The sequence below is a fragment of the Rhamphochromis longiceps genome, linkage group LG13 (assembly GCF_057381845.1).
Source record: "Rhamphochromis longiceps isolate RC_006_pf linkage group LG13, R_longiceps_female_GT1.1, whole genome shotgun sequence".
NCBI lineage: Eukaryota > Metazoa > Chordata > Actinopteri > Cichliformes > Cichlidae > Rhamphochromis > Rhamphochromis longiceps.
The window spans coordinates 11,687,340-11,759,188 of NC_140569.1; the positions used below are offsets into that span (position 1 = coordinate 11,687,340).

Genomic DNA, 71,849 nt, shown 5'->3' on the forward strand with positions numbered 1-71,849 from the left:
TCTGTGGAGTCAGTTATAAATTAATGCTACAAAGGTTTTTCACTCTGACCTTGGTTTATGAAATGAAACAACAATATGGATTTATTAATTTATTAATCGAGACTCACTGGATGAGTCCTCTAGTCAGGCTGGCATAAATCTTTCAAGTTCCTACCTGCTGACAAATACCAGCAACAAATAGGATGATGTGGTAGTCAAAAATACAAAGAAGTGATACAATAAATCTAAATTAATAGAATCTGGGGACATGAAATTTACTTGACTTACATGCATTTGATTTATATTTTAGCATATTTCCCTAACTAAACATTTGATTTTATACATTTTCATTTTATTGCTTCATGCTTTTCAACTTTGATGCACCAGAGGCACCCCGCACCAGGGCTGAGCCCCCATGCACCCACCCGCACACAACCTCGGTGACACACCAACCAGGACCCAAGCCCCCAAGGTCCAGCCAGAGCCCCAGCCTGGAGACGGAGCACCCACAGAAATCATCCGATGACCTGTATAGTGTACTCTATGTAATATTTTGTATTGAATTAATTGAATACAAAGTGTTACAGAAAGCAATCTGTATATTTTGGAAAGTAATTTGGGGGTTTTATAAGTAAGAAATTGAACCACACTTGATGGTGTTTGTAGTTCAACTTGACCCGGTTTAAATTTCTTTTTTACTATGGATTTAATTTGTTGATATTCTAAAAATCTTTTCTTGTTGATCCCATATTGTGTAACTAGTCTGTCAAATGGAATAAATTCTGTTCCTCTAATATATGTTCTAAGTATTTGAGTCCTTTACCACTCCAATCTGACAAGTTTATCATATTATTGTTTTGTAATATGTCAGGGTTGTTCCAGATAGGTGTACGTTTGCATGGGATTAATGAAGACTCCATCAATTTTAGAAACTCCCACCATGCTGTCAGAGAAGAGCTGATGTTGACGCTTTTAAAGCATTCATGTCGTTGGATGTTTGAGCTGATAAATGGTAGGTCTGAAATCTCTAGATTATTATAAGTGCTTGTTCTACATCTAGCCAAGGTCGTCTAAGAAGGTATGTTTTAGCCATCCTGAGATAAATTGAAGCCTGAAAGTTAGGTAGATCGAATCCTCCTTTATTGTTGGTCTTTTGTAGTGTTTTTAAGCTTATATGTGGTGGTTTATCTTCCCAAAGGAATTTAGACATATACAAATCTAGAGATCTGAACCAATCTTGTGGTGGTTTAGTTGGGATCATTGAGAATAAATAATTTATTTTTGGTAAGACCATCATTTTTATAGCGGCAACCCTTCCCATGAGTGATATGGGTAGACATTTCCATCCAGCAACTTACTTTAAAAGTGGGATATGGTTTAATTTAGTTAAATCTGCAAGCTTGGGAGAAACATTATGACCTAAATATTTTATATTTCCCAATTGCAGTGGTGTAGAAGAAGAATTTAGGAAGGAGCAATTAATCGGAAGGACTGAAGATTTTGACCAGTTAATTGAATAATCTGATACTCTTGCAAAAGAGTTTATCAATGCAAATACCCCAGAAAAAGTAACACATCAACTGCATAAAGACTGATTACCAAATTTGTGTAAAGTTGCAAATAAAAATTTCCAGTTAACTCTGTCAAACGCCTTTCCTGCATCTAGAGATAATATTGTAGTTTCGATGTTTTTACTGCATGAGTAGTCAATCAAATTAAGTAATCTACGTGTATTTGTTGATGAGTGCCTACTCATGAGATGAGTGCCTTTATGAAACCAGTTTGGTCAGGATGAATTAAGAGGGGGGTTATTTTCTCTAATCTCTTTAAAAGCACTTTGCAGATTATTTTAAGGTTTACATTTATAAGGGATATTGGACGATAGCTTAAGGGGTATACAGGGTCTTTGCCCGGTTTTAGCAGGAGTTTTCAACAATTTCTGAGTAAATGAGAATGAGGGTTTGTGTTCAATGTGAAAATAACAAAAAATAATATTAAAGACATGCTTACATTTTTATTTGATTCTTTTAGTTTTATAAAGATATACTTAATTTATTAAAAAATGTGAGATGTCTGTGTTAGTGCCAATTAAGTTCCACAGTTAAATACAATATAGTCAATCAAAATAGCTTAAAAAGAAAAAAACAAATACTCACTATGAAAGAGCTATGTTTATAATAAATAAAGTAAATAAAGGAGCTTAAAAGTAAAAAATACACAACAAATCAAACACATTTGTGAAGTAAAATAAAACAACAAAATAATAATAATAATAATAATAATAATAATAATAATAATAATAATAATAATAATAATAATAATAATAACATAAAATAGCAGAATACAAATACAAATGATGCACTAAAATGTGCTGGAGGAGACAGGCCAAGCACAGGATGCTGAGGTGAGCAGTTAAGCAGCAACAGGAGAATGAAGACTTCCTGCAACTGAAAGCTAAATATTTATTTTATGGTGCAGAGGGTAGTTAATTGAGTTAACTATAATTTTTATAAAATCATCAAGTCTAATCACCTTGCATAGAACATGCCCAGTTAAAGGTTTCCGAGCAGTTTCGCTGGTGTCCACCAGAGGGCAGCACCTGTCTGATTTGTGGGTGCTGTCAGCGCTCTTCCTCTCGGTACTTTGTTTACTTCTGCTTCCGTAGCTTCTAGCTAGCGCAACCCCCGCTGTCTTTTAAACCTCTTCCCGTGCTTCTAGAGTAACACGTATTCTAAAATGTCTTCACCGCTTCTTCTCAGGGCCTTCGTGACCGAGCGCCTGACAGCCGCCGCGGAGGAAATATTTCAGGTGTTTGAGAGGACGATAGAAAAATATGAGGAAGAAGCGAGCAGCTCCCAGCAGGAGATCGAGCGACTCAGAGGTCTGCTGCTGGAGTTCATGACAAACCAGAAAAGAGGTCTGTGGGGTCTTATTTTTTACTTATCTGTGGGTGTCCGACTAGACTGGAATTATTAACCTAAAATGTAACCTTGCAGACGAAGTTTATTTTCTGCAACGTAATTTGTGAAGTGTGTTTAATTTTATTTAACACTTTAATTTGTGCTCCAGCAACTGACTGGAAGACAGTCTAAAACTCATATTATTTCTGATTTTCCTGAATGAGGAATTTTGAAATGTTGTGAAAAAATAATAGTCAAGCATTAAGTATTTACTTAGTAGTAACTAAGGTATGGTTTGGGGCCACCTGATCCAGCACTAACTATGAACTTTATCAAAATGTCAAGTTTCTATTGTGATCTTAAAAGTAGAGAGGGTATCGGTCTCCTGAAGCCAAAGTGGGAGCTGGGTCCACAGCAGATGGTCCTGATAGTTGAAGGCCCAGCCTCCCATTCTACTTTTAAAAACTCTAGGAAGTGCAAGTAAGCCTGCAGTCTGAGAATAACACTGTTTGAATAATAAGGTACTATGAGGTGTTGTTGTGGTCACCGTGTTGGGGCCTGATTATTCAAGACCTCATACTCTCATGTGAAAAAGTTGATTCACTGCACCCACATCATTCAGTAGGTTATGGAACCATTTTTAGCTGCAGTGACTTGAAATAATCGCTTTCTGTACAACTATACATCTCTCTCATCATTGTAGAGAAATTTTGTCCCACTGTCCAACATTGCTTCAGTTCATTGAGGTTTCTGGGCATTTGTTTACACACAGCTCTCTTAAGGTTCCACCACAGCATTTCAGTCAGATGAAGTCTGGACTTTGATTGCGCCACTGCAACATCTTGAATCTTTTCTTTTTCAGCCCTTCTGGTGGAGATTTGCTGCTGTGCTTGGCAATGCGTTCTGTTACATGACCCATTTTCAGCCAAGCTTCAGCTGTCAAACAGATGGCCACACATTTGTCTCTAGGATACTTTAGGACAAAGAAGTGTTCGTTTGCAAGGTGCCCAGGACCTGTGGCTGCAAAACAAGCTTTAAATCATTACCCCTCCACCACCAACAGTCGGCATGACATTGTGTCAGAAGTCGTGGGGTTTGCTCTAAGCTCTGCTGAGGCTTTCTCCTATAGAGCCTGAGATGTAGCTCTTGGGTTTCTTTCAGCTTCAGGGGGTGAGTTGGGGTGAACGTCCACTCCTGGGAAGATTGTAGTATTGTGTTAACACACACCTGAATGCTCCAGACCAGCAAACTGCTGATATCTGCTTTTTATCAGTAAATGATAAGGTTTTAATTCATTTGTATTTGATCATCTGAAAGCTTTTAAAGGACCCTTTGAGAGTAACAAACATGATTGTTAATCCTTGTTTATAGTAATAAAGTAGTAAAAGAAAGATTACATTTTCTTTTTCAGATGTTCTTCAGTTGTCTGTTTGTAAAGAGGAGTCACCGCCTGAGCAGGAGCCATGTGAGCGCACACCGAGCATCAGCGTCCATAAGGGCAATGCAGAGCCTCAACATATTAAAGAGGAAGACAGCGAACTCTGGGCTGGTCAGGAGCAAGATGAAAAACAGGCCGAAGAGTTTCATGATGCTGATGCCTCATATCCACCTCACTCTTCTGTTTGGGAGGAAAATGAGCTAGAGGACACGAAACCGTCTCTGCAGCCTGAAGTGCAAAACTGTGAACGTGATGAGGAGTTTCTGGAGGAGCAGGAAACCAGAACTGTGCAGTTCATTTTGCCTCTCACATTGACATCTTCTTCACAAACTCTAGCCCAAAGTGAAAGCGTCCAGGACGGAAGGGAAAGCGAAAGACCTGCTGCTAGTTTTTCATCAGAACAAACCCAGGCGCCCTTTAGCACTTTCAGAGAATCCACTGAGTTACCTCATTTTAACTCTGCTGCACCTGACTATCATTGCCATTTGTGCAATAAATCATTTTCCTCCAGCCATCACCTGATAAATCATGCTTTCCACGTGCATTCAGCAGACGCAGGTGCCATCTGTGCCGTGTGTGGAAAGATGTTTGAATCCACCGAAAGCCTTAACATGCACCTCAAATCGCACAAGGGCTCAAAATGTTGCCACATGTGCGGTAAGCAGTGCAACAGCACGACCGCACTGACCGAGCACATGGCGAGCCACGCCGGGGTGAAACTGCATCGTTGCCACGTGTGTGGGAAAGAGTGCAGCCGCAAAGGGGATTTAAAGATACATATGAGGATTCACACGGGCGAGAAGCCTTTCTGCTGCTCCTTTTGTTGCAAAAGTTTCACCCACAGCGGACACCTGAGGAAGCACATGAGAAGCCACACAGGCGAGAGGCCTCACCGCTGTGGTATCTGTGGCAGAGGGTTTCTACAGAGTGCACACTTGAAATATCACCTGGGGACTCACACTCAGAAATATTGACTCATTCATCCCCCTGGGCTCATATTTAATAATGAAAAATGTTCAACAGAGACGCCAAACTTTGCTGTAAAGAGCAAGAAGACCCATTATAAAGATGCTTAAAGCAAAATGTCAGTAACATTTAAAGTGGGTCTAATTCAATTATTTTTAGCTCCATGTTTTTGTTCTTGGGCATTGCATGATTCACAGTTCAAAATAATCCTTATTTATTCTATTCTGGGCCTCGGTGCAGCCCTCCAGTTCATCCACTGCCTGAAAAACATGTTTTTAGGTCCTCTGAGCAGCACCCTTGTAAAAACAAGTCTCTGCACTCAGCAGCAGGTTATTATTTTGAGAAATCAATTGAAGCATGAACTAAATTAACTTGAAATTTGATGCTGCATGTATAGAATCACCAGTTAAATCTCAAAACTAAATAAAGCACTTTAAAATGTCCGATGACTTCCCCTAAAATACATTTTTAAGGAAGGTTTTCCTCTGGAAGTTAACACTTTGTTGTTTTGTAGTTTCTCTTTAATAGCTGCTATCAGGTGACACTGTGATTAATCGTCTGTATGTTCTGATGTATCTGATTCATTTTCTTTAATAAAAATCACATGTCACTGAAAGATGTGTTATAGAAAACCAAAGTGGAGCAGAAAATGAATTCTTAACTTGGGTTTTAAATAAAAGTGTTTGTTTATAACATCGTTATAAGATGCATGAAAAGTGCTAAAGAAAGCTGCAAACCTCTTTTAAATTTAAGCAGTGTAACCAGCTAAAAAGTAAAGTGAAGGAAAAGTATTTTAACAGTTTGATGAGCACAGGCTCTGAGCTTCACACTATGTTTCTCTTTACTGTTGACATGACCTCTGATCCCCACTTTGAGCAATAACATTGCCGATAACGTCCAGCTTGTAATGATTGCTTTTATACAACAGAATCTGATTGGTGTTAAATCATCAGTTTATTTTACTCAGAAAGAGCAAAGTGGGACACAGTGCCCTTTTCCACTCTTATTTTTCAAGTAAGCAGATGTTCAGCAGATGTGCTCTCTGGTACAGCTGCAGCTCGCCTGGTCATGCAAACTTAAAACACTGTCACACTTTCAGAGCCGTGTGCCGACCTCTTCATCAACCAGATCTCTTCTGCTCTGTGATTCATTAATTATAACCTTTATTATTAAAAGTAATTTTCCTACTAATCATCCCACTGACATTTTTTCACATATGTACTTCCTGTGATCTTTGGGTACACCAAGAATAATTTACTGTTAAGAGCAATTATAATAGCCAAATAATATCCATTCGTCCGTTCTCTTCCACTTATCCAATTCAGGGTCGTGGGGAGGCGGGAGCCTATCCCAGCACAAACACTGGGAGAACATGCAAACTCCAGTAAACATATATGACATGTTTGTGTGATAACCTATCAGGTTCAGTCCTCCTAGAACTTGCCCATATTTAAGGGCTGTCCAGGAGGCCTTCTGGTTGGATACCCAAACAATGTGAAGACATCTCTATCTGTAAGGGAGAGCCTAGACATTCTTGACAATGAGCTCATGTCTGCATACATCAACAATTTAATTTTTCAGTCACAACCCAGAGCTCATCGCCAAAGCTGAGGGTCAGAATATATATGAGCCTATAAATGGACAGCTTCATAGTGAGCTCTCTCTTCACCACTGCAGACACGATTCACCTGCAACCCCAAAACATTTATATTTTTAAAAAGCAATAACACACAACAAAGCTGCATTGTCACGTCATTAGGAACAAATAGATAGAAATGATGGAATGAAAATGATTTGTGTCTGTATAATGTTCTTCTGTGGTCTGCAAAGACCACAGTTGGTCACATTTCAACTAATTCAAAGCAGTAGGTTCTTATTACAGATGAAAGTAGCTCAGTTTCAAGCATTCGTTCATCACTACTGATTTATTTTTCTAGAAATGAAGATTTGCATACATGCAGAGTCATATTTTTCTGTGCTTCCCATCACTAAAAAAAATAATAATGAGGGTTTGGTTATACTTGATTAGTGCATTAGTGCGTACGCTGAGCTATATTTCTATGTAAAGATGGACCACGAGTGCTGAATTGTTTTTTTTTCTACTAACGGAAGAAATTCAGAATCAGCTTAAAAGTTTAAAAAACATCTACATAGCAAATCTTTTCTTTTTTTGGTTTCTGTTCCTCTGTTTCTTTTTCAGTTCTTTTTTTGGTCTCAAAAGGACACTTTTCTTTACCAGCTAGATGTTTTACATTCATCACAAGTTTGTCACTAACTTCACACTGGGCGAGAGCTCTTGGGGAGTCTGTGTGATGCACAGCCAGCAGGCTCTGGTCACATGACCTCATGTACCTGCAGAGAATCTCTGGATGTAAAAGTTCACTGGTTGTTTCTCCATCCAGACATGTTTTGCCTTCATGCTGTAGATGAGTTCAAGAGTATCTGAATGTAACTCTGAAAGTGAACAATCTTCAGATGTCAGTTTGGAAATATAACCTCCACAGTGTGCTGTAGTGGTGAATTATCATGGACTACTACAGTCTAATGAATAAGAGTGTTTATTTTCAAGATGATTGCTTCTCTCTAGAAGTGTGTTTGCTTACGGTGGGAAACTACATTGTCATTTTTACAGCACCATTCATTCAAATATGCACAGAGGTCAACGTGACAAAACACAGTTTTAAAAACAGATTTTAAAAAGTAAAAGAAGAGCTGGAATTATCATCAATTATGTGGACAAGAGAAGCCAAAAGCAGGACACCAGAGATAGAATGATTGATGAAAAAAACAAGCATTAATGCTGAAATAAGTCCAATAAAATAACAAAGTCCAGAACAAAGTAAACAGAAATCAGAAGATAAACACAAGGACCCAGGGAATAGATCCAAAACCATCGAAACAGTCTGCACACGAGTGAATGTTTGTACACTGAGCGCAGGTTGGGAAATTTGGGAGTGAATTATATCATTGTGCAATAGGTACACCTGTTCAGCTGCTCATTAACACAAATATCTAATCAGCCACATGGCAGCAACTCAATGCATTTAGACATGAAGATATAATCAAAACAACCTGTTGAAGTTAAAGCTGAGGAACAAAGTTGGTTTAAGTGACCAAGGCGCCAGACTGGCTGAAACTGCAACAAAACGCAAAAAATATCCAGTGAGCCATGAGTGTAGCTAGTACTCATGTGCTCTCATTTTTCTAGGCTAACTAGTTTTACATTTACAAGAGAAGTTATCACTGATTAATTCAGGATGTGCACATGCATAGTGCAAACTGACAAAATAATTCAGTTCAGTTACAAAGAAAAAGTCCTTTATTTTTTAGACTGAGTGATATATATGACCTCCAGTTTACAACACAGAGAGTGTGCTGTGCAGTGTCTTGTGTGTGTTTTGATTGGTTAATAATGGAGTTTACCCTGAAGCGTTTACCCACTTTACTTTTTGCATACCTCTGTCCAGCCTGAGAAGAAAATAATTCACCACTAGGTGGTACTGCAAGAACCTTTATTTATCTATCCAACGTCTCAGTCGGTGTAAGAAAATATATTTTCCCACCTCCAGTAGTTGATTTTTGAACATTTCAATTGTTGTATTTAAGCTTGCCTCACAATCCTGCTTAATCATGACATGTAGCACATCTTAGTCAACTAAATGAACTCTGTTCATGCATTGATTTCAAAACCTTTATTAAACTTGGTATTTACTCCTCAAATGTTTTTTCTGTCATGGTTTATATTTTTTCTAGAGCTTTCATTTTTCAATTTTAATCACTCACTCTTGAGAACAGCAGCTGGAAAGCTACATTCGCCATCATCTATGACTTGTTCAGGAACTTGTTAAGCCTTTTTTTAGGCCTTTCCCGAGAATCTCTTCCATGTGGCCTAAAAGTTTCACACAGAACAGCAGCACATTCAGGAATCTCAGTGTTTGGGAAGCTGCTTCAGGCGATTCAGATTGAAAAAGCTAAAGAGCATAATCAGGCCCCAGTGACCCCAGAGCCTAAAACTAACTGCCCTAATCTGGTTATGCAACCACCCACAAAGACACGGGATCATCAGCAGACACCACTGGATCCTTGGACACTATTTCCCACATGTCTGTTCATGTCCAGCCCAAATGGGGACTCAGTGGCTCAAACCTCACCAGATAATTTGTTTACAGTTCCCTGACGTGGCTTGATGTGCTTCAACCACTACTTCATTATAGACAGTCTGAGCTACAGTAAGTAAGAGTGTATAGTCTCTATATAGCAGCAGTGTTTGATCCTAACTAAGGTTATTTGATATAATCCTCCCATACCTTGTTGAGAAAAAAAAACAGTCAAGTGGTTAATCTCCTGCGATTTAAATTATGTGAAACTTACGCAAGGGAATTGGAGGAATTTTCCTTATGTGGGTCAGGACGTGTCTCACAGTTGAGCTCATGAGAAGAAGGGTTATGCTTTTCTCAGTGTGTGTGTTTGTGTGTGTGTCTGCAGGGTATCTGAGAAGTAGTATTGTGCACTGAGTATAGTAATAAGACTTTGAATTGAGCTGGGATTCAGCCATGATCAGGAATTTTACAAACCCAGGGTTGCATAACAGGGTCAGTGAGTTACTCTCCATCCCGTCCAATGAAGGAAACACACAGGACGAACATTTAAGGGGAATCCAGTTGTGGATGAGGAGAGATGTGCTCTGCCTCACACACGATCGCCCACTGTTAGGTTGGGTTTGGTGTGGAGGAGGACAGCAAACGTGTGAAATAAAACATGCATGCATAGTCACACTAATAAGTGTTGGCAAATAGAAATAAGTTGCATCATGTTCACATATTTGTGAAAATGCACCGTGAATAGCACACCAGATATTTCTGTGAGTTCACTGAGTAAATATCTGAATACTGGTGGACCATTCTGTTTTTGTTTTGCAGGTCTCATCTCGCTCCTGCTGCTGATGTTTTAAATGGCATAAACTCAAAGACAGTTTGTGGAAAAACCTTGAAGCAGGCCACATGACACATTTACCCCTTTTTTTTCTTTTCTTTTTTACCTTCTTTTGCTAATCCCGCAATATATAAATCAGATGCTGGACCCTTTGAGATGAAAGGAGCTCCAAAGAAGAAAGAATAACTGATGATGATGCTGCAGCTGGGGGTAGAAGCTGTTTCCTCACATGTCCCAGCTCTCTGCACAGAGCTGGATCAAGCAAAGCCTCGTTTTGTCATCTGTAACTTTATTTATAACAAACCAGCAACATGAATAAAAAATGGAATTCGGGGTTACAAAATAAACCATCTGTGCTGTAAAGCATCCACAGAAGGCGCGCACATTTCTTATCCAACATTAAGTGAGAAAAAAACCCAACCATAAATATGATTTCCTTCTAATTTATTGGTGAGTTTCAGAATATACCATCACTAATTCAAGCAAACATTTCTCAAATTACACCCTCCTTTCTCGATCACCAAGTTAATCCCGAAAGGGAAATCGTATCTCTGCGCCGGACTTCGCTCATAAATATCAGGTTTAAGCTATTTTTTGAAAAAATATTTACTTAAAACATTTCTCACTTCTTACAGATTCGCAACATCTACTCTGTAACAATAAATACCTCTCCGTGTTTTTAATGAAAATAATGCCATATGGGTTGCATTTTCTTATCAGCACTCCCCGATGAAAAAGTCACGAAATGTTCATCCAGAACATGCCTGCGAAATATTCACTGATAGTGTATCTAATTTGTTTCCAAGTCTTTACAACGATTTGAGCCATGTTTACTTTTAAACACAGACAGCTGCAGTATATGTAGAAGATATACATGGGACCTGGGAGGATGCATACAATTAATAGTGCATAAATTAACACTCTTATGAGACTCTTATGGTTAAGAGTAGGTGGCTGCTGGTCCACAACAGTGTGAGACAGACTGTGGTGACAAAATGCATGGACGAATACTTAGATAACTGTGTCCTCTCTCTCTCTGACCCAGTATCAAGCTCTGGTTGTAGTTTTAAAAGGATTATAATCTGGTGGCTTATTTGTAAAAACCCTGGCCCGCTATTTGACGAAATCTAGACCAGTCACAGAAATCCCTTTCGCCTGCCACCCCCACCCTGCAGTCAGTAGCCCATCTATGTGTGCCAGCTGCACGAACAGGGTCTAATTTCGCGGCTGAATGAGACGAGAGAAAACAGACGAATGAACGCGTCAACGCTGTTCCCCACAAAGCTCCGTGCTGCTCGAATGTGAGGTTATCGCAGGCTGGTTGCATTAGGTAAGTCTGTGTTCCTGTCTGTTTGGGACGAGCTGGTGAAACTCCAGCAGAACCGGTGACAAGGTCAAATGCTGCGCATGGTGCTGAAAGTGCGCCAGATGACGCGTGACTGAGGGCAGAGAGCTGTACTCGAATTTTGATGTGAGGCGGAATAGCTGTGGAACAGTCCACACAAACCCCGCGTTTTTGTTGTGATAGCTGCAGAGGAAGTTGAAAGATGACTCGTTTGGACTCAACGTTGGTGCAGGCCAGAGGTTGAGACTTGTGCACGGTTTGAGTTGAGGCGCCACAGCAGGTGGCAGTGTGAGAATGGAGATCCCTCCTTTCAAATACTCACACACACACTCTATGCAGCAGGAGATAACATGAAAGAGCTCCGAGAATAGACCCCACTGATCTAAAAACACTACTGTATCATGTGAACATTTGGCTGGTGTTTTCAGTGCTCACACACCATTTCAGACTCTCTCTCTCCCTGTCCTCTGTGTGCTTGCTATAATGTTGGTGGAGTGTGTTGCACCTTTAAAGCTGCTTGCATATCAGCGCTCCTGTGGCTTTGAGAAAGCTGCTATTCTCTCAGTGATAATATGGTCTGTTGGTTTTCTCCTGCAGTGAACACAGCTGTGCATGTAAAGAGGAGCAGGTTACATCCTCACTGGAGCTGATGTTCTCAGTTCGAAAACAGTCATCAAAAATGTAGTTGATCATTAGAAGAATTGATTTGTTCTCAGTCTTATCTCACTGAAACTGAAAATATTTGGATTTGAACTTGACAAAAGATAAAGGCAAGATGACCGCAGAGCTTTGTGAACTCATGCCGCTCCTAATGTTCAGTTATTTTATAGACTTGCCAATTAAAGGAGAACTACATTTCCTATATGCTGATTATTAAAAACCCCAAACCATACAAAACCATAAACATCACTAAAACATCATCGGGTGTCAGCTATTCCTGCTCCTCCTCCTTCGGAGGTTTAAAAACATTACCGGTTTCCATAATTTAGCCATGCATTCGGAGATGCAGCTGACCTATAAGAACATAGCAGCCAAGATTCAACAAAGTGCAGTCTGGTTGCAACTGTAAGCATGTTTTGTTCTGCTCAGTTGTAGAACAGAGTTTTAGGCTGACATCTGAAATGTAATGGAGTTTAGGGAGTGGTACTTTAAGCAGTGAACCCGATCACTGGATCCAGACCTCCTCGTCCCTCCTGTAGTTTTTCCCACTTGCACTGATTTGATAAAACAATTCTGGGGGAAACTGGGAGGGGATGTCAATCAAATTCCAGGGGGAAAAGAAACCACCCCCACCCCATGTCCCCACTTTAGCAACACCCCAGTGAGTAGCACTTTACTAGTTAATGGGCCTTTGTTTGCAAAATCTGTTACCGTAAGTTTCCTATTCATTAGGAAAACAATAAAACTATGTGACATCCTGATTGTTTTCTCTTGTTCTTGTAACAGAGGCACATAGATAGAAGTGATTAGATTACAGACTGCAGAAGCCGAGGATCATTGTGAGTTTGAGCAAGATGCTGAACTCCCTACTAGCTCTGTAACCGGCCTTCAGCACCTTATTAACTGAGCCCAGTTTACTGTCCTTTTCTGCAGCTCTCTCTTTTTGATCTCCTACCAGGACGTTATGCCCTGAGACAATTATGCAGCTATAATTAGAAAGTCCAATCTGAAAATCAGACGGGGGTGGAACAGCACGTAGTGTGAGTGTGCAGCAGGGTAACATGATGCAGTGGACTAACCAAAACCGAATCAAGGTCTTAAACACAACTGACTTTATTTTGTAGAGACAAACCAATCTGTTTATGTATTTAACTGGTGAAATAGAAGGAAATGTCCTTCACAGTTTCATGAAAACAACAGTTGAAATAAATGCAAAGGAAAGGAAATCCTGTCCTGCTTTGACATGGCCCAGAGGAGGATCCCAGTGTCTTTGGTTACCTCCAAACCTTTCTTCATCTTTGGTGGCACAAACCGCTTCAGATGTCTACTTATTGTTTAATGTACACTTTATGGTCATTTTGTTAGGGACACTTGTTCAACTTAATGCATTTAGGCATGTAGACATGGTCAAGATGATCTGCTGAATGAGCAAGAATGGGGATTTAAGTGACTGTGAATGTAGCATGGTTGTTGGTCTGAGTATTGTAGAAGCTGCTGATCTGCAGAAGAGCATCTCTGAAACAGATTAGACAAATTAGACAATAGGATGTTGATCTAATGAGTCCCAGTTTCTGCTGCGACATTCGGCTGAGTCAGAATTTAGTGTAAGCAACATGAAAGTATGGATCCATCTTGGCATGTAACAAAGGTTCAGGCTAGTGCCTGTAGTGTAAGGGTGTGGGGCATATTTTCTTTGCGCACTTTGAACCCGTGGATCATTTAAACACCCAAAACCTCAGTATTGTTGCTGACCTTGTGCATCTCACTTACAGTCTACTGTAAGTAGTGCTAGTTTGTGTGCTAACATACTCAGGTGACACTGCTTTCTGCAGTGTTGTTTTACCATTAGCAAGAGCAGTTGTTTGTTGAAATGTTTTAGGGCAGTTTTGTCTTTGTGAAATGTTCAAAATAAGCATGATTAAGTGCTGAAAGACTTTAAACAATTAGTTGTGCTCATCTAAAGAAGGTTTATTTAGTTCATTATCACAAAGTAAATACCAACAAAAACAAAAGCAAGAAACAGAAAAAGTGAAACTGCAGTCAGCTAGTTATTTTAAACATCTGCATTGATAACAGTGTATCACTAGTTAAGTACTGGTTAACATGTAACTACAACTTCACAAAGCTGTTAGTATGTATACAGACTTCCATGATGGATATTATGATTAACTTACTATAGAAACAAAAGGGACAAAAGGAGGGTGTCTGAACTAAACTGAGAGGGCTTCTACAGTCACTAAAAATAAAGAAGTCTGAGATTACAAATAACCTGAGCGTATTTCTGCAGAAAATACCCAGGAATGTGGTCTGATTAAGTTTCATCAGTAAATAATCTCAGGTTTGTTTTCAGAAGTCGAATAAGGCATATTTTACACAAACACAGAAGTTTGTTGAGTTTAGTTGAGCAAACTGAGGTCAGTTTGGTTTTTGTCAACTAAGGCTCACGCCTATTTGTCTTCGTTGCTGGTCAAGCAAAGTAGATTTCATAAAAATGAGGTAGTTGCTTCATGTTTTTTCATGTGAAGATAGAAGTTATGATTACATAACAAACCAATGATGAGAGTTCAGGGAAACTCCTCGAAATAATCAGAAACATATGTTTGCCATTTAAATCTTTCAGCTAACATTGGGACGTTGTTTAACTTCCAGGCAGCTTCAAATTTGTTGTTTTCAGTGTCCACAAAGTAAACTGCCTGTAAATAACAGAGCAAAAGGCTTTTTACACACTTTGAGAAAACACTAGCAGAAATTCAGATAATTATCAGACATTCCTAATCCGATCTTATATCAGATTTGTGAAGAATAATTTTACAAAAATTGGTGACTGTGGCTGCAAAACAAGCCTAAATCATCACCTCTTCACCACCAAGGTTGACAGTTGGTACGAGGTATTTATTCTGATATGCCATGTTGAGTGCTGTGAATCTGGTTTCCGTTACACCAGGATCACAGCTTTCTGCTGCTGCTGCTGCTGCTTTTCCTCAAAAGAAAAAAGAAAGAAAAGATGAAAGAAAAGGACAGGGCTGATTTTGATACTGTGGTATAATTGGGACATTTGTGGAGAATGAGCAAGAGTCAAGACCACACACAAAGAGTGAGCCAAGGGCGAAAACTAAATGGATTACAGGCACAAGGCTGACTGTAATTTCTCTTCTCACTTGCACTGAAATTAAGCCCAGTTTCTTTGATCTGGACTACAAAGCTTTACCCAAAGATCTGGGAAATACTAAGTTTAAGATTTAGAAGAAAGAGAAACAATTCTGAGGCTATTGATAGAAATGTATGACTTACTAGATGACTTGGGTCTACTCAAAAAACATTCAAGTCATGTGAATAATGTTGTTGCCCAACATATCTAAATCTGCAGACTGATATATGCATGCCATTTTGTGATACACGCATACAGCACACAGTATACGTCTTTTGAGGTTTATGGTTTCCTTAATTCTGAAAACATTTTGCAACCAGGCTAGACTGCAAGACAACCACAAGCTCATTGCACACCAGTGCGACAAGGTTGCATGCATAAGAGGGCAAAGCAGGCTTTCCTGTGTTTTGGTATCTTTACATCATATAAAGAGTGTTCTCCAGTCTGTAGCTGTTTAAATATGTTTGAAGAGTCAGTGTCCTTTTTCGTCCTTCCTCATATGTAGCACACAGCAGGAGACTAGCTGCATCAGTAGTATTCTCACTCTTGCGTGTATTCCCTGGTTTAGAGTGAGCATGCTGGAGGCAGCATATCTGCAAGGTAGGAATTCTGTGCCCCATTACTTGGAGTGTTCTCACGTCAGTGCAATCAGACATGACATAGTTTTTTAGCTGGGAGCTGGCAGGTAAAAGACTTTCACCTCCTTTGGGTAATGTCTATAAGTCCGTCTATTAAAACATCCTAAACAATAGATAAATCCAAGGTCAGTATAAAAAGAGAATGTTTATCTTTATTTTCTTTACAAAAATGAATGTTGTTAGATTCTAGATACTGTTGCGTTGTTTGTTTGTTTTTGTTTGTTTCATATTCAGTTTTTTTAAAAAACCTTTTGGAAAAAATTAAAATCCTTGAGGCATCATTTAGTCTTTTATCTCTGATTTACTGAGATCTTAAATCCTCCTTAAACATTTAAAAGCATATCACACCTTTATCAAACAATGCTTTTGCAAAATGCTAACTCCGCCTCCAAATAATGATATTGTTGACAGATGTCGGGGTCTGTTGCATGATCGTCTGTGTGATGATGTCATGCCACTTGTGGTCAAAGTCTCAGCAGTGCAACTTGAGGCTAAAAGAGAGTAGAGGTGTCATGTAAACAAACACAATATAATATATGATAAACATGCTTCTTTTGTTCATTATCTATTAATAATAAATGAAAAACTGTAGAACTGAACCTTTCCCACATCTCTGTTTGAGATGCATTGATGATGGTGCCCATGACACGTCTCACAGTCACTGTTTGGCCATGCATGTGGCAGATGCCTCACACTTAATCATCAAGTGTCACACTGCCATGTGGTCCACACGCAGCTGAGGGATCTGGTGTCAGCTTAACGAGCAAATAAAGGCCAGCCTACAGTTCATCCTCAGTGTGAAACAAGCTGTTACAGTGTCCTTCTACCTCTCTTTAAGCTAGTGGCTGTCTTTCTTAAATGCCGCCTTTCAAAAGTTGAAAAGCTTGTGCCCAAAACTCTGTAATTTTTTTAATAATCATTTATCATTTATTTTATCATAAATAAAATTTCAAGTTTAAACTTATTTCAAAAAGGGTCAGTGATATATATATATATATATATATATATATATATATATATATATATATATATATATATATATATATAATGTTCTTCCTCTACCTGTGTGTTATACTTGTATAACTATGTATGTGACAAATAAAGAACCTTGAACCTTGAACAATATCACCAAAGTCTTGTTTTTTTTTCTCCATAAAACAGAATAAATCTGTTTTTATCACTTTATACTGCGCCGTTGTATAGCTTTGCTTTTTTGATGACTCCTCTGACCATCCAGACTCTTCTTGCCATCAAGGAGCACTCATGTGATCAGTGATTATGACATAAAATTTTGAAAGAAAGCAACCAGAGATACGGTTCTTTAGGCCCACGGTTGTAACTGTCTCTATGCTGGATATAGTTGGTAAGGACCGAGAGGTTGGGAAAGGTGGAAGGATGGCCACGTAGAATAAAGCCTGACCACAAAGGTGTCCCTTTACTTTTCTACCAATCCTGCCCACACATCCTACACACTTCCACTCTGTTTGGACATCCTTGTAGATGCTTCAAACTATTCTCAGATGGAAGTAGAATATAAAGCTCTACAACACCACGACTAGTCAGGAGACTGAGGAAAATACTCATACTTTTGGAAGTGCATCCAGTTTTTTAACTAACTGGAGCTCTGCAGTCATTGCGTACACACACAGGCTTATTGTAACCAGCAATTTTAATTTTACTTTTTTGACAATTAAAAATGAACTTTAGCAGCTGCCTCCAACACCCTCCTTCCAGTTCTCATCTATATAAGTTCCCCCAGTTCTACAAGCTGTTCATTCTCATTTATGTGCCCCACCCTCCCTCCCCTTTTCAATTCTTTAACTTCTTCAATTCTCTTTGGCACATGGGGATCTGCCAGGCCCGGGAGCCATTCCCCTTCGAGGCTTTCCCCAAACCGCAGCTCAATTCATGTCCAAGCCATTCACCTTTACCTACTAAGACGCTGACAAACCGAAAATGAGGACATGGGCCCAGCGAGTGAAAACAACATTTTTATATGAATTCCTAAGACCAAGCACAGAAAAAACTCTGTATTTTCATGCAGAACATGAACTGCAATTCATTGTTAATGTTCTGGATAAACTATGCAGAAAATTTCCATAGTTTAAATAAATATCTGACTCCATTACTAATCCTTTGAAATCCAGGGTGAAACTGAAGAACTGCAATTTTTTTTTTAAAGTGACTGTAGAGAGCCTCATCACCTGACTCTGACAGTCTGAAATTATGTGCTGTGCCACTGTGAAAATATAATTTCACTAAACACATTTCTTAAGCAATTACAGCCTCAAGTGTGCCTTTGTTTCCATTATGGTTTCAACAGATGGCCTGTGTGTGAAGTGGAGGGAGATGAAAACAGTCAAGGTTAAATAAGACTGGGAAATCAAGAACAATTGAGTACTGGGTTTCAAATGGGCAACCACACCACAGAAAACAGACCTCCAAAATGTTAAAAAAATAAAGCCTTTGCATCTGGTTACCTCTGCTTGATTATTTTCCCTTATGGGGACAGACCAACAGGATGGCTGTAAGCTCCTGATAAGATGTAAAGCAGGGCCTGGGCGAAAACTGATGGCATTAAGAAGAGTGGCAAACAACATCAAGGAGAAGAGTAGATCTATAGATGGTCATGATCTGATAGCCAAATGTACTCCGGACCTACAGTCTTGTAACAGCTGTCTGTCAGTGGGGAATTCAGATTTCCTGAGCTGTTTTCACAGATGATGTTATGTAAGTAGATACTCAAAGAAAACACAGGCGGCTGCATGCAAACACATATACGTTTACACGCATGCAGTCATGGACTTCAGCTGCAGTTCAGATCATGTGCAGAATCGCGAGATTTCTCACATTTACTGCAGTTTAATATTTGTTGTGTGTGTCGTGGTGAATGTCTGTGCGGTTAGTTCATAGTAAAACTGGGCATGGAGACTTTGGATTCAACAATTTCAAAGACACTAACCTTGTTAAGCAGTTATGAAAAACACATGTTGTGACATCACAGATTGAGTTAGCTAGTGCCCACATAAAAACTATGGAACGCCAGGACTGCCATAATGAATTAATTAAATACACCATTAAATAATTAATTAAATGTGTCAATAATTAATTAAAATGTGAAATACATAAATAATTAATTAAATGTGTCAATAATTAATTAATTACATGTGTCATAACTATTTATTTAATTAATTAATTCCAATTTTAATTAATCATTGACACATTTAATTAATTATTTAATGGTGTATTTAATTAATTCATTATGGCAGTCCTGGCGTTCCATAATAAACAGGGATTTTATGTTTTTAAGTTTTTTCTGTGCAGTTTCTGCTTTTCTCTACATGAAAACACACTTTTAGCTCACTTACAATTGACTGACCTTAGATAGATAGATAGATAGATAGATAGATAGATAGATAGATAGATATTCAGACACTGTTTGCATTGTTTTGACATAGAGGCAGAGCGTTTCGTCATCTTTAATTTGTGCCTCCTCGTTCCCTCTGTCTACTTGCCTGTGACACGTAAAGCAATTTCAGTGTGTCATGTTGAATGAAATCAGTTCCTAGATTGCATCAGAAGGACAGAGGAGACTTGCTGGAGGAGCTTTAATCAGGGATGCACAGAGCATGTTTTTAGTGCTTCTTATTAGCCAATATAGAGCTTTGTGGGAAGGCTTTTTATGACAGTGCTTGTGTGGATTCAGTTCTAGAATGAGTGAGGGAAAACGTGGATGTTTTTTTAGGTTGGTTTGTGTGTCACGCAGTTCTTGCTTTGTGTTCGGTTGGTCACCGATTATACCTTTCTATCTTTCTGCAATTCTCATCTGAACGATGATGATGATACGTGAATGTAACTCATGGCTTGAAGTCTTGGTACCTCGTGATGCTTTGAGATTTGAGTTCCTGTTTAATATTCTTGAATGTTGGTTTGTGCTTAGGGGCTGCATGGTGGTGCACTGGTTAGCCCTGCTGCTTCATTGCAAGAAGGTCCTGGACCCTGCAGAGTTTGCATCTTACTCTGGCTTCCTGCAGAAGTCCAGTGACATGGATGTTAGATGTTAGATGTTAGGTTACGTGGTGATTCTAAATTGGATGTAGGTGTGAGACTCAATGGTGTGTTAGCCCTACAACAGACTGGTTAAGAGTCTAAAATAAAGGGCCAATTTCTCTCAAGTAAGGCACCTAGAGCCCCAACCCCTTGTAAAATGAAGGATTTCTTCAGTTAATTTAGAATTAACTCCAGCTGCATATTAACCATGCCTGTAAGCCAGCAGTCTTAAGGATGAAATCAGATAAAGCCACGTTAAGAATCTGGGTTCAGAGCTGCAGGTTGCTGACACCTTCCTTACACCACATTGGGATTAAATGTGATTGAAATGCACTGCAAACATTTCAATGTATTAAATGTTGACCTTTTATGCCTGAGAAGCACTTGCCATTTGTTATGAACTGTGGAATAAAGCAATTAATTGTTTGTTGGTTCCAGTTTCCATATTTCTGGGCTTTTTTTAGTACCACTTTATTTCCTGGGATAACAGCAGCTCTTTCCAGAGAACTGGTCTCTGTCCTGTCGTCAGAACAAATCTGCTACAACACAAATTAATTTTAAGGATAATAGAAATGTAGAAATGACAAGAATGCACACTCACACAGCCTCCGCCTCCGCATGTGCAGAACAGACTCGCAACTGTTCGCAACTGTTTTTTTGAGGGCAACTGTGACTGAGAGTGGTGTGAGAAATTTGTGGGTGGGTTCCCGCTATCTCAGAAGATCTACGTGTCAAGTGCTCTTAAGTAAGGCACCTAACCCCCCGACTTCTCCCCGCTGCCTTCTCCGTGTGTGTTCATTGCACATGGATGGACTCAAAATTTCTGTGTACAGAACAAACACACCTTGTAAAATGAAGCATTTCTTTGTTTTAACATCATGTAATTCATACATTTTAACAGCATTCAGTGGAAGGTTAAGACCTGCTCAAACTGACATAAATAACTTCTGTTCTCTGTCTTCAGTTTCGTATAAATGTGCACACCTGTTTGTCCATCCTGAAATGAAAAATGAGCTCAGTGATTGATGGAAAAGATCATTTTTATGTGCAGGAGCGATTCATTTTTCAGATACGCTTAGATAAGCTTTTATCAACACTTATACATACCAAGTTAGTGATATATGAAGAAGTGATTTAAGGGAATTCAGCAAATTAAAGTCTGATGGTTTCTGTTTTATTTCATGGTCACACAGAAGAATGTGAGCAGCAACTCTTCAAGTTGCACAATTTGGGACTAATGCCAGTTTTAAATTTTCTGGATTTGGATGTAAATCCCATAATGGACTGTTTCAAAATCCTGTCCCTCAACGCACCTCCAGATTGAGGGGAATTCCTTGTCTGTGCAGTAGCAGATTTGCTGATGGTCCATTGTGACAGGGATTTCATAGTACCGCGTGACCCTTGCAACGACTCGCACTCAGTTGGGAGTTTGAAGGGGCTTCTGAGGTAATGAAAACAGGGATTCCACTCTCACATATCTTTGTGAGGAGTTTTTCTTTGTTTGTTTGTCTTTATCACTTCAGTCCAAGTTTTAAACCCTAAAAATGGAGCCAGGTCTTAAAATCCTCATCCTCCAGTAGAGAGCTTACTTCACCCTGCTTCCTAAGCCATTCGGGGGTTTAGAGGCCATCCGTTGGGATTCCTTTCTTTACCACTGTCTTCTTAAATCTCAGTATGTGGTCAGAAAGCCACTTCCAGCCTATTCACGTCATGCCCTCCTCCTCTCTCTGCGTGCACCTCTTATGCCACAAACTTCACAAGATGTTCTCGAATTAGACGTGTGATGTTTATTTGCTTAACTTTTGTTCTAAAAATGGCAAAACAAGGAAGCTGTTCGTGGGTCAGCGGGAAGCGAAGGGGTTAAGCATTTCATCTGACAGCGACACAACAAAAAGAAGAAGGCCATTGATTGTTTTTTCAGGCTCTCATTGACAATATGAAAGGTTGCTTTGGCTGCATGTTCAGCTTGTGCAGGCTAAAACCGCCTCTGCCAGATGTCACACAGGCGCTCCAAAGGAGTCAGTTTTCGCCAAAGACCACAAACACGCACACCCGTTGGGTTACAGTTGCTGCTGTTTTCTCTGCCCCAATTTTCTGGTCGTCACCTGCATTTATCTTTCCCACATTACCCGTCAGATATCTCTGCGTTCATGCTCAACATTGCCTCATGAAAGAAGTCTCTCATAGAACCCACATTCTCTTTTTTTCCTTTCTTTTATTTTCCTTCTCCCTGGCAGTCTCAGTCCTCTTCATGGAAAAACCCAGTTAAGTTTGTGCCTTACAGCACTGACAAGCTGCTAACCGACTTTCCTCTTTGGCTACACAAGCCAATAAACAAGCCACAGACATATATAGTTACAAAAATACATTTGAAAGGCCAGTGATGGAAATGCTGTGCAGTTTTGTGTCTTCACACCAGCAGAGAGAGAGAGAGACAGTGGACCCTCAGTCCTCTTTGCTCAGCTCGTCGTTCACTGGGTTTGGGTTTGCAGGGAAGCAGACAGACTTGTTCTCCGTCACAGATGGTTTCTGTCCGAAACCGCCGCAAGCTTTTTTTAGACGGAGGGGAGACAGGGTGTGGATGACTGTGTACCTACCACAACTATATGAGTAAACAGGGTTAAGTGTATCCAGACTCGACACAAAAATGTCCACAAACAACGGCCCACGTTTTATGATGAAATTATATGCTGGTGTCTCTTTTTGCACACTCTTGAGACAAGCTGTACTCTAAAAGATTCTGTAAGATGTTTGTATTTTATTTAGAGATACAGCAGGCCAAAGTGTTGCACAACAGCAATAACCGATTCCATCTGTTTCCAGCTTTTGATCACGACAAAAACTGGACTCAGTTCTTCTAGTACAAGGGAAAAAAAATGTTTTCGGCATTTTTTTTTGTTTTACACAAATACAGCTCTTTAGGAATACTAAATAGGCTTTCTAATCTTGTCTGTGGGTGATTTGCCCTTCTCTATATGCCTCAGACTGTTAAACTTAGTCAGCTTTGGCCTTCAGGGCAAATTCCTGTGCCTAATGTCTTTGCATTCGAAAATACTGTAGGTTAGTGTGAATATTAGTAATGCATGGTAAATAATTGATTGTACATTTTTAATTAAAACAACTCCCTCCATATTTAACACCGAATTAATTACTGGTAACTATCTGTATTGTGCTGCTTTGGAAATACAGTACTGTGCAAAACTCTTGAGATACCTCTTATTTCTTTATTTTGTTTCCAAGGAGCCAGACTTTTCTTGTAATTTTCTGAAGGGGTCTTGGGCAATAGTTATCCAGGCTCTCTGAAGATCTTTGTCTTTGGATATTGGCTGCTTTTTTACTCACTGTCAGTCCAGTCTTTGTATCTGACCAGAATGTTGTTTTGTTTGTTAAACCACTTAACACAGACCTATGAATCACTCAAGCATAAAATGTGCCGAACTCATGGCACATGGCAAAATCTGATTTTAAAAAGTGGTTGCCCCAACAAGGTGATTCCCAAGGAGCTATATTAGCTAAAACTAGATATTTCTCAGTAACATCTATCCTTAAAACATTTGAGAAAACCATTTTGATGCAAGCTCAATCATCCAGGTAAGGAAATCCCAAAAGATCAGTGGTTGTTGATCAGTAGTCATGAATATTTGCATATTAATGATCAAGGAACTGACCTCACCTCTCCTCACCTGGAGGAGGTGAGGAGAGGTGCAACAATGAGTGTTTATAGCATCTGTAAAATATGATGGAGGCTCTGTCATGGTGTGGGGCTGCATTTCAGCCTGTTGTGTTGGGGATCTTGTCAAAACTGATGGAGCTGGGAATGCAGAAAGAAGGGTTTGATTTTAAACCACTGATACCATCTGAAAAATGTCTTTTTGGCAACAGGCTTATTTTTCTGCATGTCATGTCATGGATTGGCAGAGCTCAAAACTCGACATTACTGAAGCAGTGTGGGATCATCTTGATAGAAAACGGAGCAAAAAGCAGCCAGCATTCAAAGAAAAGCTTTAATTGTCTTTCAAGAAGCCTGGAGAAGTATTCCCGAAGACTACTTTAAGAAATTACTAGAAAGCTTGTCTAAGAGAATGGCAGTGCTGAAGAGTAAAGGTGCTCATACCAAATATTGACTTTCAAACTCTTTCAAAAATTATAACTGTACAAACTCTGTTTTTGCCTTATGTACTGATTTCTGTCTACATCAGAGAATAGGATCAAAGAATACATTCATTAGGATTGTCGAACTTTGTGATTGAATTCTGAATCATTGCTTCTCAGGCTTCAAGTAGAAGACACATTAAATTCCTTTTCTTCCTCTATGGGAGAATCGCAGCTGATGGGTTTTCATGACCAAAGTTGAAACATCACTCAAACATGGATTTATCTCTGTTTGCATCACTTCCAATCTATGTAATGGTGCCTTGCAGAAACTTTGTTTCGTGCTTCTTGCTCAGCAAATGTGGAAACTCCCTCAAGACTTGCTTATGACGCTGACTGTGCAAAGGTGTTATCAAATTATTATTATTATTATTAAAAGGGGCAGGGATAGCTCAGTAGGTAAAGTGGTCGCCCCATGATCGGAAGGTCGGCGGTTCGAATCCACTTAACGGCTACCCTGAGGTACCCCTGAGCAAGGTACCGTCCCTACACACTGCTCCCCGGGCGCCTGCTTAGTGGGCTGCCCACTGCTTCACTGAGTGAATGGGTCAAATGCAGAGAAAAACAAGTAATTTCCCCATGGGGATCAATAAAGTATCCATTATTATTATTAAAGCAAAAGGTGGTTGCTTTGTTATAGAATATATTTAGTTGGTGGTATTTTTGCTTACTTTGTTTTTTTCGTTGTTATTTTGAAGTTCTGAATTCTTGTAGCAAAAACAAAGAAAAACCATGCTGTGCTGTGGCAAGTACTTTTGCATTACTTGGTTTCATTTGTACCACAAGCTGCTTCTTTAGAGTGATATAATTGCCACATTTATGGTTGTGCTGGTCACATCAGTAGTGATATGATTACTCATCAGAGATGTTTCAAAAACAGTCACAGACATTGGCATTACACATCCAGAAAGTCTTGGGTGGCAGATGACATTTTATTGTCGTCCCACATCGAATACTCAAGCTTCCTCCGCCTCGTCACTGGTTAGGCTTCACGGCGTGCCATTCAGGGATGATTTTGAAAGTGCAGTTGACTTGCCGAGCCATAACATTTTATAGTGTGTTTCCATAAATTGTATTCTTTCCGTTTTTTCCTTTTAGATAGAATTACAGTGTAGAAACACTTTCTTATGAGTAATTTTTTTATTCATTGTTTATGAAAAAAGTACACCTGACTAGTGTCAAAATATGCTTATTGAGGAAAAGCTAATATAACAGCCTTCTACTACACAGCAGTTTGTTTGTTTATTATGTTATATATTAATAATCTTGAGCTGCAAGGTTGTATCTAGTAGTTGTAGTTGAGCATGTCAAATCATTGTAGTAAGTGTAAATGGGAAGTGTTTAACAAAAAAATAGGAAAAAAATAACCTTAGTTATGTCAGTTATTTTTCACTGACATACTGTATTAACAAAACGGATTTGAAATCACACAAAAAACGTGGCATGGGGTGCCACCCCATGCCACCCCGTGCCACCCTTCTAGATCCGCCCCTGCGGATAGTGCTGAAACGAAAAAGCTCGATGAAACACTGTCTGAAACGAATAAGCCTGAACTACAAATTAAAAACAATGCAGAAAACTTAAAGGCTCGGAGCAAAACTCACAGACTGTGACAAAAGGATCCTTTCGTGTTGTGTTTGGGCTCATTTATTCATTTTAGATATTTGTTTTTATACCCTGGCGGGCTACCACCCAATAACAGGCTTATTTTCGTCCCCTGTGCGCCTTTTGTTGTTCTAAACTTGCGATAAATGATTGGGTGATGATCATGCCACGAAGGCGTGTCTGTCTGTTCATTTGAGTAGACGAGTGGATGGGGACAAGAAACTCCACCAACTCCGGTAAGGTAAGACATCACACTGCAGTCAATGAGCGCTAGTCTGTACTCACAGACGCTTATTTTACCTTTATCATCAAGGATCGCCACATAAATGCGCGGTAGTTTGAAACCGCCTTCAGATTAAGCGTAAAAATAACGTTGCTGTTGTATCGGATGCTGATTTGTGCTGTTATGTTAAAGTTACGAGGCCGTGGTTCGTTTTTATACCTAAAATAATCTAAAGAGGTAGAAAAACAGGCAGACTGACCGGGGCTTTCGTTACTCCGTGGCCGCGTGTGTCCTTTGTTGATTTAAATTAAATTTAGCGCCACGTTTTCGCGCTCTATCCCGGCAATTAGACACAGACGGTCCGGCTAGAGAAGAGGGCTGACTAATGGAAACATTGTGGTGCTAAAAAACGCTGTTTCTTAACGCATTTTTTCATTCCTGCGCTTCGCATTTCGCCGGTTTTTGTTTCTCTCAGCACGAGAGTGACACATCTAAACCACTGCTGCAGCTTCTTCCCGAATTTTGTGATTAAAAAACAAAAGACTCTAATGAAACTCTTGTCGAATGAAAGAATTGCATATAGCAGTGCTACATTTTTAGATAACCTTGTGATCAGTCGTTGGACACGTGGTTGTGTGTGTGTGTGTGTTGGCAGCTGTAATGGGCTCTTCAACGTGCGTGATGGTATCACACAGGAGCTAATGAAATGAATTGATGAGCAGGTGAAATGAATGCATTCACCGCTTAAGCGTGCCAGTTGTAATCTGAAACCATAAGTGTGGTTGGAACAGGGGAGTGGGCATCCTGTGGGGTTCTTTCTCTTGTGGTTTTGTGATGCTTAGATGATTTATAGGGGGTAGTTCTGTTGCAGGCTCTCTCCCTTACTGAGTGTCTTTCCTGGCCTGGCTTCAGGTCACATGAATCTGTGTCTATTTGTGACTCTGTGACCCCTGAACAGAGAGAAGAGTGTGCCAGAATGGCAACTCCCCCCCCCCCAGTGAACAGCTGATGGTGCTGTGACCACCACAGGGTGACTAGTAAGAGTGGGAGTTAAGTTTTCACCTGTTTCCTGAGCTTTAACCAGTCTTCTTGGTTACAGAATATAGCATAGATCATTTTTGGCTAATGTGAAGGAAATGATTAGGCTAAACTGACTCACTGCCTTGTATTTCAACTCAACTGTGCCGACTGTAGTGGAGTCATGGAGCTGCTGTTGCCAGTCTGCTATTCATCCAAACCACCTGAACCAACTGAAAAGACGGGCAGCTGGAGAAAGGCTTTGTTCCTGCTCCCGCTAGAGTGGCGGGAAAGGAAAATGAGTGTAAAGACAGCAGGTCACAGTGAAGACAACAGATCTGGAGACCTTTTAACACCCTTTCTTCTGGTGTGAATTGGATTTCTTTGTAAATTCTAAGGATTTATAATCCTGATACTCTCAGTACCTCACTGAAGTCTCCCTTATCTCCCTGTGTTATTGATTCCTGCTCTTATTTGCCCATGCAAATAATTATTCCCAGTTTGAGACAGCAATCTATGTAAGTCACTGGATTGCTTTTGTAGGTAAAATCTAAAAAGGGGAAAAACCTAGACAGCATGGTTGCAGTAGGTAGTAGTTTGTTTCTAAATAAAGATTGCAGTAGAGAGTGCTTCCTGTTGTTTTTCACTTCTTATAAATAGATGGAGTTATGAGTAATAAGCCAGATATTGTGTTTCAATTGTATTTCCACTCCCAGCTCCAGTGATGTTAGAGGTTTGTTGAATTACCTTCATTGATCTGCTTTCATTGTGTATTGGGTTGTTGTGCAGGTCTGCTTGCTGTGAACGTAACAACTCAAATCCCTTTTTTGTATACGTGATGAGATTAAGGTATTTGCCAACGTCTCAGGATATTCCTTGAATATGAGCTGTCACAGTCATTGTTTGTATTTATTTATTTATTTTATCACTGACTGAATAAAAGGCCTGTACAGGCACGGCGTTTGGTGATGTCCACTGACTGTGACGTTGACACCAAATAGCAGCTTTGAGGTGATGAAAAACTGAACTTTTATGCAGCATAAATTTGCTGCCAGGGCAGGTGGTTGCTATACTGATGCATGGCCCAGTGAAAATTGGAAAGCAGTGTGAAGATATTGTGTTACTGTTTACTGTACTTAGTTTGCAGTGAGGCAGGAGGGTGTGCAAGAACATGTATGAGCATGTGAACCTAAAATACGTTAAGAGATAAAGTACATGTAAAAGTCTTGTACCATCCCTCAAATCTTTATTCAGTTCTTTATCCTATTAGGAATAGAAACATGAGAAATGGATGCATTGGATTTATTGAAATGTGTAACAAAGTGACTAGACACATAGTTTAAACTAGGTTTTGTCATATGTGTAGACACACCTCTAATTAGGTGCCTTTTTTATGCTTGAATAATTCTTTTGACACACACACACACAAACAGGTTGGTCTGAAAACGGTCAAGTACAGGACTGGACTAAATGAATGACACATTTCTAGCTCCTTGATAGCGCAATGTAAAGAAATGAGGGGTGGCTCAAGATCTTTGCACATCACTGTAGCAACATATATACTTTGACAGCATATAACTTGTATCTCAAATGAAAGTGTTGCAGTTTTTTGCTGTTCATTGCTCTTAACTTGCATAAAAGTCAGGGTGAGTGGTTGCCCGCTCTCTACGAGAATTGGCAACCAGAGTAAACCACTTCCTTATGTAGTCTGCCAATAAAGTGATGGTCAATAACGCAGCTTCACACTTTAAGCTTTGAGAAACTGAGCTGTAAACCTTATTCAACCCAGAACTCCTCTCTTATTCTCTCTTCTTTGTTCAAAAATGAGCTCAAACATCTTGAAAATTTTTTCTGGCCCTTTTTTTTTTTTAAAATGGAATTTTTTGCTTCACCCATGTCTTCCTCCTTTTTTTTCAGTCGTTCAGTTTGTTGTTCTCTTTAGACAGAATCAAGATAGTGAAACTGTCCATGACACAAACTGGAGGAGAGACTGCGTGAAATTGAAATCAAGACTGTAAAAGTCAACATACTACAACGTAGCTATAAAGTATTCCTGGGTGTCCTCAGTCTGAGCTGTGGAGCAAACAGAAATTTCTGTGTGTGCCTCAGTTTGTGTGTCATACTTGAACCCAGGGCGATTCTAGTTCAAACTTCTAGAGGGTTTCAGCTCCCAATCATAACGTTATCCATACAGTGCCTTCTAATTAATTAAAAAAAATATGCCGTTTGCAAATGTCATCAGCCCTTTTCACATTTGCAAACTTCAATTCAGTTGGAGTCGCTTTACCATGTTACCTTCAAAAGCAACCTAATTGGTTGGATGACCTATTGTAGTGTTTAAGAATAAGCCGAGTGAATAGTCGGAGATCTCAGTCTAATCCAGCCATTTTAGGGTGGAGGCTTTAGTTATCAAACCCGAGGCAAAGGCTCAGTCAGGAAAGAAGTATCGTCGTATATCCCAATTTTATGACTAGAGAATAGATCTGAAGTCTCTTCGTCAGTGTAGTGGCAGTCATCCTGTTTGAGCCATGTTTAGAGTGGTATGAATCCTGAATAAACTACCATTCATATTAATATGCGTTGTTTAGAATATCCACTGGCATTTTTTAAGTGTGCTGCTGGAAAGCACACAAAGCATCCATGAAATAAATGAAAAACTACTTTGTGAAACCCAAGTATTGTTTTTCCAGCTAACTTCACCATCTGCTGCCTCCTTCTTTCTCCTTTGTCCTCTCTCTATCCTCCGCACTCAACTAGAAATTAAAAAATGGCAAAAATATAACCTTATAATAATTTATAAGAGCAAGTGGGGGATCCACAATCGATAACGGGACAACACAGCTTTATAATTTTTAGTGAATTTTACTACACGTCCTGTCTTACCTGTTTATTTTTGCTCCGTCTCTTTGCCGTCTTCATCCTGCTCTCGCCCTTTCTCTCCCTCTCTATGTTAAATATTACAGTCAAAGACATGAAGATGTCAGGTGCAGATTTCAATTAATCACAAATAAACACCGAAGTTTTACTTTGCAAACATTATATTTGCTAACTAAATTGTGAAAATAACAGCTGTATATCCATGTGCCTCTTGTGTGAGTGCTTATGAACTCCAACTCTGGAGCAGCCGGCTTGTAGTCTTTGTTCTGCTCTGCTGCCTCGGTGAGCTCAGCGTAGCGGCACATGAACCAGCTTTTCACCTCCTGCAGGTTGTGGTTAATTTGGCCCTCAAGTGCACAGCAGATTACCAGAGCAGAGCAAGCAGTCCCTGAGGTTGAATTGGAGTACATCCAACTGTGTGAGATTCTTTCTGGGAAGGTGCTGAATGGCCTAAAGGGCGGCCAAAGGAGCAACCTGGGCCAAAAGCCAGCCGGTAGCAAAAACAGGAGACTGGAAGTGCCAGTTAAAGTTAAAGGAGTGTCCACACAGGAACTGATTCACTCAGCACACATCCCTTTGTAGCTGACGGTCAATTGCTAGTGGGTGTTGCAGGTAACAGTTGCCTAGGTAACTGTTGTATTTGCCACCCCGTCATATGCCAATCAACACTATCCTTTACTGTTATTGTTGTTGCCTTAATTGCTCATATTGAAGTTCAGAAAAGTTCTCCTGTGGAAATCATTCCAACTTACTTTCTTGGAATGTTCAGGTTCAGGTTCAGAGCTAGTTTGGAGCGAGTCACAATGACGACTCAGAGGGTTAATATTGCAGAAATTCCTTTTTTTTTTCTTAGAGAGGATTCCAAAAACATTCAGATTTGTAGGTTAATATTTTTAGGGCTTTATTTAGTGGGAAGTTTATTTGTGTTGCGGTGGTGGGATGCAGTTGTGGAGCTAGAATAGAGAGTTGTAAATACATACTGATGGGGAATCCCACGCTGTAGGAGGGGATGTATTGGAAAGCTTGATGATAAGTGCTGTAGATCAAAACCACTATTGTGGTAGTTTCCATGCTCTGTCTTCGAGAAATTTCGGACCTGAAAAGCTATCCAATCACAGCTACATATTGCTTGTTTTTTTTTTAACAACACCCCTCCGTCCTACTGGTTGCACACACTGATCATTTAATGGCACACGCTAATGCTACTGATATCAAAATCATTTTACATCGTGGGCCACATACAGCCCACTTTGATCTTAAGTGGGCCTGACCAATGAAGCTCCATTGTCTGTGAGTGTTAAGAAGTTTAACTACTATTGAATCCCTAAAATAGCTCAATTTAAGAAAGAGAAGTCTAATTTCAACAGTACAAATTGCAGAAAAAGTTCTGATAGCTTATTGCTCAGACTGTTATTTAATTCACAGGGTTGGGAGGGTTCACAAACTTGAGCATGACATGTCTCTTCAAGATTCTCAGTATAAAACTATCCAGTCTTCAGCAGTCATGCTAAAATAAACAGCACCACCATATCCATTTCCTCTGGTTAATTCCTAGAAAAACAATCCAGTTCCAGTCTAGTTGCAGTTTAATATTACTAAGTCAATATGCTGTGACTTGAAAAGGGTTTGGCTCCCATTAGCACTGGGACATGACCTCGAGGAGAGAGTTTATTCTTCACACACCTCATCATATGACCAGCATCAAACTATTCTGTAACTCAGCCTGGGGATAAAGGCGTCTCTGTTATAGAGGTGAGAAAGAGGAACTTCTAACCTTTTCCATCCATGTTTAGCTCTGATTTAAGTGGCATTTTAACTCTAACTTCTTACCCTCCACTGTATCCCACTTTGAAAAGCTCACTTCCCCATACACCAAACCCCTTGTCACTGTCCTTGTCTCTAAATTCAGGCCAACACGCCACATAGACATGCATTACTTCCATAACACGTGCCACTCTTTTTCACATGCCAGTAGGGCTGCCACAAACGATTATTTTGATAGTCGACTAGTCACCGATTATTTTTGCGATTAGTCGACTAATCAGATCATCATCCATTGGACGTACAGCGTACAGCTTATTGCACCAGCAGCATCTGGTCTTATATAACTATCATTAGCTTACAGCTTGAAGTGTTTGTGCTAACTAAAAATAAAGACAAGATGGTAGTTTATTAATTTTTAATGAAATTTGCAGATTGTTTCGGTGAAGTTTAATAAACTCCTTGCTTTCTAAAATATAACAGGACACCGGAGTATATTCTCCAGCGTCTCACACTTCTGATAATCAGCTGTCTGCTTGACAGTTTTAGCTGTGCAAAAATATAACTTTAATCTCAGCCAAACCGATTTACTCAGGAACAAATAAAATACTAAAGAAAGCCAAACTAACATTTTTAAGTTATCTAAGTGACTTATATATATGTTTAACCTGACTAGCGAAAGACGGCGGTGGGTTTGAAAACGATTTGCCGGGAGTCCGGTGTTCTCACGGCTCTAGTTAGCCTTGCCCCCGCCTAGCTAACGAGCTAGTGGGTAACAGAGTCTCCGAAAACGTCGGAGCGCTTTTGAAAATATGTGGTGTCTTGATAAACTGAGCAGATATTTGAGGTTTACACAGCTACATTCTCGCCTGAAAATATGTTAAACGTTTATTTTGTGACCCAGAAAGAATAATAAGAGTAAAGTTAAAACTAACTAGCTGCCGCCATTGTCGACAACTGCGCTGGGCTGCGCTACGAATTCTGGGACACAGCTTCTTCTTCTTCGGGGTTTAACGGCAGCTGGCATCCTTGTACATGCAGTGCTGCCATCTTCTGTTTCAGTCCGTTATTACACTCTTAAATCCTACTACTCATTCCTGCGTCCTTTGTGATCTTACAAAGCTTCAAACGATGCGTCGACTATTAAATTAGTCGTCGACGATTTTAATAGTCGACATAATCGTGACTAGTCGACTAATCGTGGCAGCCCTACATGCCAGCAATAACTGCTGAGAGATCACAATGAGGAAGATGGTCATACCATCTGTGCTCTCGGAATCAGCCTCTATTGTTCCACCTATACCCGCAGGACACACATTTGTATGGAGAATGTTGCGTTCAACGACTGCTTTTTAACCCTCTCAGGCTCAAATTAAACTTTTTGTTGCTAATGCACAACCAAGTCCTGCAGTGGTACTTCTGAGTAAAAAAACCTCATAAAATATGTATGTGGGGTAATCAGGTTGTTAGTTTTTAACTGTTGCAAATCAGCAACGCCTGCCTTGAGAGGGTTAAACTTCTCAGTGTGGATGGTAAAGTTTAGATCATGCCCAGAGCACATGACTCCTTATGTGTGCTGTTTTGCTTGGTTTTAACTTAATGAGGAAACTGCATTCAGAACCTCTTTAACTTTTAAGCCTACACAATATAGGTTATTTTACAGCAAGCTTTGACTTGCTATAAAAAAGGATGCCAATAGAGTTTCTTTGTCTCTGCTTTGATGCAGTATACACATAGGTACATAGTCACAAGTTTTATGTTCTGAGTACATACATTAATAATTTCAAATTCATTTTTACCTTAGTAATGAGAACTTTTCAAGATTTAATTGTAATCAGAATAAAAGACATGCTTGAAACATGCATTCTTTGTAACGTCCACCAGGAGAAAGAGCCCTGTGGTTTTAGATAGCCTGATTTGTGTAGAAGTCTGTGAGGGCTTTCTCATTCGTTCCTGTAAATGAGCTTTGGCTCAGATTTGGTTGAGGTTGTGATGAGGATGTGGATTTATGTTTGTGCTCCAACACAAAAACAACATGGGTCTTGCAATATTTAAGTTTGAAGATCATTTTTACACTGTGTAAAATCTTTATAGTTGGATTAATGACACAAATGTGAGAAGAACAAAAATGACTTTTCAATTTTATCAAGTATAAAATGAGGTGAATACGGGATGAGAAGCCCACTTTATTGTAGCATCATTGTGGCGTGACCAGACCAGATTTTTCACATACATTGTTTTGGGCTGGTCTGAATTGCCCTAGTTCTCCTAGAGGGGGAAACAATAAATTACCACCAGTGCTGTTAAGTCTTTGTTAACTGAAGTGCTGATTGTTGGACTTGGACATCGTTGAGAGGCTAGCCATTGAAAGTGTTAAAGTGCACCACTCTACAGACTGCAAAGTGCCTGTGTGAGTGAGTGTGTGTTTGCTGGGCACCATTTCAGCACCAGGTAGCTTATGCCAACTGGCTCGTTTTGATGGCATGTTAGGTTGAGAGAGGCATACTTTACAGGAATCTGGGACAAGGCAAAGCTGGTGAATTTTAAGCACACTGTAGTGTATGGCTATGGTCAACGTCAAGCCTCAATAAGCTGCTCTGATAGACTGACATTTATCAGTCTATCTAGAGAAGAGAGATGTTTAAAATACTGATTTAGTGGTGTGATTCTCAAAAGGCTTTTCAGGAGAAAGAAGTTTAATCCTGGTCCTTTCTTACTTCTGCACGGCTGCAGCCAGTTAGTCACTGTGTGAAAAGAGCGTCAATGTCAGATTAGTGGTTTTGGAAAGTTACAAAATGTTGAGTCACAGTTCTCTCAGTTTTGACATTGAAAAGGTGTGGGGAAACGGGGATAAATAAAGCTCAGACAATATGTGCTCCTGTGGATCCATACATCTGTTTTCTTAGCTGCTCATCCCATTAAAGGTTGTAAGACCCATCACACTGAGACACACCGAAACACACACTCACTTTCATCAATTAAGCTAACAAACATCTCTTCCGATTGTGGGAGGAAGCCTGAGTACCTGGAGGAAGGCAGCACAGAGACAGGATGGGCACATGTGAACAGAAACACGATAATTTCCCGAAAGGTCAAACTTAGCTGCCAAAGACCTTCATAACAGGAATCGTGCTTTGATACATAATTTCCTAGTTGATTAAATGGGAGGAAGAAAAAGGAAGTAGGGAAATATTCAGAAGATGGTGAAAACCTTTAGTGGGCAAGGACAAACTCTATTTTTTAAAAGAATAGTGTCTGTGTTTAAAGGAAAGCTGAAACTCTTAATCACATCGTTCAGTTTGCATATTGTAACCTTAACTTTGCGCACAGTGTAACAAATGTAACAAAGGTTGTTTCTAGTGTGAGGGGACGTTGTTGCAGTATTTGTCTGTTGGTCCTCTGCCCCTCTAACAATCCATATAGACCCGTCTCACTGACAGGGGTTTCTCACAGATGGATTCTGCTTGTTCAGTCCCATGTTTGTACGATTAGCTAACCTGTGTGTGCATATAGAGGACCCTCTGTCCTCACTCATAGCTCGCTCATGACCAGCCATATCTAACTGGCTGGTCATGGATTCATAAGTTCTCTCAGCAGCACTACAGAGCTTCTATCACACTTTGGAAAGGCAGTTAATTCAACTGTAGCTAAGTCAAATTGTATACATATGTTTCCTTGATGTGATTAACTTCACATTCTGTTGATGATTTTGGTTAAATTTGAAGTATTTTAAACATTTCCTTTTTTTTTTTTTTTTTTTTTTTTTTTTTTTTTTTTTGTGTCTTAGAAAATCTCACAAATACGCTGATGTTACTCTTTTTTTGACCTTTTATGCAGCTCAGATTGTTCGTCGAACAGTTACATATCGTTTGTCTGACTGTGAGAGAGAACAGTTTTAGCCACGCAAACAGACGCTCTTTGTTTGTGCGTCAGCTTCAGACAACTTCTTATGTGATAAGGGAATGGGTGACCCTTTATGACTGTAGTGTTACTTTCTGAGGAGTGTCTAGTTCCACAAATTATCTTATGTGAGAGGAGGATATCATTCGCTCGCCAAGCTTATTCGTCTTTCCGTCTGTGCAGATTTCATGTCATCTTTATCTTGACGAAAGGCAGGAGACTGAAATATGCATTAAATCCTCCTGCTATCAATCGCTCATTGCAGATTGAATTTAATGCAGAATTTTCAACAATAAATACTTGTCGGCTGTGTCCTCTCTTGTAGCCTTTGCCATGATGTACTGTGTTATTTGGCTCATCAGCCAGTCACCTGTTGCTCATGAGAGAAGGCAGAGTCTGCACATCATTCGGCTGACTTATCGCTCACCTCTCATTACTGTGGTCTGCAGCAGTGTGAGCTAGCAGAGCTGGGATTCAGTGTTAGGTTAGCATATATTACTGAAGTAAACATCTCTGCAAATGTTACAAATGCAGTCATGTGATCTTCATTTCTTGCCTCCCGGTTACGTTAATGCTCAAAGTGCAACATTTTGCAGTGGCCTTGCTCACGCTATTTCCAACAGCTTATGGGCCCCCTTGTAGTTGCCACATTGGTTTGTTTTGCGAGATTGTGGTATCACCACAGACCTGTCAGTGTTTTTTTTTTTTTTGTTTTGTTTTTCCCGCTGTCACAGCTGACCCATCTGCGTCCAATAGGAGAGGTGCACGACAAGCCGGAGCTACACCCAAGCACGGCTTGTGCAAGCAGGTCCGACTGCACTTTTGGCGTGTGTGATCCTTCACGAGTGTTTGAAGGAAAGTTTTGTTTCATTTTTAGTGTGGCTTTTTAATCAAAACTACAAAACTGTATCTGCTTCAAATATTGGTCATCAATCTTTCTGATTGCTACTAATAATAAAAATGCCATATCAGCCAATCACTATTTCATGCAAACAAAACAAAGTGACTTTTTGATACAAGAGAGTGCGGCCGTGAACCATACCACCATATCAGTGTTTAATTTCACCATAAACACTGATCACCCTGACAGATTAGGGTAACACTTCCTCTCACCGAAAAAGGTTTCCCCTCCATGTTAGAGGCAAAGAAGTGCACCCACTGTGAATACGTCAAGTCCACAGGATACCGTTTTAAATTCAGCCCATTAAAGTTGAATAGTGCAGTTTGTTAGCTTAAACTTTGCTTTATGTTGTTTGGATTGACTTGATGCCAAATTGCTTTGTTTTTTTTTAAAGGGGTAAGTGTTTTCTAGTGAAGATTTTCTGTTTGGATGTGTGTCACACAGATATCTGAGCACATGTCTTCCATCAGATTCAAGGTTTGAAAGGAGTTGGGGAAGCACAAATAGTTCTGGATAAGTCAATAAGAGGCAGTGAGAGCAAAGTGGATGGGAAAGTGATAGATGGAGCAGGTCAAGAAAGTGTGAACTTGATAATAAAAGAACTGCTGAGGAGGAAAAGTGGATGAAATGAGATGAGAAATTACCAGACAGTAGGACACATGGGGATGAAAGGGAACATGCGGATGGATAGATTGGAAAAATAGGATCACGCAGACGGGACGCTTGGTGGATTTAATTAATCACTCTTCTCTTTTTGGTTTTTTTGGTTTTGCTCAACTATGTAACGTAGTAGTCTGTATGACAAGAGTATTGTGTGCTCCAAATGTAAAAATGTGTAGGAAGGGCTGGAAGGGCTCGAGGAGAACAAGATGTTCGAGGTAAAGGGAAGAAGGAGGGATGGGCACTTAGATGCAAAGGGGGCTGGTCACAAGACAGTTGGGTGTCAGCCTACGAAACATCTGTATAGTATAAGCGAGGCAGAGCTTATTCAGCCCTGATCTGATCAGTGGAAAGCGAGAGCCTCCGTCTGTGTTTGAACGCCTCTCAGAGTAAGTTTATTTGCTGTTTGTTCCTGTACTTGTTGTGTTTAAGAGGAGTTGTGCTGTGAACTTTTGAATTTCAAAACTTTGTGGGAAGATGCCTCTGGCTTATTGTTGCTGAAGTGTCAAGCTGCTCTTTGTTGCTGCGGTTAGTTTGTGTTGTAAACACAATGGAATGACTGAGGGGTTGTTCACGTTGCATAAATTAGAAAATGAAATTAAGCTTTTATTGAAATTTGTGTATTAATTAGATTTTCAATCTGAGGTTGTTTGGAAACCAAAAACGGGGGGTTTCTGAACTATAAAAAGGTCGTCATGTGGAGTAGGTGGAGAATCCAAAAAATGAAGCAGCAGCGTAATAAGCTCAGTTGCTCTTTTAGTTAGTGCCCTAGTTGGGAGTGAGTAGCTGTTGGCCTGCTCGTGCCAGCTTGTTCTGACCTCCTCTTGGCAGAAGCTCCAATTGTTTCTTTTAGAAATAGCTCATCCTACTCCGAGTTTGTAAGGCGATTCATTTACAGGACGAGTTTAACCAGTATATAAATAAAGTTACCAGTGGAAAAAAAACACGTGTAAATACTTGATATCACAGGCTATGCATTGCTTTTAAAATGTATAACAAAGCTGCAAGCGCAGCTGAGAGGAGAGGTGAGAAATGTATACATTTTAATCAGGTTAAACAATGCATCGTGTGAAAGAAAGTGGAGGATATTGAGGCATCCACAAGACTCGGTGCTCACTCTATTACATGTGAATATGTAAATACAGAAAGAAACAAATGGCTGCTGATAATAACACGTCGGAGATTTTTACTTGTGTAACCTTCCATTTGTCATCTGCACATTGCAGACCTGGTGCTGCACTAATCCAACACTGAACACGGACCCCAAGATTGTCCATCGAGAACCATGACGGCCATCAATGCGCCTCGGGACAAGTAAGAGGAGAATTTTTAAACGATTTAAGCTGTGCCTTTGTTGGGTTTTATCTTGGCATTAATATTCTCTGACTGAAATTTGGTTGAGTCCCAGTGTATATATTGTTGCGATTTGTTTGTTGATACTAACATGAATGACTTGATTGATGTGCCTTCATGCGAACTTCCTTTTGCTTCTTTCCCAGATACAATTCAGTATGGCTCATTTTCTTTATCCTGGGCTTGGGAACCCTCTTGCCATGGAATTTCTTCATGACGGCAACAATGGTAAAGTACAATTTTAATCTTGTAATTGCGAGAGCGTCTGCAGGCCAATGTGGTTTATCTCTAGATCAGGAGACAGATGGAAATAAAAGGAAGAGCCCTGGTGGTGCCTTTTGTGGTTAACAAGTAGTTCTTTGAAAGGTTAGGCTTCACTAATGGGAAGGTTGGCAAAACAAAGGCTGGTGTACCTTTCTTTTTTTAATACACTTAATGTTAGTGGCTGTCACACATCAAAGTTTCAGTTGAAATTAAAATGAGATTGCTCAGCTCTGCTTGACACCATCAGGAAACTGTTTGAGTGTAAAAATCATGTTCATTCAGCTTAGTTTGACTCAAAATTTTACCCTCAGTCTGTTGCAGGAGTCCTACAATAAACACTGCACCCATAGTTCAGTTTTTTCTGTAAATTACATTCATGTGACATAAACCTGTGACTCCATATTAGTGATGAATTGCAGGAGAACCCTTGTGGTAAATGTGTGTTCTTCCCTCTGTTATCTTCAGTACTTCACCAGCAGACTGAAGGACGTGCCCACTGTGCACTCCTCCAATCAGACAGCCAACGTGACGGCCGGAGACTCTCGCAATGTGCTGGAGTCCAAGTTCAACAACGTGATGACGCTGTGCGCCATGGTGCCTCTGCTCATCTTCACCTGTCTCAACTCCTTCATACACCAAAGGTATCGAACTACCGTCAGTCTAAATAAAAAGCTCGACTCATTAAGAGGCAAACTGTAAATATTTCTAATGAAGCTAGAAGTGAGAAAAGATCTGAGGGAACACGAGTTGGGGTTTAGTGGCCACAGTATTGCATTATAATGAAATAACAGCACTAGCTTTCGGTTTCAGTTTAGTATCTTTTCTCATTTTATGGCACTGAGACATTTTTAATTAGTATATTTCATGTTTTTCAAACATTTTTGCCCTTTTGTTTTAATTGTGATTAACCCTTTTTAAAAAAAATGTTTTTAATTGTTATAAATATCGACAGTCTCCAGAGAGTACACCAGTAGCTAATATTTATTAATACAGCATTTTTCTGAGGCAGAATTTACATTTAGATTTTTCTTCAGTGGTTCACAGCGCTTATGTCTAATCTCTGGGGAGGTATCTCTGCTGATACAATCGTCATAACGACAGTAACCAATCACTCACAAGGCAAGCTGTCTAAACAGTTAGCCTCAATGGAGCTAGTATATTAGGAGACCTCCACATTCATCCATCAGGCTCAAACTTTTAATTGCTCGAATTTCTAATCATCTTCATTACTTACACAAGTTCAGTGTAATATAAATCCCCTGGTGTAATAACTCAGTTATAACTGTTTTCTGTACTATGAAGTAATTTTACCATAGCTGTTTTTTTTAATTAATTCGGAGAAGATTGTGTACACAAGACTTAACACGCACAGTGTAAACTTTTCCTGCCCTTAACCTTCAGTCACCCCGTGCCACTGTGAGTAACGTGATCCTGTTGTATGAGCTTATGTTTAGTGTGTTTGGTTTAATTAGAGTAGGATTGAGAACAATCCCGGGTGGCCCTCAACCACAATGAACCCTTCTCCTGCACTGCTTACTCAGTGCAGGAGTAAGCACTTCATGTATCTTCTTTACCTCTTCCTGGTTTGCTGTACTTTGGTTTCCCTCTGTCTCCCTCTCTTCCTTGGTTTCATTTCTCAGCATTTTTACCACTTAGTTTTTGCTTTATGTGCCATTTCTATGTACTGCTGTTCTTTCAGAAAGACATAAAAATGAGCTTAAGATGGGGAAAAAAAGGGCTTAGTCACTGCAACTGACTCAAGCACTTCCGCTTTCTTGAAATTTGCATTTCTTTGAAGAGCAGTAACTGAGTGATGCTTGTGTGCTTTCAGTATGGGCGTTTTTAAATGTGGTTTTTCTTTGTTTCAGGATTCCTCAGAAATTGAGAATCTCGGGCAGCTTGACTGTCATCCTGGTGGTTTTTCTGGTGACAGCGGTGGTTGTTAAAGTAGAACTGGCTCCTCTTCCCTTCTTTGTCCTGACCATGGTCAAAATTGTCTGCATCAACTGTGAGTGTCTAGTGCTTAAAAAAATGCACAGTTCTTCAGAAAAAGTAGGCTAAACTAGCCTACTTGATAACAAGAGCAGTGTTGGTACTTTGATTATGTGCATTCACCTGTAGGCCATGTAAACCTTTTGTTTGTACAATGTGGAGAAAATGTTAAATGACTTTGTTGAAGAAGAATAAAGTAAAAAACATAATTCAGTAAATCTAAATTTAAATAATACTAGATGAAAAGAAACAATAGAGAGCTTAAAATGAGTGCAGGTAGTGTGGGAGGAGGTTTTTATGAAGTTTTTCTACATCTCTGCTTGGGGCAGTGGAGTTGAAATGGATGTTGGATAAGTGTTCAGCTTCGTGTCCTGTAAGTGGTGCAGAGGACAGTCAGGATCCATTAAATGTCCACATCCAGTCAATTACATGACCTCTTTGCCAGCTGATGGAGGAATAAAAAAAGCATATATTGATTCAATCTAGATTCAAAAGACAAAACAAGGACGAATTACCTCAGCAAGCGAAACAGATTCCAGCAGCTAGCAGTTCAGAATCCGGGTCACAAAGCATCACTTCTGGGATCACACCACCTTTCAGTCCCAAAACATTTCGTCTGTCCGCTCAGATTAGTGTCCCTGTTCAACCCCAAAATCCCTGATTTGTGTCAGTCTCAATGCAACGCTCTAAGGCTTGCTCGAGGCCATAGAACTACTGGTGAAGATTCGTCTTTGTCAATAATGTAATACAAGGAAAAACCAAAAACAGCAAGTAGAATTTAAAAAGAAAAAAATTAGCCATTTCACTATCACTCAAATCAAAATGAGCCAGAAAATCAACTTTTTCAGGTGACAAACTGATTAAAATTTAAACGTTGGTACAGAGGACAATCAAATTTCATTAATTATCCACAGCCACAGTTATTTAGATCAGCGGTCCCCAACCCCCGGGCCATGGACCGGAGTCGTTTGGTACCGAACCGTGAGAGTTGAGGCTCAGGTGTGAAATGTATGGTTTTCAGGGTTTTTAGCGTCATTTTGTTATCGTTTTTATCGTTAACTCAGTTTTCCTGGGACTTTTCACGTGTGTTATGAATAAATCCTCATTTTTTCAGTACCGGTACTAATTTTATTTTTGTTGTATTTATCCGCGACACCTTAAAGGCCGGTTTGTGAAAATATTGTCGGGCATAAACCGGTCCGTGGCGGAAAAAAGGTTGGGGACCGCTGATTTAGATGACCTCTTTGTCAGATGATGGAGGGTTGAAAACTGTATGTTGATTCAAACTACAGTACATCTAAATGGCAACAGCAAGAACGGGGATCTGGGGGTAAGGGGGGTACAGCAGCCAAAACATGAGGATGTGACCAACAAATTCATTTAAAATCACACACCAGGGGTACAAAAAGGGGAAAAATGACACAGAAGTAGTTCAGTTAAACAGAAAATGTGGGGAAAAGGCCTCAGAGAGTTTTCTGATTTCTGCACGTGCCAAAGGCAAATGAAGATACACAGCTTGCTGCACATCTGCAAAGAATTATCCTGCATTAGCAACATAATCATAAATTTAAGAGCCCAGAAACAGAAAACTAACAATTATAAGCTTCATGAAGATATCTGTATTAGAATAAGAATTTAATTCATGGCCTTATTTCCATGTTGAAGTCGTATAACTGATTATTTCTGTGGATCTTTCTTTGATAAAAATCGTCCCCTGAACATGTTGGGAAAATTCACACAGACAAAGATACACAAGCTGCGCTCTCACAGTGTTTGCTTGTTTACAATAAGTCACAGAGCAGCAGGAATGAACTTACCCCCCTCCTTATCCCCAGTGGGCCAGTCCTGACCCCCAGATTCGCATGTGGAACAGCCCATCGTGTTTGCTTTAGAGCGGAGGACACGGTGACTTTGAGGCTTTGATATCTGCGTTGGCACATTCCTCTCAGTTTCACACGTTTCGAGATTTCTGCAGCTACTAACTCGTTTGTAATGCGGAAGGAATTTGTCTGGAAAGTCTGTACTGACAAAAAACCTTTTTTAGGGGAGACAATTAAAATGATAGAAGTGTTATGCAACACTTATCTTGAATACTTTGATCAGAAGGATGTTGTTTCTCTCTGACATGCTTGTTGGCTATAACTGTGTAGATGTGGATCATTTTTTTGTGTTTCTGTGTCACAGTCACTCTGTAATTCCTCAAATGTGTTTTTCTCTTTTTTCATCCCTCTCCAGCGTTTGGGGCGATTTTTCAGAGCAGTCTGTTCGGGCTGGCTGGGATTCTACCTGCCTCTTACACCACTCCCATCATGAGCGGACAGGGGCTGGCCGGCACCTTCGCTGCCTTCTCCATGATCTGCGCTCTGGCCAGTAAGTCTGGGATTAAACAATATACGGGGGTCATTTCTTATATTCTGAAAAAGTTCTGACCCTCCTCTGAGTCGGCTTACTTTTTATGTTCATCAACTTTAAATGAAGCCATGAAAAACTTTAGCTTCTGTAACTTACCCCAAGATGTCTACTACACTGAATTGCCCCCAAAAAACAAACAGACAAGGTCACTGCCACAAAACACCAGACCACCACAGCTCCTCTTGCAGGTGGTGAACCCATGTGGTTTATTTGAGCAGGCACTTGCCAACAAGGCCAGGGTTGCAGAGTGGTTTCCCCCTTATCCCTTCTCCAAGTGAGGTAACTTAGTTTATACAGGATCACCACATTTTGTCTTCACCCAAAACCAGTTTGCTTTGGGTTACCCTATCAAGGGTCAATTTACCCCACAGTTCATGCTCCTCCCCCAACATGGTGATTCACAGAGTAAAGCACTTGTGAAGCCACGGTGCCAGTGGCTTCAGTCTGTGATGCTTGAGTGAGTAAATGTGTTCTTCAGCCCTATTAATGTCCCCTGAGTCTGTCCTGTCCTTTAGAAGGTATGAGGGCTGGAAAAATGATGTGAAATTAAAGGCACAAGATTTCAGCCCTTGTGGACTTCAGGGGTCTGTAACTCTGACAATGTTCATAACGAGAATGTAAAAGTTTCTGTGGCTTTATTAAGTGTTCTTAAGTTATTAGAGAAATAAATCAGCTGATTCTGAGGGACTTGGGAGGAACTGATTCATTTTTCATGAAATTATCCAATAATAACAAAACACACTAATGACTCTGTGTGATTGTCTTCAGGTGGGTCAGAACTGCAGGACAGTGCTTTTGGTTACTTCATCACAGCTTGTATTGTGATTCTTCTGGCTATAATGTCCTACCTCATTCTTCCCAAGATGGTAAGGCCTCAATCTATAAATAGAACTTACATTTTTTCCTGGTTTTCTTCCTTTCTAGTGCTTTTTATTCACAAGGTATTTGTTTGAAAAGGACGTTTTGATTGATGGCGAATAAAATTCAGTTTCTCTGGGAACAAGCTGCTCATCTTTGTCCTGCTGGTTTAGTGGAATCAGTTAATTATGGTTTTTGTTAACAGGAGTTCTTCCAGTACTACATGGAGAGCAGTAGATCTGCACCATCAGCCGATGAGGAGAACAAGATGGACTTGCTCAAAAAAGGTGCTTACCGGCCTGCTCATTATAAAAAAGGACAACAGTGTGAAACTTTTAGATGTGTGCAAAAAAGAAGCAGCAATGAAGCTAATGCAGATGTTTTAGTCAGGGGGTTAAAGCTAGGACACAGCTTTTCATGTTATGCTACGTTATAGTCCGCTTGTACCGTAGAGGCTGTGCTGTCACAAATTTCTGCCTCTTGGATGTTACAGATGCAAAAAAGCATAACGCTGTTGTAACTCAGACTTTGATTCTGGCTGTGCAAATTCTCAAGAACTGACATCACATGGAGAGCAATAAAGTTCAACATGTGTACCCTGCTAGATCAGATTCTCGAAATTCTGTCATCTGTTTTGTATTTTTCCATCTTAACCAGCGGTCTCCAACCTTTTTTGCACCACGGACCGGTTTATGCCCGACAATATTTTCACGGACCGGCCTTTAAGGTGTCGCGGATAAATACAACAAAATAAAACTAGTACCGGTACCGAAATTTTTTTTTTTTCATAACACACGTGAAAAGACCCAGGAAAACCGAGTAAACGATAAAAACGATAACAAAATAACGCTGAAAACCATACATTTCACACCTGAGCCTCAACTCTCGCAGCCTGGTACCAAACGACTCACGGACCGGTACCGGTCCAAAGCCCGGGGGTTGATCTAAACGGTAGTTTTAACAACATTCTGCTGAAATCTAAACTGATCCAGAATCTCAAAACCTGCAGATTCCACAAACCTGTTTTCTATTAAGTGCAATCTGTAGCTCACATGTGCTGTTGGCAGCACTCAGTAAGCTCCATCCTCGCCTGTTTCCTACGATGAAACACTTTGGAAATTGTACTTTTGTTTCTCTTGTTAGATTAGACAAAGACATTATTTAAAAAGATTGCATGTGACTGGTAAATGGGATTCAGACTGCAGGGCTTTATCTCCATCCAAGGCTTCAATCTGCTTGCTTCATACAAGTCTTTCTGCCAGTGTAATTACAGGCGTGGCAGCCACTATTCCTAAGAACCCCCTCACCCCCCACCCCAACTTCCTGTTAACTGTTTAAACACACAAAGACAGTTTAGAAAACTGCTCTTTTTTCGCTTCTTTATAAAGAGCCAGGCAAATGATGCTTATCAGCTGAAAACCTTTAAAACCTTTAAACATTCAGCTGATGTGTGCCTACCTTTGCCCACTTTTTTAATGCTAGAAGTGAAAATAAACCCCCTCCTCACTTCTGCACAGCTGCACATATGATGATGAGGCTGCACGATTAGCATTAAAGCGGGTGAACAGAGCTGCAGGAATCCAGGGTGGAGGTGGATTCCTGCAGCTCTGGAGGTTTTAGAGAAAATAAATGGGAAGTCATCTTGTTTCGGGAGTTCTTACCATGTTTCCTTTGATATGAAAGGTTATTTTCTTGAGTCAGTGTAATTTTATAGGGAGTAGGAGTACCTAATGGGAACCCTTTTGACATATAAGATGTAACAATGGGGATCTTGTGTGTACACCCACTCAAATATAGTAATGATGCTCTAAACTCCAGGTGCTGCTTGACCAATAAATAGTTTGGGTTTTTTTCCCCCTGAGAACGTGAAGCTGAAAAGCGGCCGGTGGTGAATCTCATGGAAGATGAGACCAAACCCACCTCGTCTGTGTTTAACATCTTCAAGCAGGTGAGATGAGAACTTATAAGGCAGAAACTCCGGTTTTGTTACCGGCAAAACTTTTGAGTCTTTTTTTCAAATCATAAATATCGTGTATTGAGTTGCAGAAGCTTCTATCACATTAACTAGTTACTACTGAAGCTGTGCAGCCAGCAATCTCATTACAAGTCGGACATTATCTGTTTCATGCAAGCATTTTCAACCTGTGTGACAGACTGGTTACGTAATATTGATAAAGCTCTTCTTGTTCTCTCTAATCAGATTTGGGTGATGGCTCTGTCTGTGTGCTTCATCTTCACTGTCACCATTGGAGTTTTTCCAGCCGTGACCGTCGATGTCAAGTCGACAGTTGCTGGTGAAAGTGCCTGGGGTGAGTCTGCAGGTCCCTTTCATACAAACAGTTACTGTTACAGTAATCAGTGAGCCAGGAATTCTGAAAATCTGATATTGGAGTTGGATGACTGCTAAGAATCTTTAACTCCTAAACTCCAGCAGTAATGGAAACTGCTCTCAACTTCTTCTCTGAAAGTGGTCGTTACAGTGGGTTTTTTGTTGGACACTCTTCCCCAGAAGGATTTGTCTCCTTCCAGGATTGAACTGGGAATCATTTGCTTACCCATTAACCTCCAATCATGATATGGGGAATTTTTAAGGCCTGGACAAGTTATTGAATTTCATTCGCCTTCCAGTTCTTATAAAAATGAAATAATCATGACAAGAAGATTACAAAAACTGATCAGATCCTATCTCCTAGGGGGTGCCTGCTGGTTGACGTGGATTCCAAATGTCTGTTTTTTGAAAGGCTTTTAGTTCAACGTGCTATGAAATTGCTGCTCATTTTCTCTGTTTTCACACACGAGCTGTGTTTTTAGAAATCACAGTGTTTCCAGCAGTGCTGTGGAAAATATCCAGAATTCAGACTTAAGTGTTGTAGAGTCACTAAACCTGACATTTGTGCTCATCTGCATAGTTTCATTTGAAAATATTATGGGCGAGACTTCATTTATGAACTTCAGAGCAGCCTGTAAAATTCTAGAAATTATTTCCATTTAAACATCATTTTTCTATAAGGTTTAAAGTGTCACCAGATCAGTTTTAGAAATTACTTTGGTGTTCTCTGGATCCCTCCGTAAAAGTGAAAGCAAACTTCACCTCCTCCTCTTAAACCAGCAGAGGTTTAATGGATTCCTGTGTATTTTTATTTGAGGAAAGCATCTCTGCAGTCTTGTTGCTCTTGACTACAGTTGGTTTGTTTTGATCTCTTTTCAGAAAAGTACTTCATCCCCGTGTCGTGTTTCCTCCTTTTCAACGTGATGGACTGGGCTGGCAGGAGTCTGACGGCCATCTGTATGTGGGTCAGTAAATCACAAATGAGATTTCTTACCAAAATTACCAGTGAGGCCACATCACGAAGCTAAAAAAAAAAAAAAAGCCACAGTTAGTTGAAACTTGTTTGCTGTGGAGCCAATTTTTCAGGTTTCAGGTGAGTGCAGAGCTGGCTTTGTTTGTTTGTGAGCTCGGTCCAAATAGCTGCACGGCCAAGTTAACAAGCCTTTATCCATCAAAAACTCACACATTGAAAGTATATAATACACTACTTAAGCGTGTTTTAACCTGTACAAATATGCAGCGATGACAGTGACCAGTGCTTGAACCAGATGATCAAGTATTCTTGATTATTAACTCCTTTAAATGCATTTACAAACAACATTAAAGAAAGCCTCTGGCTGCATAAAATGTTTGCCCTTGTATGAATAACTGAGTCATGAAGGGAACGATGGAAAAACAAAAGACGTTCAGGGACGAGCTTTTCTGCTGAGATCAGAGGTTTGTATTGGAGGAAAGAGTGTGTGTGTGTGTGCGTGTGTGTGTGTGTGTGCGTGTGTGTGTGCGTGTGTGTGTGCGTGTGCGCGTGCGCGTGCGTGTGCGCGCACATACGTGTTGTGCGTGTAAAGGGATTTTAGGGGTCAAAAAAAAGTGACTAGTGTTTTTCAGGGTTTGCTAATCTTTCCCTCACATCTGGATGAACAATGGGTCCTGGGTAGAAAGGCAGAAAGCCCTCGGGTGTCTGTTTCCATTGTGAAATAATTTTTGGATAACTTTTATTCTCCTACAAGCTTTAATAGACTGTTTTAGGTTTGCAACAGAGATGCATAAATATTTTAGCTGATATTAAACTGAAAATCAAGTGGCAGTCATCAATATTTATCTGGTTTGTTACATCAGTTCTGCTAAATATTCCAAAAGTATGTAATAAAGACATTTTTATGCAGAAGACTTCACAACAAAACAAAAAGCTTAGTGTCGTCAAACTCGTAATTCAAAGTAATTCGATATTCTTTCTTTTCTTTCAAATACACAAAACATTAAGTGATTTCCCATTTGTTATGTAGTTATTTCTGAAAACTTATGCAGATGACATGATAATATACTTGGAAACTATCTTGTTTTCCTCATGTGGTGTTACCAGCTCTGCTTGGATCGCCTGTTTGTGGCATTTTTGTGTTGCAAACGGGGAAGCTGCAGAGCGCCCTCTGGTGAACAAACCATGCTATATCAATATGCGCGCCATGGTTGATGGGTGTTTCTTCCATCACTTCTTTATGCTGTTGTCATTTATCAATCCTATGTTATAAATACATCATCAATCTCTAGTAACCTCTTGCCAACTGGTCAGACAATACACGTTTTTCCCAAGCGACCGCTGGTTGCCAGGGGGTTGCTAACCAGTCTCTAGGCCCAGTCAGCCCAGCGTAGCTACAAGTGCATTGACTTGAAGGAGGCGGTGTTTGCAGCTGATAACCAATCACAAACGTGTGACAGGGCCATCCAAACGGATGATTTTACTAAGGAAGGCAAAACATATATAAAAAGATTAAGATATTAAACACATAATCCAGTCATTTGATAATGATGAAAATCCTACACACTGGCACTTGCATATTTAAAAAAACAACAACAACAAAAAGAAAGAAGTTCATCCTGTTCACCACTTCTCAGCGTCATGCTGATGTTTGTTTTTAGAATCATCGCTTCCTTTCTGGTAAAAACATTTATTCAAACCTTTTGAAACCTCGTCCAGAAAAAACAAATTACCAAGAAGGTCAGATTTCCTGTGCGGCAGAGGAACTCATCTAATTTAATCATCAAGCCCAGTACAATCTGTTGACGTCCTCTGACCTGGCAGGAATGCAGCTTCTCGCTGCAGATAACGCTTGTCAGCTGATTCAGCACCATGTGATGTGTTTTTTAAATCGTCAGATGAAAGATTGGCGACTGTTTTCCTCTCTTTGTGATTCCACATCTGTGTTTGTCCTGTGGAGTTAATGCTGCTCGAGCCTTTTGGAAAGTCAAAAAAATCGAGAGCACGTTGACGTTGCATGATATTATTTTATATCGCTGACATTGGGGGAAAAAATCACACTAATTTCTCTAGAATGCTGATTCTGTGTTTTTGGGCTCATAACAAAAACGTTTAGGAACCACTGCTCTAGAAGATTTCTATATTTAACATATTACATCTTTTAGGGGAAAATGCTCTTCTGTTGAAGGGCTTTACTATATATTGAGTTAATACATGATAAACACATTATTTTATTTTGGATTTATATTCATTCAAAAGAAAAATCTTTGGGCTGTGAGAGAAGGCCTGAACTGAGTTTATTTTTACCTTCATTTTTTCTTCATGTTATTGAGACATTTTGTCATATTTCACATTATCTTTTGAGCTATTTCACAATATTTAAGTTGTTTTGTTATGTGCTGTGTTTAATCAACGAAAGTTTTTAATCTTATAAAATCTTTTGTAATTTATCTATATCTCATTACTTATTGCATTCATGCCTTCTTTTGCATTGTATCTTATCTAATGCTAGTTTCTGGATACCAAACAGATCTCTTCAAATATTTTTTTTGTCTGACAAACAATCAATACTCTTTGTGTTTCTCTCTCTCCAGCCGGGCAAGGACAGCATCTGGCTTCCTATCCTCGTGGGCCTGCGGGTCGTCTTCATCCCCCTCTTCATGCTCTGTAATGTCCAGCCTCGTGTGATTTCCCAAACCGTGTGGTTCAGCCATGATGCCTGGTACATCATCTTCATGATTTTTTTCTCCTTTTCCAACGGATACCTGGCCAGCCTCTGCATGTGCTTTGGACCCAAGTAAGGACTGCTCACCTACAAATCACAAACCCATCGGGGCGGGGGGGAGAAATATTTCCTGCCTGTCCTAAAACCTTGTTCCTAACAGGACCTCTAAAGGCTAAATGAAATCAAAACAATATGAAAACTATTAATTCGTACACATCTGCTGACTTGGCTTTTGAGAGCTACAGAAGCCAAGTCGGTGAATAAATCATTAAATAGTTCCCATTTCTAACTTCAGTTAAAACTGCGAACCACATACAAATTTGATCAAATGTAAAAATCAAATGAATTCCATTGAAAGCTGCTGGTTGTTTTAACTCTGTGTCCACACTGAGGTAACTGCAGCATGCTTTTACTTTAATGATATCCCCAAAACAAACATAACATGTAATAGCAGAGAGAAAATATTAAAAATTGATGCCTAACGTAGAACCGGTCGTATGTGTTTCTACCTAAAGTAGCAACAAATCTGGCACCACACTACTGCAGACATCAGTGGCTGTGAGCAGGGCTGAAAATGATGCCAGTGCTCAAGTTTCCAAATCTGCATTTCCTCTGGTGACCATTTGAGGCCGGCTTCATAAACCTAACCCATCCCCATAGACTCGCATGTTAATTTGGGATATGAATAGACTGGAAAACAAACAACATTTGGCCTCTGTGGATTGTTTCTCTCCAACACTACATAACTTTCAGTTCTCAAATGTGTTTGTGGAGATAATAATCTGAATTTCAGGAGTGGGACCGTGCCTCCATACATGCCCCTTCTTCTTCTTTGTCTATATATTACGCCCCTGCACTATAAGCTGTTTGCTAATAGGCCTTCCGAATTCAAACAGTACCTTTTGTTTTTTATGAAACGAAAGTTTTCATTGAAGGTAGTCTAACCAGCCAGACAATCCCCTCTCCATATTCTATCTATAAGATAAACTCACCGTTAAGACTTCACCAGCTGTTGAGTCATTATCTCCAACCTCAAAATCCCAGAATGCTTCAGTGCCAGTGTTCATCAGAGCCCAGCTACCTGATTCAATCTTCAAGTTTTGCCCAAGCCATCAGCTACTAGAAACCCTGTCAAACCTGAATGAGGATGGTACTCCCAGCTTGTGAACCATTTCTCAAAAAGCACCAAAGCAGAACTGACACTCCACTTTGTGTTCCTTAACGACTCATTCTTAACTGATTTTATCCCTCTGTCACCTTACAGGAAGGTGTCGCAGCACGAGGCAGAGACGGCGGGGGCCATCATGGCCTTCTTCTTGTCCCTCGGCTTGGCACTGGGAGCTGCTGTCTCCTTCGGTTTCCGGGCTGCGATCTAAAACCTGCAGTAGAACCTCAAGTAGATTTAGGTGGACCATCCTTTCCTCCAACATCTTCCCTGTCATGATCCTGTATGGGAGCAGCTTTCAGTAACAGAGAGGAGACTGCACAGCAGGCTAGAGGACCTCAGTTTTCGACATGTGTACAGTTGAGACTCATCCATTCAACAAGAGCTGAAATGGGATTTTTTTTTTTCCAGCAGCACAGTGTGCAAACCTTTGTTTCTCCTGTTTTTGAGGACATTTTCTAATTGGTAACCACTGATCAGATCAATATTTGGAGTGGAAATCAAAACCAAAACTTTTAGTTTTAGTGTACTTGTTATAGAAGAGCACAAAGTCTTTACAGCACAGACTCATTGATCAACTGTTATTTAAAAAAACAAAACAGGATTAAAATGTTTTAAAATAAGTTACTTCAAGGAATCATTTTTAAAGAACAAATCTGTCGTTAATGAGGTTTTTAGATGGTGCTCGGTGGCTCATTCAGTAAATTGAAAACGTTTACACATCAGACATGAAACGCAACTGTTAATCACTCCAGACCGTTGCAGTCTTTAACGCGGATCAAGCCAAATAAATGAAGACAACACGGGAAAATCTTGAACTCTGAAGGGAAATCTTGACCCATCACTCGGTTAAGGAACTGCTTCACTCCTCTCTGCTCAGTTTTTTTTACTCAACAAAGACGTCAAAACTCAAAGAATGTAAAGATGGACTGAATCCTAAAGCGGAGGTTATAAATAACTTTTTTTTTCTCCTGCTGAATCTTCTTTGTTTTAGCGAGCGTTTGTAGTTTCAGATTATTGTTATTATTATTATTATTATTATTATTATTATTGTCTCTCTTGCTTCAGTTTGACTCATCCAGATGTCACACGTTTTGTTTTTTTTCTTAAATTGCTGCGTCTACCTGATAAAAATGAGACTTTGTGAATAAATGCATCATGAACATGCAAAACGTGCAGCCGTCAGTCACGTTACATGGCAATGTGAGCAAGATTGGGACTTTAAAAATGGCGTATTTTCTCTTTTAAATGTTCTGTACGTTTTATAGCAAATGTAGTTTTTAGCTTATTTTGGGGAGCCGTTCGTATCTCAATAGGAGATAAAAATTGGTCATTTGTTGCATTTTGGTGGCCTTGTAGGGCTTTATTTTCTAAGAAGTCTGCTTTAATTGTACACAGGATTCATATGAATACTAACAGCCTGCTTGTTTATAAGCACTCTGGTCTGGGCTTCTATAGTCTGTTTGAATGTGGGTAGGAATCTGTCACAGGCCATTAAAATGTTGTATTTCACTATAAAGTCATTCTGTGTATTTTTAAGACTTTGGCTCCTCTTGTTGGTCAGTTTTGGAAATGCAGCACTTCACGTCTCGGGACATTTCAGTGCTGAAGAAACTGTTGAAGAAAAGAAAAGAAATCCATACTATAAAAATACTCTATGTAAATTCAAACAAAAACAACAAACCTGGGGACTGTGGTGTAATTGCTTTCCAAATATAAGCGATGCCAAGCCCATTCAGTTCAGTCTTATTCATGTAATGCCAGTTCACACCAGCAGCTGTCTCAGGGTGATTTATATTTTTCAGTCTTTAGTCAGATCCCTGTTAGTTTTAGCTTTTCTTCCGGGGATTCACAGACAGGATTTATATTGTAAGGTAAGGACCCTGCAAAATTAAAGCAGAAAGGTCTCCAGTGAGCAAGCACTCGGTGACGGTGGGGAGGAAGAACTTCCTTTCAACTGGAAGAGACCTCCAGTAAAACCAGGCTGAAACCTTTCACCCTTAAAAAGAAAAAAAAAAAAAAAGATTTCTTCAATAGATCTTTTTCCATCTTCACTGAGTTTAGTCATTACATTACAGATTACAGTGGGAGGGAGTAAAATGTGAACATTTATTCCATCTTTGATTTCACCTTCTCTAAATATAGGAAGACAGCATGCTTCACATCAAGATAAAACCTGTAAATAACAGTAAACGTGAGCCTCAGCTCCTTGGTGCTGCACATGAGCCATAAGTCATTTACAATACATTAACAGACGCCTCATCTCTTAACCAGAATTCTCAATTTTTGCAACATTAAATGTGTTTAGATATGTAGGAATATACGATAATCCTACAGGATAAAAACTATTTTAAGTGTATTATTTAGGAGAGAAAATGAATGTATTCTTTTCAAACTCTGGAGATTTACAATTCTAAATCACTAGTATCAAAAGCAGTGTTACCAAAAAAAAAACAAACAACCCCCTCCCCAAACATTTTCCACATTATCAATCAGGAAAGAAACACATGAACTATTACTATGTATACCATGTGCTTTATTAGTCCACCAGGTTTATGTCACAGGTGCCCTAAATCAACAGCACTGTTAATTACTAGAATCCTGTTTTATCCACCAGTATGCACAAGCCCTTTGATCAAACTGATATTTTTATCCCTAAAATATAATTGTTATTCAAATGTTCAAATTTGCATCCACAAAAAGGCTAAAGTATTTTTTTAAGATGCCAAATTAGTTTACTTGCATTCCTGAACAGTTGAACTGTTTAGTTTATTAATCTGACCTCAGATTTCCAGTGTGCCAGCTCGAGTATATAAAAACATGATTTCAGGTTAAACAGGGTTTTGACAGATTCCGAAAATGTTTTTGAACAGGTCTTACACATTTGTTAAACCCTGTATGTTTATATGTAAATACAGATATTTACATATATAAACACAGTGGAATCTTTTTAATCCCTTTGGCAAAATGAATGAATCCAAACCTATTGCATTCATTTAATTTGTGTTTGAAACACAAATTAAATGAATGCAAAGAAAAGTGTGGTTTCTTTTTGTTACACTTGTGTGATGATCAGATTTTGGATTAAAGGTTTGGTTAGTCTGCAGAAAATATTCACATTTCCCAGTTAAGACAACTCTTCATATACACGACATACATGTGTTGCTTGCTGGTCCTTTTAGATGCTTCCATCAAGGAATAAAAGACAAAAGGAGCCGAAAGAGTTGTGTTGATGATTTATTCTTAAGGTAAACATCTTATTCAAAAATAAATTACCAGAGATATCTTTAAAAGAGACAGACACCTTCTCCTGCCCGCGCATCACAATCTATGCTTTTCCTGTCAGATTTATTCACGCGTTTCCGCTAACGTCAATCCTCACGTGGAGAAACTAAACCTACAGCAGCAACTTATTCTTAAACCACAGACTGGTAAGTTGATCAACAAGAGAGGAAAACAAAAAAATAACCATTTAACTGATTCGCTATAAAATGTACACAAAGTTTATTTAAATATTTAATCCAACGTACATGCCCGATTTGTAGTATGAACACATAAAAAAAAAACCCAAAAAACAAAAGACTGTACAGTACAAGACTGGTGCTTAAGGTGAGCAGTGGATGGAATCGATGTGAAAAAGACAGGTGCGACGAGTTAAACCGACAGGGTAGATTTATTTAGATCATTTAACAGTCAAGCACATTTTATTCATTTCATTCTGGAGATTGAAGCTCTGACAGCTGCCTCAACAAAAAGGCAGGTAAAGTGTCAGGTAAGGGGTTTGGGGAGCGAGCTGAGAAGACGAGACCTACAGCACTCACTTGTGTCAGTTAAAGTAAAAGCTGATCAGCTTAGCTTCACCGACACTGGTTTCATTTGAATCATGTCTTTGTGCTAAACTAACCAGCAGCTGAGTGTTGCTTCTCATCCAACTTTCAGCAAGAAAGTGGACAAACATAGCTCCTCAAACTTAATCCTTTAATAAGGTTTATAAAAAAACAAAAGCATCAAATTTACCATAAATAATGTACAAAACATCTGAGCTGGGGCTCCCAAAGCAACAGTCAAACTTACAGCCTGTAGGTCCTAAAACTGCAAACAATCAGCACTAGTGTGACTTAAACTGAACTACCTCACTATAGCTGGACTCTAAAAGCTCCTCATGATATAACACAGCTCCTCTTAACAGCATGCAGTGGGCCAAAATCTGTCAGGTCTGTTACAAGAAGTCCAGATATAACGCGTAAAGAACAAGAGGATTGAGACTCAAGAGATAATAATGGAATATGAAACAAGCGCAAAGATGGGAGCCCAGATGTGGATTATACAAATGTTACCTGATTAACTTGTCTTCCAAATGTAGTGCAGAAAACTAATAAAGGAGGCAGACAGAAGAGAGAGAAAAAAAGAATTACAGCTTTGATTTTTATCCAGAAGTCACATTTTCAGTGGTAGATAAATGTCTTTAAATTGCCTCCGACTCAGATTTTAATTTACTTTCACTTCAGTAGAATCAAGAGAAACTTGGGCGTCACATCTTCATGAGCTTTTTAAGTCGATTAGTTGTCTGTTCTTGCAGGACAAGCTATCACCAGGCAGAAGAGGAAGTAAACCGAGCTGGCCTGTAAGACGAAATGAATTCAGTTTGCATCCAATGCTGATAACAGCTGCCCACAGCTGTGTCAGTTTTCCCTGAATTACAGCTTAATCATGATACGAGTGCAGTTCACTACCAGCATCAATCTGTGTGCCAGCCTTCAGTATGCATCACAATGCAGCATGGCACACTGGAGAAGATTTGTCAGGTGTTTTGGCAGGAGGCTGGACTCTGCTCAGTCAACATGCAATATCTGAGCTGAGGCACTGGGGGGCGATGAAGAGCAGAGCAGGCAGAGGGCCTCAAGTCCTCGACAGGCAAATAAAGATAAAGAGGGGGGCAGCTATGTGATGAAGGACATTTGGCAGGAAAAACAAAAAAAGTGGGTCAGCTTTGGTGTTGAACTAGTTTCACAGTTCTAGGACTGAACACGCCGAGTCAGTGGAGGATGATGATAATGAAGATAACAGGTAGAGTTGAGGAGGAAGAGCATCAATCACTCTTTAACCTTGTTTGCTGCGAGCCTTGTTCTGTCAAGCTGGCTCTAATAGAGTTCATCACTGTCTGTCTCATGTTATCCCCCATGTATTGCTCAGTAACTGGCTTCAGAACCTGCAGGAGAAAAAAAAAAAAAAAAAGGATCTGCATGAACGGATGATCAAACTGATTATCAGTTACAAATAGTCGATAAAGGAGACAGAAACTAAAAGAAAGTAGGTTAGGGAAGAAAAGCACTTAAAAGGAATGAAAACAAAAAAAGGATGTATTTTTCAAAGTGCTGACCAGGGAAACAACTGAAAACTCTTAAGACGCGTGATTCACAACAAAGCCAAGGAAAAAGAAAACCTTTGTTTCTATCCACACAGAATAAAATTATAAACCGTTTGTGCAGCCTCCGTATCCCAGACGTGCTCCGTGCTCACACCCAGTACAAAAATCCAGCATCAACAGACTGAAAATTAAAAATCAAGAGGCCAGCAAACTGAAGGTTTTGATACAAGATATACACGAGTCTGCAAATCCACCAGCTGACCAGCAGTTAGTTGGTCTTCTTGTAGTTGTCGTTGAGAGGAGACAGAGCTTTCAATTCCAGTGTTGCTCCTGACGGGAGGGAAGGGAGGAGAGAAATAGGCCACGCCAGGCAGCTCCTGACGGGCTCCAAAAGTTTGGAAATGACCTGAGAGGAAAGCAGGGAGGAACGGGGGAGTTAAACAGAGGGGAACCAGGCACTGATACTGGAAGAGGCCGTGGGAAAGAAGTGATGGAAAAATAAATAAAAAATGATAAATAAAATCAGAACAGAGAAGGAAATGATATGATGCAGGCAGACAAAAACTGGAATCAACATCGCTCACCTTTCTTACCATCCTCTAAACAGCAGGAGAGGCACAAACAGAGACAGGAAGGTTGAGTGATAAAACATATTAAAAAAAAAATAAAAAATAGGGAAGGCAAACAAACGAGGATGAAGGATGTGCTGGCTGGGTTTCACTGGAGCTCTGTAAGGTGAAGTGAATATAAGGATAACAGGATAAGAGGACAGAAAAAAAGGCTAGAAGACAAAGAGGAAGAGACGCATGTAAGGAAGAAAATAAACCAGATGTGCACAGATATAATGAACCTGGAGAAAAATAAGCTGTTAACATAATGACTTTTACATTAAGCTTCAACTTAAACTAAATACACAAAACAGTAAGAACAAATACACAAATCCATCAGATTTATACTCTGTGGATATTATTAGAAGGATAATAATTAACTGGCCCAAGATGGACCACATAACCAATTATTCACCTGAATTATTCAAACTACTCTCACTTCATCTCAGCATCAGATTGGGCTGCAAGCTACTGTAATTTCTCTTCACTAGTTTCTCACATTTAAGTCTAGATTATACTTGTCATTCCTGGTTGACAGAATGTAAATGTAATGTGATGATATGTAAATTCTCAATGGGAGAGCCCCTGCTTCGTATGGTCAAAAACCAGCAGGCACGCAGATGTCAGCACGGACCCTCGTGCTAACCGTCTGATGATTAAGTTTGTGAACGCAGAATATATATGTGTCCCTGCTTTAGTGTAGTGCCTCACAAAAGCCCTTCTTGGAGTTTGCAAGGTTTTTTTTGGCTACTTTACAAGCAAATAGCGCTTTGACAAGTGTCTAACAAGATGCTCAAATCAAAAATGTTGTCTTTATTTGTGAAAAACAAACTACTGACTCTTTGCTGTTAGCCTTGTTCTTTCTCCCATTAGTAACCGTTGCTTTGCTGCTGCTGTATGACGCAGTGAACAGAGATACAGTTTAATAGATCAAATGGTTGTCAATCTGTCTCTTTTGAGTTACAACTGGCTGATCATTATGCTTGATGAACACTCATGCATCGATAAGGTTCATAATTGTACGTTTCGGTTTAAATGTAAAAAGGACAAACCTCTATTGCAAACTGATCTTTGGTGCTTCTGCACTATGATTTCCTTCTTATTGGCTAGCTTTCAGTATATAAAGGCACTGAACTATTACTGATTTTTGGACTTAAAAAAAAAAAAAAGGAATGCCACAATATCAACAAAAAAATAAAACAAACAAACAAAAAACCACCATAAAAAATTAGGAGATGAAAACCAAGCCAGTCGATTGAAGTCTGTGCACACACACAGAGACACACACACTTTTCTCCCTCCTCTCACACTGTCTACCTACCTGCACCCAGAGTGCTTCTGCCACCTCATCAATAATCGTTCCCACCTCCCGAAACTCTCCTGAGTACTTCACGTAACCCCAGGCACAGAGCGACAGCAGCGCCATGCCCATGACCAGGTTAGCCAGTGTGGCTAAGGTGCTCAGGCCGATGAAACCCGTCACTCCAGACACCACATAGGTGATGAACATGAGAGCGAAAAGCGTGGCAGGGGTGCGTGCTGCGTAGAAGATGTTTTTGCCTTCGTTCTGCTTGGAGAGGTTGGTGTAGGTTTCCTCCAGCTCTGACTCCAGCTGATTCTGGTAGCGCTGGCAAAACTCCTTGCCCCCCATTTTCTTCACAGAGCGGAAGTAAGACACAGAGTAATCGCGGATCTCCTCGTGGCAGCGCTTCAGATCAGCCGGGGCGACGTAAGGCTTGTCCCCACCGCAGACCTGTAGGGAGGAGGAGATGATATCAGGAGAAAGTCTTTCCTTCTAAATTTTTATTTCTAAGTAGTATGAAATTCTAAGTCATTCTGTTTGTTTGTTGGTACCTTATTACATTTACACAGGAAAATATTTACTGTATTTTCCTGAGTCAGTCATGTAAAACTAGTCAGCAAGATAGTTTTCATATACTTAATGCATCCATGCAAATACTTGACTGCGATACTATGAAAATTAGATCGATCAGAATTACCAGCACTCAAAGTACAGCACTGTGAAAAGAAAAAGAAAAAAGGAAGGACGCTGCAGTGATTTACTGAAACATGGTCGAACGTACATAGAAATGCACTGATAAGGCAAAGGCAGAGTTTGTACAATTCTAATGAGGGCAGGGATAGCTCAGTAGGTAGAGTCGTGGCCCCATGATCGGAAGGTCGGGGGTTCGATTCCCCTGAACAGCTACCCTGAGGTACCCCTGAGCAAGGTACCGTCCCTACACACTGCTCCCCGGGCGCCCAATGGCTGCCCACTGCTTCACTGAGTGAATGGGTTAAATGCAGAGAGGGATTTTCCCCACGGGGACCAATAAAGTACACTTTCTTTCTTTCTTTCTTTTCTTTTCACTTTGAGGATTTTTTCTATCCAGGTACACTCTTACTGCACTGGCAATGTCTCAGGGATTATTGTCAGGCTGGAAAATGTAGCCTGAAACTTATTGCCCAAAATGCCAGGTGATTATCAGGTAGGAAGCGCAGGTCAATTAATCAGGCAGTGATATTCCCATATTTGCTCCCTGGACTTGGGCACCTTTTAGACTTCATTCACGATGAATATCAGGGATAAACCGGTCCTTACCTGCTCCATTTTCTTGCTGTACAGGTCTTTGGCTCCTGCCACAGCTGTCAGGTTGTTGGCCTCTGCTGTTGCCTATCAAAAAAAATGAAAGACAAAAAGATTGAACACAACCCTAATCAAAATGAGATGACTTAAAAGATTCCCAATTACTGACCTGCAGCATGGTCTTTGGGTGAGGCAGCTCCTCTCCCTGGTAGATCTTTATGTAAGCCTGCAGGAAAGAAAAATGAGTCTCAGCATCACCAAAGTGTTTCTTTAGTTAACACTCTGGCAGGTAGGTGACTTAACAAGTACTCCAAGTAAAAGGCTGATGTTATCTTTAAAAATGACTTAATACTGCAAAAACCCCTAAATAAAATTTAATGCAAGTATGACTGGGCACACTTATTTTGGAAAGTTGGAGAAATGAAATCTGATGACAAAGAACTGAATACTTTTGTCAGTGAGACCACAGTTTACCAAAAGCTCTGGATTGCTATGTGTCGTTTATTCACTCTCAAGCTTTTGTGATTTATCAAAAAAAAAAAAAAAAAAAAAAAAAAGGCAGAAGGGTGTACAATTTGAAGCTTTGTATTTGTAGTGCAGGAGGTCAGTATGAAAAGCACTGGAATCATTTGTGCAAGCAGCTGTAATCCTGTATACACTGAGACCTCTGTCGCTTTTTAAATGTAATTTTATCTTAACAACAATAGGTCATATTTTGGTCATAGACTGGTATTTATTTAAAATTATGCACCACCTTGAAGTACTCCAGAAGATCTTTGCAGGTGACCTTGTTGCCTCCGATCTCTTTCTCTACCAGCTGACTCGGCGCCAGAAGAAGAGGCACGAGCTGGGCCAACTCTTTTTTGAAGTCTTCATCAATGTCTAAAACATGGAAAGTTGTGTAATTTCAGTCCAAAGAGCTATGGCAACATAATCCTAGAAGTAAAACTTGGCACTCTGAAGACACGTAATTCTCTTTTTATCAGTATTAGCAAGGGTTAGGACAGCTATCATTTTTGAAGTTAGAAATACCACTCAAACAATTTTCTCTCTCCGTCTCTCTCTCTCTCTCAGGTTTCTGGTTTTAAGCCTGACAGGGACAATGCCATGCATAAGCCATGCATAAATCCATGGCAGTTGACTGGTTGAAAAACTGCCATGAACAGGAAAGGGAGTGACAGCAGAGTTGAAACTGGCTGAGGTAACAGCTACAACATATAGGCGCCAATCTGCAATGTTTTGAGCAGGCTCCGTGTACAACCAGCACCTACCACGTCTTTAGCCATTAGTCTACATTACTACTGTGCCTTGTTCTCACCTCTCAGCCTGCCGTCAAATTTTGGGTTAGTAGCCACCTTCAGGCCAGGATGTGGCAGCAGGAAGCAGTTGATGTTGGAGAAACAGTGCTGGATATGATTTCTCACATTCTGCAACTCTTCATGTTGATTATGTTTAACCTGCATCGACACACAGTGAAAATGTGAGCTTGTTACTGACTTTGTGTTTTTCAAGAAGAGATGCACCATCCATAACAGGAACATTGTTAAAATTATTTGTGCTGCAGGAAGCAATAATCATTGTGTGAACATCAGGGTATGGTATGGTAGGTTTCTTCTGTCTAGAAGCCTGTAACCTCCGACACTTTTCCCCCCTTTTATTTTCTGAATCTGCGTTGAAATATAATTCTCACCTGCAATCTTTTATCCAGAAATTCATTGCCTCCTTTCATTCCATAACAGAATTCGTAAGGAAAACACCAATCCCGAATGAGGAACATTAGAGACTAAAAGAGAAAACCAACAGTACAGAAACTCAGAGAATATCTTTCATTTTATGAAAAAAAAAATAAACAAAACAACAACATTGTAACTGAAATAAATGAGGCTATTTTTCTTCTTTTTTTAGTTTTTTACTTGTCCACACTACATTTGTTTTCAGTAAAAGGGCTGACTCAAACCTCAAACAATGTACACTGTGAATTGCAACAAACACAGCGAAAAGAAAAAGCCAGTACCTGGAAAGGTTTCTCGGACACCTCTTCCATTGCAAGACGGCCATATTCAGTGAAGAGCTTCATATGAAAGGAAAAATAAATGACGATGAAAGAACTGAATATTCTGATGGTACTTTTTGGTGAGAGAAGAAACAAAATGACACAAACCTGGAGGTGCTGCAGGTCATCCTCTTGTATGTTTGAAGAGAGATTGTACACCTGAAAGAACCAAAAACAAAAAACAGAACTTAAATGTAATGCAAGGCTTGCATCTTAATATGTTAAAATAAATATGTAAATATATTATATTTAAAGAAAAGACATGCTTTGAATATCACCTGAACAGAGCTGGTCATTGTGCTGAGGGCAAAAACTGTAGCACTGTCCTTTATGGTAGACTGACTGTCAAATGCTCCTTGTGTGTCAACAAGGAGCACAGCAACCTGTCGGGATGAGATTAAACGAGTTCAAAACACATTCAGCACAAGTTTGTGTTGAAATGCTTGAAAATTCATTAACAAAATATTAAAATAACTGTTCATGATAAATATGTCTGGCAATGAGTGGAGGTGTTGTATCTACCTTGTCGCCATCAGGCTTCTCCACCACAAACACTTCACTCCAGACCTGAATTCCTGTGGTTTCCCTCTCACACCCTCCTCTCCAGGTGAACCCAGTCAGGGGCTCATCATTACCTCCTATCCATGAGTCTTTATCCTGAAAAGGAAAGATTCAAGATGAGACAGAGAAGGGAACAGAGGGAGATGAAAACCAAGGTTGTTTGTCATCTAGATCCATGTGAATTCCTGACTAAGACTGGGAGAGGATGAAAGATAAAAGTGAAAATTGCACAGGTACACTGCCCAATGGGGCCGAACCCGAGGTCTTTTGTCAGTGCAGTGTGTTGTAACGTTTCTGGAATGGTGCATGTAAGACTAATGCAGTATGCCAAATGAAGGAAAAGCAACCAAAGGTTAATCACCATCAACATGTTTTATAGCATCTATGATGATTACAGCAACACGTTTCAACTAAACATTGTTCAAAGAGATATCAACACAAGCTGAACAAACAGATGAATAAAAAATTATTTCTTAATGTAGAATAAAAAAAATGATTTCTTAATGTAGAATAAAAAAATGATTTCTTAATGTAGAATTTCACATAATATAGTATATTTTTGCCAGTCAACTGCTGTGATTGCGAGCACAAACGTCAATTAATGGTAACTCTTTGTGACAATGAATGTTTATCCCACTGACCACAAATAGGAAATGCAGCTTCAAAGCAAATGTGTGATTTAAAGGTCAGAGTACATCAGAGTACTGATTCCCCATTAGTACATATCTGTGCAGTGTCCAAGTGTGATGTGATGACAGATAATAAATACCTGCAGACAATACTCCCTGTAATAAAAAGGAAAAAACAAAAAAAAGCTGCACACACTTATTAAGTCTAGTGGTACCATTAAGTCATGAATAAACTTGAATTAATTATCAATAACTTCATGAATGCCCATGTTCATGCCCAACAACTTTGAGAAATACCATACTTGCAACACCCTTTTGTATTTCCTGGTATGTGTTCACGTGTGTTATTTGAAAATAAGTGTAAGGTGATCCTGACTGCTTCTGTGTGTCCAACTGCTGTTAGAGGGGCTCAAAGACTCACCGTTTACACTTCTATAGGAAATAAACAAGATACTGTGCTCACGTGGACCACACTCAAAATCTTACTCTCCTGGTTCAGCAAGTATCTCAGTACAAAATCAAAACTGGAAGCACTCGTCTTTGCACGTCACCTGTGCATGCAAGTACTAGTTGAAGTGTCCTCTGCTGTCCTTGTTCATTTCTACCCAATTTCACAATCTCTACTGACTGAAAATGTTACTCAATAGTCACCCTTTGAGCAAGGATAAACTCTTATGTTTACTTAGCTCATGTAAACACATCTTGGGTTCAAAATTAGCACTAATCTATATCTCAGCTCAGTGAAACTGTGTACAAATGAAAGTAGTAAATTTTATATATGAGGAGACATCAATTTGACTGTCTTTATTTATATCTAAAGAATATCTTTAATGCTCCGGGTTGTTGTACCAATATGATTAAATAATGACTCTTTAACAACAACAGGTCTGACACAGTGTAATTTAATGAGCTTATCCCAGAAGTCATAGGGAAAGTAGTGGATTACAGCCTGAACAGGTCTCTAGTGTATGTCCAGGACTAATACAGAAAGACACATTCATTCATGTTCCCATACTCTATGGCCAGCTTAGAATTACTTCCATGTCTTTGGACTGTAGGAGGAAGCCAGAACAGCCACATGGGCTGAGAGAAAAAGATGCAAACCTCAGACAGAAAGAGACAGCTCAGAAATGCATGTTGGTTGACATTTCTTTAAATATTTGGAAAATGTAATGCAACTAATATGTGTACCTTTAAAATTTTATTTTATTTTTTAAATCCCTACTACAGAAAGTGTAAATACAACAGTCGTCTCACCCGGTTGTGCATGTAGCGCAGCATGAAATCCAGCAGGAAGGACTTTCCCTTCCTAAAGGCTCCAGCCACAGACACAACAACCACGTTCAGGTCCTTCACATGTTTCTGCAGCAAGACTTCCTCCAGTGCCGTGGCGTTCAGCTCAAAGTTGTGCTCATTTGCCTGGACAATCTGGATGGGCCCGGCCACTTTTTTCTCTTCCACAGGCTGAAGACACAAGTTTGCAAACAGTCAGGTTTGTCGGGGAGGTTCAGGTGATTTTTGTAGTGACCCTCAAAGAATTCAGTTGGTCACATTATTCTCCTAAGTGTTGCTTACTTCAAACATTTATAAAAGTATTGTTATATTTACATATCCTAAATCTCATTAATAGACTAATATGGTAGAAAACACATCAAACCTTCACATCTTTTTCTTGACTCCCTTCCTTTGGTTGGGGGGTGGGACTGATATTTTTGCCCAAATCCATGGTTCTGGGAAACAAATCATTGTCATCTTCAGATTTCGCTTCAGGTTTTGGAGCCTTGCGTTGGGAAATGGTGCAATCTTTGAATCCATTGACACCTTTAGAGCCTAAGACCAAATGGAGATAAAAAGCTAAAATGAAAGTGGTTACATAACACCATGCTAGATGATAAAAGATAAAGTGAGAAACGGGACTTTTGCGACCAGCTTATTTTCTAAGGAAAAGCTTACTTCCTTATTTCTAAGGAAAATAACTTCCTTTAGACTACTGTTCTGTAAAGCTAGAGAGAGAAAAAAAGAAATGCCACATGGATCAAACTAAAGACGGGACTCTTTCCAGCTTTGTGTATTGGGCTAAATACTGCTATCCACTCTGGTTCCCTTCAACTAGGTCAAGCTCTAAAATAGCTATGTGTTGAAAAATCACAAAGGGCCAGGAAAAAAGGACAAGTAAAGTAAGTCAGCAGGACAGTGCTTTTAGTGTTGTTCTCAGCCTTTTCCCCAAAATTTCTGTAAATATTTACTAACTCTTAAATCCCTTTCCTTAAAAACTGACTTCTTCCTGTATCATTGGCATAAAGGCAGTAAACATGAGTTTGATGAACTCCAAAATCTATTATTTACAGATGAATGGCTTCTTGCATCTTTGAATGACATACAAAATCATCTTTTAAAACAAAAACATTGTATCATTTTTTCTTTTAAAGATTCAGAATATTCACAGGTAAAGGCTAAAATGACACTATTTAAATATACAGTTCACTGTGTACTTAAATATAAATTATTGACAGCCTATGAAACAGGTTGGGTTACAAGCCATTCATACCAAGTTGTCTCAGTCACGTCTGTCACAAGATTCAAATGGGCTGTCTGGAAAGCAACGTGACCAGTCTCTTCTAATTTGCTTGGCATTCTTGATAAGTACATGACCTCCATCGAAGTCCTGATATTTACAAAAAAAATGTATAACTATGAGCTCCTGCTTCATAAACACCATCAAGATACTAAGCATTTATCAGGAGTAACAAAACTGACAATACAAGATAAGACATCACAATTATGAAAGTGGAAGGTTATGCATTACTTGTGTGTTTAACTGAAAAACAAATGGAGCAATTATACACAACTTCTATTCATGACCACAAGCTGTGCCATTAGTCATTTTACAAGAAAGTTATTTTAAAAAGCGCTATCACTTATGTATAACACAAATTTCAGTCGAACATTTTAACTAAACAAGAAAGTCAAGTCTTGAAATTAATAGTCTGTTTTGCGAGTCCGTGGCCTCTTACAGAAATTGAGCATGTTTTTAGATAAAGTGGAAATCCTAAAGAAGGAAAAAAAAAAAAGAAAAAAAAAAAAAAAAAAAAAAGTTGTGCAAGTACCGGTAGAGCATGTACACAAAAGATTTTTTTTTTTTAAATCAAGAAAAATGCCAAAATTGAATTATTTGCTGTTCTTCAAATGTGAGAATACACAGATTTTAAATTTAATTTAATTTAATTTTTTTTAAAAAAGGAAATAAATATTTTTGAAAATGACTTTGGTTACAGGTCTTTTCTCAGGGAAACAAAGCCAATCAGGAAATATTCAGAGCACATGACCAGAACATCAGCTAACAGAGGGCTTCAGTTGTGACAGTTGTGTTCACTGCTGGCAGCACAGCAGTGAACACAGCCAGCACAGAACAGTTGGCGTGCTTTAGAGAATATAAGCAGCTGCAGCAAGGAAAGCAATGGTGGAAAGTAACAAAGGTGATTATTCTTTGTTTAAGAGCATACTAAAAACTAGCTCAGATCGGCAGCCATTTGGGCAGTTATGTTTGATTGTGAAATACACAAATAATAGAAATAACGCCTCAACTTCTTGCAGAACTTTTAAAGGCTCGAAGCGAGGAGGAGGTTTAAACCGTGTCTGCCGTCTATCGTGATGGGAAATGTGCGATCGTTGGCAATTAAAATCGACGAGCTCTCAGCACTGGTACGGAGTCAGAGGGAATACCGAGAGTGTAGCCTGATGTGTTTCACCGAATCATGGCTGCACCAGGTCATTCCCGATGAGAATGCTTCCGTGGAAGGCTTCCACACTGTTCGGGCGGACAGGGACAGCATCGCTAGCAGTAAGCGTAAAGGAGGTGGGCTTGCTGTTTTAGTTAACAACCGGTGGTGTAACCCTGCCAACATAACAATCAAAGAAAGGATTTGTTGCCCGGACACTGAACTGTGTGCTGTTGGACTCAGGCCGTATTATTTACCCAGGGAATTCTCTCACGTCATCTTGGTGGCTGTTTATGTACCCCCCTCTGCTAACCCCACAGCTGCATGTGACACTATCCACTCTGCCATAGCTCGGCTACAGACTCAGCACCCGAGTGCCTTTATTGTGATCTCGGGTGACTTCAACCATGTATCACTGGACAATACACTACCAACATTCAAACAATATGTGGACTGTCCCACCAGGGGAGAGAAAACTTTAGATTTACTGTATGCTAACGTCAAGGATGCATACAGCTCCTCCTCCCTCCCCCCACTTGGTAGGTCAGATCATAACCTGATTCACCTCACCCCCCGCTATGTGCCAATTGTGAGGAGGGAACCTGTGACCACCAGGACTGTTAGGAGGTGGTCAGAGGAGGCAATAGCGGAACTACAGGGCTGTTTCGAGGTGACCGACTGGGAAACACTCTGTGAGCCTCACGCCGAGGACATCAATGGGCTTACTGAGTGTATCACAGGCTACATAACTTTCTGCACCGACTCCATTGTTCCAGCTCAGACTGTTCATTGTTACCCAAATAACAAGCCGTGGGTGACTAAGGACATCAAAGCCCTCCTCAACAACAAGAAGAGGGCTTTCAGAGGGGGCAACAAAGAGGAGGTGAGGAAGGTCCAGGTGTTACTAAAGGACAAGATCAGAGAGGCTAAGGACAATTACAGGAGGAAGCTGGAGTGGAAACTCCAGCAGAACAGCATGAGAGAGGTGTGGAGGGGCATGAAGACCATCACTGGATTCAGGCCAACCAACAGCAGGGGAGCTGAGGGAGGTGAGAATAGAGCCGACGAGTTGAATCTGTTTTTCAATAGATTCGACACCACAGTGTCTGCTCCCACCCCCACAACCTCACCTGCAGTCAGCCTGGAATCCAGAGCCACACCACTGTGCCAGCCTCTCTCTTCACATGTTGCCTCCTGTGAGATTCCTGACACCCCTCCCCCACCCATCACCTTCACTCAATACCAGGTTGAGATGCAAATGAGGAGACTTCACTCAGGCAAGTCTGCTGGACCAGACGGAGTGAGTCCCCTTGTCCTCAAGACCTGTGCCCCCCAGCTGTGTGGAGTCTTTCATAAACTGTTTATGCTGAGTCTGAGTCTGCAGAGGGTCCCGGTGATGTGGAAGACATCATGCCTCGTCCCTGTACCAAAGACGCCTCGTCCCAGTGGCCCCCAGGATTACAGGCCCGTGGCACTGACCTCCCACATCATGAAGACCCTGGAAAGGCTCATCCTGGACCAGCTGCGACCCATAGTAAGACCACATCTGGATCCCCTTCAGTTCGCTTATCAGCCTCGTCTCGGAACAGAGGACGCCATCATCTACCTGCTCAATCGTGTCTACACCCATCTGGACCAGCCGGCGAGCACTGTGAGGGTCATGTTTTTTGACTTTTCCAGTGCTTTCAACACCATCAGGCCGACCCTCCTGGGTGATAAGTTAGCAGCGATGCAGGTGGATGCTTCTCTGGTGTCCTGGATTGTTGATTACCTGACAGGAAGACCACAATATGTACGTCTCCCACAGTGTGTGTCTGACAAGGTGATTAGCAACACAGGGGCACCACAGGGGACTGTCCTCTCCCCCTTCCTCTTCACCCTCTACACCACAGACTTCAGCCACTGCACAGAGACCTGCCATCTTCAGAAGTTTTCTGATGACTCTGCGGTGGTTGGATGCATCAGCAGGGATGATGAGACAGAGTACCGGGCTGTGGTCGACTCCTTTGTCACGTGGTGTGAGCAGAATCATCTGCAGCTCAACGTGGCAAAGACCAAGGAACTGATCGTGGACTTCAGGAAGACCAGGAAACACTTGACCCCTGTTTCAATCCAGGGGGTCAGTGTTGACATTGTGGAGGACTATAAATACCTTGGAGTACACATTGACAATAAACTGGACTGGGCTAAAAACACCACAGCACTTTACAGGAAGGGCCAGAGTCGTCTCTATTTTTTGAGGCGACTGAGGTCCTTCAACATCTGCCAGAAAATGCTGAGGATTTTCTATGAGTCTGTTGTGGCCAGTGCGATCCTCTATGCTGTTGCATGCTGGGGGAGCAGGCTGAGGGTCGCAGATGCCAACAGACTTAATAAACTGATCCGTAAGGCCAGCAATGTTGTGGGGATGGAGCTGGACTCCCTCAAGGTGGTGTCGGAGAGGCGGATGCTGTCCAAGATAAAGACAATGTTGGATAACACCTCCCACCCACTCCATGACATGTTGGTCAGTCACAGGAGCTCGTTCAGTGAGAGACTGAGATTACCGAAAAGCACCACTGAACGACACAGGAAATCATTCCTGCCTGTGGCCATCTCCCTGTACAACGCATCCACTTAACACACTGTTTGCTGCTACAACTACACATGTTTCTTTTCCAAATATTTATTTATAAGTGACTTATGTATGTATGTATGTATATATATGTATATATTGTACTATTCTTAGTTAGCGTATTGTCTGTCTTGTCTTAATGTTGGTTTAAAATGGAGCACTGTAACAAAAAATAATTTCCCCCAGGGATCAATAAAGTATTCTGATTCTGATTCTGATTCCTGTGAGAGACACCCATTAAGTGTGGACTTAGGGTTTAAGCTTAACTTCATATACATTTTAAATGTTCAAATTAAGTTTTATAACCAAGTTTTTCCTAGCTCAAAATTGGATTTGGGAGTGGCTTTGCATGCAAGCGTGATTGACTAAATATCGTTGAAGCAAAGAATGTGTCCTGCCTTACTTAACTGAACCTTTTTCCTGTTATATTTGTCTACCTAATTCTTTACTTCTATAATAAATTTCTATTTGTACCAAAGTAAAGGAAAGGGAAAATTTCTGAAATATATAAGGTTGTAGAAAGTTCTGTGGTGATGGGTCAAACTTTTCTAATGGTGTGATACTTGGACTTCTAAGCTCCTCATCTATGATGTCTTGCTTCTTTTCTTTCTGTAATATTCTACTTCTACTAATAATGTGGATCTTTGGACTTTACCATTAGTCTAATATTTTGGAACCTTACGCTAGGTTTTCAGGGTTCAACAACACTGTTTTTCAATGTTTTCTCACAAAGGAGAAGCAAACAATCAATTTTTTTTTTTTAAATAACCTGAAGATTAATTACAGCTGTCTAACAGTTTAAGCTTTTGAGAACATCAGGTGATATTTCTTAAGAGAACAACTGTAAATAGGACACCCAAAGACCCTCTTGGAGCTGCAAACGGGCCACAGCAGTGTTGTAAGCACAGGGCAGTTACAGTAATCTCCTCTGCACACAAATTAGCCCTGAGCATTTCCTTAGTCTGTGGCACTGCAGGTTTCCATCAAGACCAAAGCAACACTTAGCAGAATGAAGTGGCACAGACTGCAGAGACCTACACAAAGACACTATTCTGCTAGGACTGTGAGGGGCCTATGTTGCAAAACAAAAACAATACAGGCCGAGTATGCAAGAAAGCATAACAGACAGTAAAACCCCATTAGCTCTGCTGATATGTGCACTCACTACAACACTTCATGATATATTAGCAAATGCACTGCCCTGCTCCTCCGCTTCCAGAAAATGAGGACAGGCCTAAAATTAGCCTCCTTAACTTGTTATCTTATGATGGCACAGAGCAGATGTTAACTGGCTTACACGATTCCCTGACACACAATTGATGATGAGGAATTTGCATCACACAAGCATAAAGCAGCACACAAATCCTAGAGATATGCATGACTAGTTGACAAGCCATTTAAACACTAGATCCCTCATTAGATGACGTTAGAAGACAAATTCTTCTTATTTTCTTAATAAGTGTAAGTGTTAATGTGAAACAATCCCCATCAAACTATTGTTTGAAATGCTCCAATGCTACTCGGGATGGATTGAAACATCTCAATTTCTGTGACAGAAAGATGTAAACAAGCAAAGTGTAAAACAACCATGCAAACCAGTGCTGCTTGTGGTGTAGTCAGCTCTAATCGGCACTGGAGCAATATGTAAACACAATCAGGACACTAAAGGGCAATTTATTCCTCTGTGATCAATCTATGTACAGAATGCAAGTCTGCAACTGACCAATACTGCTGCTAGAACTAATACTTGTGCATTGTGTGCCTGCAGTGATCTGTAGTTATGCCGTCGAAATCTGAATAATGGCGGAAAGATTAACAAGAAATGTAAAGGAAACAATAGTATAGTACAAGATGTTGTCATTTGTAGAGGTGAACATCAGGTTAGTGCAGTAAGGTTTCTGAAGCATTACACAGTTATCTTTAACTATCAAGTGCAAGAATAATATGCAAGGTAGCCTACATCTCAGCAGCATATCCCAAATGAGCTTCCCTGCCCTCACCCCCTCCCCTCGACTCCTGCACTACATCTGAGGCAGACTTTGATAAAGCTACAGTCCAGTAACTTAAGCAGCTGTCTAAATATGGAATGTTTCCTACTTTAAACAGGCAATATCTGTGTAGGAGTGCAAAAATTACAAAGAAACTGGCCTTTGGGAGTAAAACTGTACTATAAAAAGAAAACATATCCAGTTAGTCAAGCATGATTAAACAATTAACATTTCTAGTTGAGTCACAAGAAAGAAAAATGGCATTTAAAGTGTTGGGGGGGAAAAAAAGGAGAAAATTTCAAGCAAAAATCTACTGTTGCAACCACAGATTAGTAACACCAGCTAGTCACAAGCCTGGTTAAAACTCCTTCTTCCAGCCATAGCACATCCAGAATATACATGTTAACTACTAGGTGATACTTTTTTATTCGATGCATAAAGAAGGAGGAGTTCACTGTAGGCTATTAAGATGCAGCTATGCTAAATTCCCTGCACTCCA

At 40.0% G+C, this 71,849-nt stretch overlaps 3 protein-coding genes across 8 annotated transcripts in view; 2 read left to right on the forward strand and 1 right to left on the reverse strand.

Moving 5' to 3' along the window:
* The first annotated feature begins 2,646 nt into the window (after positions 1–2,646).
* On the forward strand, positions 2,647–6,458 carry LOC146655423 (uncharacterized). The gene is made up of 2 exons (XM_085428620.1): positions 2,647–2,896; positions 4,291–6,458. The coding sequence occupies exons 1-2, from the start codon at positions 2,716–2,718 to the stop codon at positions 5,289–5,291; spliced, it is 1,182 nt and encodes a 393-aa protein (XP_085284746.1). The 5' UTR covers positions 2,647–2,715; the 3' UTR covers positions 5,292–6,458.
* A 4,952-nt stretch (positions 6,459–11,410) lies between these two features.
* On the forward strand, positions 11,411–52,746 carry LOC146655424 (equilibrative nucleoside transporter 1-like). 5 transcript variants are annotated; one of them, XM_085427641.1, is made up of 13 exons: positions 11,411–11,545; positions 38,379–38,466; positions 38,652–38,733; positions 39,235–39,410; positions 40,638–40,777; positions 42,997–43,131; positions 43,942–44,039; positions 44,237–44,318; positions 45,894–45,979; positions 46,232–46,340; positions 47,240–47,325; positions 49,928–50,130; positions 51,323–52,746. In XM_085427641.1, the coding sequence occupies exons 2-13, from the start codon at positions 38,438–38,440 to the stop codon at positions 51,432–51,434; spliced, it is 1,338 nt and encodes a 445-aa protein (XP_085283767.1). In that variant the 5' UTR covers positions 11,411–11,545; positions 38,379–38,437; the 3' UTR covers positions 51,435–52,746. The 5 variants fall into 5 exon arrangements, with proteins under 5 accessions (XP_085283767.1, XP_085283769.1, XP_085283763.1 ...); XM_085427643.1 differs by lacking the exon at positions 11,411–11,545 and adding an exon at positions 25,920–26,054 and having other exon boundaries at positions 45,903–45,979; XM_085427637.1 differs by lacking the exon at positions 11,411–11,545 and adding an exon at positions 25,984–26,054.
* Positions 52,747–54,447: 1,701 nt separating this feature from the next.
* The window catches only part of LOC146655425 (atlastin-2-like), a 20,981-nt gene continuing 3,579 nt past the window's right edge, over positions 54,448–71,849 (reverse strand). The window contains exons 2-14 of one of the 2 annotated variants that reach the window (XM_085427635.1): positions 64,687–64,859; positions 64,287–64,493; positions 62,362–62,496; positions 62,118–62,222; positions 61,948–61,998; positions 61,801–61,857; positions 61,477–61,569; positions 61,105–61,243; positions 60,541–60,668; positions 59,956–60,012; positions 59,802–59,873; positions 58,521–58,952; positions 54,448–56,432 (exon numbers count right to left, since the gene is read on the reverse strand). In XM_085427635.1, the coding sequence (XP_085283761.1) occupies positions 56,313–56,432; positions 58,521–58,952; positions 59,802–59,873; positions 59,956–60,012; positions 60,541–60,668; positions 61,105–61,243; positions 61,477–61,569; positions 61,801–61,857; positions 61,948–61,998; positions 62,118–62,222; positions 62,362–62,496; positions 64,287–64,493; positions 64,687–64,859 (1,769 nt within the window). In that variant the 3' untranslated portion in view covers positions 54,448–56,312. The other variant, XM_085427636.1, reaches the window with a different exon arrangement.

Excerpts from the sequence above, each read along its gene's own strand:
- LOC146655423 (XM_085428620.1), top strand. The coding sequence starts at position 2,716 with ATGTCTTCACCGCTTCTTCTCAGGGCCTTCGTGACCGAGCGCCTGACA. Across the intron at positions 2,897-4,290 it reads CATGACAAACCAGAAAAGAG|ATGTTCTTCAGTTGTCTGTT; the intron begins GTCTGTGGGGTC and ends TTTCTTTTTCAG.
- LOC146655424 (XM_085427641.1), top strand. The coding sequence starts at position 38,438 with ATGACGGCCATCAATGCGCCTCGGGACAA. Across the intron at positions 39,411-40,637 it reads AACTCCTTCATACACCAAAG|GATTCCTCAGAAATTGAGAA; the intron begins GTATCGAACTAC and ends TCTTTGTTTCAG. Across the intron at positions 40,778-42,996 it reads CAAAATTGTCTGCATCAACT|CGTTTGGGGCGATTTTTCAG; the intron begins GTGAGTGTCTAG and ends ATCCCTCTCCAG.